The sequence below is a fragment of the Stylophora pistillata genome, chromosome 4 (genome assembly GCF_964205215.1).
Source record: "Stylophora pistillata chromosome 4, jaStyPist1.2, whole genome shotgun sequence".
In the NCBI taxonomy this organism is placed as follows: Eukaryota; Metazoa; Cnidaria; class Anthozoa; order Scleractinia; family Pocilloporidae; genus Stylophora; species Stylophora pistillata.
The window spans coordinates 15,502,549-15,573,229 of NC_142522.1; the positions used below are offsets into that span (position 1 = coordinate 15,502,549).

The window sequence follows — 70,681 nt, forward strand, 5'->3', positions numbered from 1 at the left end:
AGGAATGTTTTCAAAAAGCCTCACTGTCTATCCTTCGAAGAAACAGACCTCTCTTCCTACGTTCAAGAGAGTGAGAACGAGAAAAAGATATCCCTGGCACTTCTAAATGAAGTGGGAGTCGACCCCAGAGCCAAAAGATATAAAGATCAGTATCCACGTTTCGCTATCAAAGATGGCGACGTGAAGTCGTTTGTCGACAACGCTTTTCGCCACCGCTTGGTGAAAGAACACTATCAAGCGCTCTCTAAGGCCGCACCAAAGCCCAATATTCGGTGTATGGACTGGGCTAAACTCGACTCAACATTTCAAGCCGAACTTTCCTTTAACGACAGAAAGGCAAAGCCGGAGCTTCCACGCTTGAACGAAGAATGTTCTCCATTGAAAGACCATGTTCGCACTTTGCCGACGCAGCGGGTCCTCTTGTCGCCCTCCTTCATTTCTGGGAAGCAGGACGTAAACTAGATGCTGCTCAGGTAGTTACCGCCATAAAGCAAAGCTTGCTTTTCCTGGGTAATGCATAAGCCCAAGTCAATCACTGACGCGAAAACAGGTTTAGGAGGAGTTAAAATTATATAACAACCTCAAATCCTCCTTGGATGCGGTGCCCGAAGAGGATGATGAATTCTTTGGCAAAGCCTTTATGAAAAAGATGGTTGACGAAAATCAGAAGCAAAAAGCGGCCCACAAGCAGGTATTCGAATTAAAAAGACGGGCATCTGGTCATTATGACTCTGAGGAATTTTATGACAAGCTCTCGCATTCCTCGCGTGAACGTCGTGCAGACCTTAATAGCTCAACTGAACCTAAGCCAAAAGGACACTCGGGTGATGGTAAACCCAGAAGAGATGCCTACCAGCCTTTTCGGACAGCTTTCTCTGGACGATTTAGCAAGCCTAACTGGTCCAGAGGGCAAAACATGCAGACCAAGGGTGGGTTCACAAAGTTCCCCAACAACAACATCAACAATGGAGCTCGTCCAGGGAGCATCAACAACAACAACATCACAAAGTAAGTCCTCTTTCAATATCCCTTTTACAAAGCAATGTGCTACCTGTAGCAGGAAGGACAGCTCACTTTATTCAAACTTGGGAGACTATTACTCGGGACCAATGGGTCTTGGACACGGTCAAGGGCTACCAGATAGAATTCCTTCAGACTCCTTCCCAGACCCATTGCCCAGCCCCACCCCGTATGTCAGCTTCAGAAGAACTGACGGTGGACGAGGAGATACAGAGCCTCCTCAAAAATGCTGCAATTCAGCCAGTATTAGTAAAAACTCAAGGCTATGTAAGCAACATCTTCATTGTCCCAAAAAAGGGAGGGGGGACTCGTCCAGTAATGAACCTGAAAGGCCTAAATGCCCTCACGGCATACCATCATTTCAAGATGGAAGACCTATCCCTACTAAAAAACATGTTCAACCCAGGGGACTGGATGGGGAAACTAGATCTCAAGGATGCGTATTTCACTATACCTATTCACAAAGACCACTGGCAATACCTAAGATTCCAATGGAAGCATTCAATGTACGAATTCACTTGCCTGCCTTTCGGGCTCAGTCAGAGTCTAAGAGTGTTTACGAATGTTCTAAAACCAGTTGTGGCATACTTAAGGAGACAAGGTGTCCGTCTGTTAATTTACCTGGACGACATTCTTGTGATGGCAAAATCACCAGAACGTCTTTCTCGGTACTTACAAAAAGTCCAGAGTCTCCTTCAATCTCTGTTTTTTTTTTTATCAATACTCTCAAATCACAGGTCAACCCTGTCCAACAGATAGAATTCCTAGGGGTCATAGTAAACTCAAGGGATATGACCCTAAAGGTCCCATGGAACAAAGTAGAAAGTATCGTAGACAATGTAAGACTTCTTTTGAGGAAATCTACAATTTCAATAAGAGGACTTGCTCAGGTTATAGGGAAACTTCAAAGTTGCAAAATAGCAGTGCTACCTGCCCCCCTTCATTACAGGGCCCTACAAAGACAAAAGATCAAAGCTCTAGCAAAATTTCAAGAATTTCGACTCCCACATAATCTTAGACCAGGGGTCAAAAACAGACCTTTTGTGGTGGCAAACTCACTTCCGAGCGGTGAAACCTTGCCCCATTCGCCCTGCAGCTCCATCCATTATAATAGAATCGGATGCGGCTAGTACAATAGGATGTGGGGCCCACATGGGAAACCAATCAATCCGGGGACTATGGTCGTTAGAAGAAAAGATCCTCCACATAAATTTTCTCGAACTGAAGGCTGGTTTCCTAGCATTGCAAGCTTTTGCAAGGAACCATAGGGACTGCACAGTTCTCCAGAGAATGGACAACACAACCGCAGTTGCCTATGTAAACTGCCTCGGGGGAACCCATTCAAAGACTCTGTGCACACTAGCCCTACAATTGTGGGACTGGGCTCTAGGGAGAGACTTAACCCTGAGGGCAGAATACCTCCCAGGTCACTTGAACCATCGAACAGATGCCCTTTCAAGGGAATTATCTCAGGACCCAGGGGACTGGAAACTGGACATAACCTGCTTTCAGGCCCTCCAGACCAGGTGGGGTCCCCTGGACATAGATTTGTTCGCTAGCCAGACAAACAAACAACTCGACAACTACTTCAGTTGGCTTCCAGATCCGGAGGCCCTGGGCAGGGACGCTCTCCTTTATACATGGGTAGGGATGAAGGGTTACGCATTTCCAACATTTGCTCCTCTCCCTGCCTGCCTGAAAAAGATTTGGGAGGAGGAAGCCCTGGTGGTGCTCGTGGCTCCCGTCTGGGAAGCGCAGCTTTGGTAACCCACTCTGTTATGCATGGCAGTGGACTTTCCCATCCTACTCCCAGCATCGCTCCTGTCAGCCCAAGGGGGGGGACTTGCACCCTTTGATCCAAAACGGAACTCTGTTCCTGGTAGGTTGGCTCTTATCAAGAGAAAAAACTGCAACCTCAGGCCTTTCAGAGGAAGCTTCAAAGCTTTTCCTTGCTTCATGGAAGCCAAAAACAACCCTTCAATGCAACTCAGCCTGGAGAAAGTGGTTGGGCTGGTGTAGTAGATGGAAAGCTGATCCCCTTTCTCTGTCTATAATTATGATTGCTCATTTCTTAGCCCATTCTCACTCCGAGGGTTTAGCCTACAAGACCATTAATACTTATCGTTCCTGCCTTTCATCTTCTCTCTCACCAAATGATAATTCAGATATTGGCAAACACCCCCTCATTATGAGTGTAACGAGAGGTATTAGTTTAAGTAACCCTCCTAAACCTCGGCATAGTCATACATGGGATGTTAAAATAGTCACCAACTATATTCAGTCCCTTAACGAGAACAACCAGTTACCTCTTAAGACTCTTTCCCACAAACTGGCCGTTTTGTTACTGTTATCATCGGGTAGAAGGTCTTGCGAAATCACCTCTCTTGACCTCAAATATATTGTTAAAAAGCCAGAAGGAATTTTATTTAGCATTCCAATTCTCACCAAGACGCAGAAAGGCAACTCTCCTCCCAAGGAGGTTTTATTCCTAAGATTCCCCTTTAATCCGAAGTTATGTGTGGTTTCTTGCATCACAGATTACATGGATCGTACAAGCACATTAAGAAGTGATGATGTGCTACTCGTTTCTTACAAAAAGCCATATAGACATATTTCCTCTTCCACATTGGCCAGATGGACGAAATGCCTTCTTTCCGAAGCAAGGATTGACGCCTCACTTTTTAAAGCTCACTCTACCCGTGGGGCCTCCACGTCAGCGGCCAGAGAGGCTGGCGTCCTCTTGGATCTTATCCAGGGGACAGCAGGCTGGTCTTCGGAGTCGACGTTTTCAAATTGTTACTACAGGCCTTCTTCGTCAGCCTTCAGTCGTGCCGCTCTCGGAATTGAAGGTATGCTTTAAAGTCACCTTGTGATACCTAACTTGTATCCGAAGTATAAGTAAGGTTTTCCAAGGGCTCTTTAAATTCTGATGTAAAACCAAAGTTATACGAGGATGCAAGTTATATTATATCAAAACCCCTGCCCTCCCAGACCAGGATTCATTCCTCGAGCTGAGGATTGTTGTTTTTTCCTCTACTGAGTCAAGCTCTCTCTTCTTGTTTTCTTTCAGATGTTTCAATGGACTGAGTAAACAGAATTGAGCTGTTATTGGTTTTGTTCAATTAAATGTTCTTGAACTATTTATGGCCTCTTATTCCTAACTTTCTCACTCAACTAATCCTCACTTTCCTGTATATGTGGCAAAATTTCCGATCTGAGTCATTGAACACTCGTGGCCAAGGTCAAGGTTTAGGGCTCGTCAATGATTGGTTAGTTTCAGAGATCCACAACTCTTGGCTCATTTGTTGGCGCTTTCGCTGGGATTTTTCTATAAAATTTGCGTTTTTACCTCGTACTCGATGTTCAAAAACTTTGTGATATCTAACTTGCATCCTCGTATAACTTTGGTTTTACATCAGACTCTAAAGAGTCCTTGGGAAACCTCAATTATTTCGGCAAGATCATTATACAGACGTGCAAGACATTCTGGGGGAAACGAGAGCCGGAATATAGTAGATTTAAGAATTATACAATTTGAAACGTGTTCTACCTGAGGGCGTATGCCTTTATTTTAGGGTTATCACGTGACGTGTTTCGAAATGCCTCCATTATAGACTGTGTGTATTCCTGAATAAAATAGCCACGCCATGTGTATTTATGAGACAGTGTATTTATGAGTAGTCCAATGGTCAGTGCGCTGGACTCTGGGTCGGTTGGCCCGGGTTCAAGTCCTGGCTGGGGCATGACGTTGTGTCCTTAAGCAAGACGCTTCACTCACATTGCTTCGTGTTCTCGGATAAGACGTAAAGCCGTAGGTCCCGTCTCCTGCAGGGTTAGGGGTAGGAGACGTAAATTTCCCAAGCACGAGATTACTGTGTAGTGGATGACCTCCCCGGGGTGGGATGGGTGGGAAGGTGAGATCGCTACATGGACTGAAGCGGCTGCCAGAGGCGCCTGATAAAAGTGTTAACGTCCGATCTCAACCTTACGATACTGTTAAGCGCGACTGAATATATCCACATAGAAGTCTGCGCTATATAAATGTAAAAATGTAAATGTAATGTAGATAACACAGCTTAAGCTGAAGTGCCTAACTAACCTTTAAGTCTTCAGCAGAATAGAGCTGTTTTTTTACTTTTGTTTACTTCACTCTCGCCTGTTTATGATCCCTTTTTTCCTAGTTAAATGCCATCCCCCGCCCTACTTGTGAGGAAATGTGTCGTGAAATTTAATGACGCACTGGTGGTCTTTAACAGGTATTGACGTAATTTAGGTACCTAACGATATGGCTAATTAACGTACGACGGTCGGCTGGGATGATAGAAATGATTAACGACTAAGTTTTCTCTATTCCTTGTGCAGCTATAGGCCCACCCTATAGCGGGAAAACGTGAAAAAATAAAATATAATCAGCTTTAATGCTTGTAAGAGAGCATACTTTCTCTTCAAACAATTTTTCCATTGTAAGCTTCTGATGATTAAGAAACCCAGAAATATCAAGACATGAATACATACATGCAGACAGACCAGCATACAATTGTTATTTGTTTCATGAGTTGGCTCGTGTTATAAGCGATGCTTACAAACGAAGTTCCCTTGAGGCTTTTATATTTTGACTACGCAAACAAAGAAAGCCAAACAATTCTTTTACAGCGTTTCGCTACAGAATCAAATACTTTGTGTTCTTTGTTAACGTGCTTTTTCTTTTAGGGCCGTATCAATTAATTGGATCGATTGTGATGTAGCTACAATTTTTCCCAAAAAATAATACAACTCTTTGACTGAAACCATCGTGGCACTTTAATAATGCTAGGATCTTTTCCACAAATTATATATATCTATTGGCCACATTGTCACTTGAAAAACAAACGACGTACTCAATACTTTCGAAACTGAGATTCAAAGAAAAACTAAATTTGAAAGAAGAACGTTTTCCTCAGCAAACCTTCTCGTGATCTGAAGACTGATAGTGTAATTACAAGATATATCCGCGCTTAGGGCAGCAGCAAGTAATAAGCTTTAGACCACTGCAAGCTTTTGGGCCATGGCTCAAAATCAATCAAATTGTTGTAAGACTGTAACATTCCTTGCAATCAAAGCATCAAAAGATCTGAGACATACCGCGTACGTTAGAAAAAAAAAATGATAGTATTGATTAAACTCCCTTAAAAGCTCACATAACTCATGATCATGCCGCTATCGTCCTCAAAGATCATATCTCCATAAAGAAGGAAGTTCTAATATGATACTATCAGCCAGCTCGGCAAACTCTTTCTGTTTCCTTGTCACACAAAATTCTTTAACGAACAAAACAACTTGTCTTGAATATTTCCAGCACAACTGTTATTGTTATTTACGATATCACTGGAAGCGCCTACGAGCAAGATGAAGCGAACCTTGTGTTCTGATTGGCTACCCGAGTGGGCAAGATGGGCCCATCTTGCCCCCTCGGGATTGCCCGTTTTGATCCCGCGTAAGAAAAAAAGTGCGTAGAGCGGACTTACAAAGTCCGTAACTTTTGAACAATGTCGGAAAGGAAGTTGCCAAAAGCAGCAGAAGACAGTGAAAACAAAGAAAAAATTAAACTACCCTCTTGGGTTTATTGTGCGACAAACACAGTTTACTTTCTTTCTTGGCACTCGAAACAAACAAGTCATTCTTGATTCTTATCACAGCGAAATCTTTTGGATATTTGGATGTCGAGAAATTATCTTAATTAACTAACTTTCAGTTTCTGATGTTTCAAACAGTTCCAAAAGCATCTGAAAATTTATTGTCATTTTCTGGGGAAAATAAGCCAGATTTTATTAGAATTGTAGTCGAATCTTTAAAAAAAAAATAAAATGAATGATTTTATTGGATTACACAATTACTGGGAGAACCGGTAGTTCTCATTGTGGTCCTCTAAAATTACAAAATTAAATAGCAAAAATACGAAGACAAATGTAATTAAAAATCAAAAATCATGTAAAAATTTATGCTTATGATAAAATTATCCACTTTAGAGTTCCGATCTATATATTTCTTGAATAGTTGATTTCTAAATTTACAAAGGGAGGTGAGACCCCTTGTAGTACTGTCTTGGTTGTTCCATAATCTAGTGCCACTTGCAAGAAACGAACGCTTTCCGGTCATTGTGCTAAAAAAAAGGTGTGGATAAGTCCAAATTAGTTGACGCCCGAGTTGTGTAATTATGTCTGTTTTTAACGTAACGAATATAATGATTAAAATAATCAGGACTTCTCCCATGGATGACGTTGTGCATAATACACAATTATCTATGCTCTATTATGTCATTAATGGGATCCAACCTAATCTCTTAAAAAGGTCAACTGTTCTTTCAGTGCCTGCGTTTAAAATTACTCTGGCAGAACGTTTTTGTATTCTAAGGAGCCTTTGTAAATTGTCAGTCTTAGTGTTTCCCCCCACTGAACAACAATATTCAAAGATTGGTTTAATTAAAGCGTTGTAAAGCAAAATCCTAAGTGATAGATTCAGGTACTTTCTGGCTCTTTTAAGAAGATTTACCCTAAAATTTAATTTAGTGATCATGTAATCTATATGACTATTCCAATTAAGATGCTTGTCTATTTTCACACCAAGCTGCTTTTCATTTACGGCCTCTTCGATTACAGTGCCTCGCAAGGAGAGGTTAAGCCGAGCGATGGGTTTGTGCAGTGAGAAATTAAAAATTTTTGCCGGGTTCCAACAAGTAGCTGTTTTGTTTTGTTTACGTTTTGGACCATCTGGTTCAGCGAGAACCAGTGTTTCGCTTTGTTGAGACTTCCCTGAAGGCCATGTTGGATGTGCAAGGGATTAGAATTAGCCATCCATAGTGTAGTGTCATCGGCGTAAATATCCACATTGCAACCAGGTATTGCAAGTGGAAGGTCATTGATATACAACAAGAAAAGGATGGGACCCAAAAAAGAACCTTGTGGAATACCTCGAGCAATTGGTAGTGCGTCAGACAGTGATCCAACATCACTGCGTTTGATCGTGTAGGTAAGACTCAAACAACCGCAGAGATGTATTATCAGTGTAGTACATACTGATTTTTGATAAAAAAGTAAGCTGTGATCTACCAGATCAAAAGTTTTACTAAGGTCCAGCAGTACCGCGCCAACAAGTTCTTTCGAGTCCATAGCTTTGAGCCAGTTGTCAGTAAGACTCAACAGCGCTGTTTCACAAGAATGATACGGGCGATACGCTGACTGATTAATGTGTAAGAGCGTATTCGATGTTAAGTAATCAAGGTACGATCGCGCAACATGCCTCTCCAGAGGTTTAGATATTACGGGCAATATGGAAATGGGACAATAGTTGTTTCTATCATGGATTGAGTTGTTCTTGTGGACAGGAGTCAGTTTCGCTCTCTTAAAGTTTTCCGGGAAAGAACCACTTGCAATATTAGCATTGTAGATGTGGGTAAGAGACGGAACGACAACATTCAAAGCTTGCTTTAAGGGTTTAATTCCGATTCCATCAAGTCCTGTGGCTTTATTATCAGGAATATTCTTAAGATCTTCAACCACCTGTTTCACACTAATTGACGGGATGTGGAATACGGTTGAGTTATTGATGCGACTTTCCACGAAATTAGTGGGTCGATGATTTTGTTCGTTCGTATCCACTACTGGGATAACCTTATCTGCGTTTTGTTGGATGTTAGTAAAATGTTTATCGAAGATGTTGGCCATTTCCGTAGGTTCACAAACACTTTTGTCTTCCACCTCAATGAATGAAAAATTGAGGGTGCAGATTTAGTTGGAGCAATTCTCTTGAGAGTTTTCCAGACTTTCCTTGGTTGTTCATCTACGGCAACAATACTTTATGCTTCACTCTTTTCTTGACAATGGGGGCGTATCGATTCATCACATCATTGAAAATCCATTCCCAAGTGTCGAGCTTTTCATTAACATCATCAAACATATCGAGAAGAGACCGTGGAGCATTGTCGAGGTCAGCAACAAACTCATTGTGATTCAGATTTTTAAAAATTACGGTACGAGATCTCATCATGCGAGAGTTTTCCAGACTTAATGCCACGATAATTATGCACAAAACATACTGGGTAATGGTCACTCATGCCATGAGTGGGAACGATAATCTCCACAATACGATTGGGATGAGATCGGTTGCGATCGTACCTCGTTCCGCATGTCATGAAGCTAATGTTGAAGAGTGCCCACCACCGACTTTCGTGTGCAAGATCATCCATTTAAATCTAAAATTTCCTACCCTGCCCAAAAAGCAGTAAACAGTGATTTAAAAGAGTTTCAGTGATTTTCCTTTCTAGTGTAACAACACTTAGCAGTTGTCTGTCTCGGGATGAAAATTCCCTGAGCCTTTTTACTTTAATTTGTATCGATCGCTTTTTGTCTTGATTTACGCGTCTTGAATATCAAGTCAAAGAATAAGAATACGTCGCCTACGGTACCAAATATTAATCGAGAAAACATCGAAACTCTAGGGAAAAATCGAAATCTTACACGTTACCACATAAGGTTGTAGATATGCGTGTGCATGTCCAACTTATCGGAATGTCATCATTCACAAGTGAAAGATCAATCAAAAATAATAAAATCACGGGGAAAACATTGATGTTTGTTCTAATATCGAAAGTAAGTTGAGACCTTCCTGTTGCATCTCAACTTGCGTTTAAAAAAAAGTCATTCCACAATGAGTAGCAGTACACTGTTCGAAGTTTTTGGTCACATCGTATTCAGATTTACACGTGGTGTGGCTGAGCATTACAACCCCGAAGAACCTAAAATTACGCCGGAATCTTTTGGGTACGATCCTTTGGAAAGTAGCAGTCGAGAATGGTATTATCCATGATCCTGTAGATGAGTTTATATTTCAGGAATACAGCGATGGAACGAACACAGCTTTTTCTTATTTTCCTTCCTCAAGTTTTAATGAGAGATGTATAGACGCGCGCGCACCAGAGGAAAATGAGGAGACGTTAAACGGCAAACAAGATGAAGATCAAGCAATAGCTTGGAAGCGGTTCAGACCGTCTGCTCTTTCCACGACGTGGAAAGCTCTATGTACTGGAGCTTTGATTTCATTGTTGACTGCTGCCATTATCGGAGTACTTTATACAGTGATAACTTACATCTGCTATCAAACTATGTACAACTGCGAATTTCATGACATGGAGACAATTTCTGAAAAAGCACAATTGATCAGAACATTGTCTGTTATCACAGGCTGTGTTCAGTTTCCATGCACTTTTGGTTCTTGGGAGGTTTGCTTTTGCTTTTTCGACCATTTCAGATAATGGGATTAAAGGGGAAACTGTTCCTCGTTGCTTTTCTTCTGTTTTGTTTGGATGCACTTTATCGTGATGCTCCTCAACTCCTTGGAGTGTCTCACTCTAAGCTTTCTGTGATACGAAAGATTCCCCTGAACGTTTTTTTTTTTCTCTTCAGTGTATGTTGGCAAATTCATCTCTTAATAAACGCGTTTCACACACTATCAAAGAGGCGGTATTTATTTTTAAAAATGATAACGTCAAGCTGTTTCACTTTCATAATGGGCATCTTCGTAGTGTCATACACTTACCCGATGTATATTAAAGATGAGAAAGGAAAGCTACTGATTGCAATCTTCTCGCTTCTCATGGGGATCGTTGTTAAGGTGATCTCTCCATTATGCGTTCAGCGGCTATGGTATATAAGCCATCCAGGATATTCGTTCGTCTTGTTAACGCCGTTGTATTTTGGATCAGCGGTTTTATTTCGAGTGTTGGAAGCAGACCTTGACAACATTAAGTCCATTGTTATTCTTGGAGTAGTTCACGGTGCGGCAGAACACATAGAGAGAAGCACCATGGTTCTTATCGACCACATTTGCCATGTAATTTTACAAAGGAAATCAGTTCCTTTGGCCGGGGAGTTTTCGTACTCCTCGCCGTGAGAGATTAATGGCCGATGTCTCTATTTCAAGCATGTTGTAAGAATCAGCCGCTATTATATCCGTTAACAGCGTTTTGTATTCGTATCAGTTCACTTACTTACAAAACATTTAACTTTTAAAGCTGCTACAGGAATTTGCAATTCCTACTTCAGTTCCGTTGGTTATTGAGTGTTTTTTCTCCGGCGCATTCTTAGCTATCAAAACTCATTATCAGAATATAGCACGTTTATCAGAAACGCATAGAGTCAGATTATCACGCATTCGTGTGATTGAAGGACCCTTTGCTTGCGAACAGAACTCTCATATTTCCATTTTTTTCACGACTGTTTTTAAGATGCCTCTTTTCAAACTAACTCACGATTTTTTTAAACGCTTAAATAACATTAAAAAAAACATATAAAAAAGTAATAGCTAGATATCATTAGAAACTGAAAATTTACAAAATTCCGTTGGATTAATGGGCAAAAAAGGAAAAAAAAGAACTTCCACTCAAGGATTTGTGGGCTGTATTCAAGAATACGGTCTACTATTACCCACGTGGAATGCACAATGAATGCCGATTGCCACGTTATAGTACCTCGTGCATTTTAGTTTGACTTGTTTTTCGATTGTTATGTTAGTGTCTCGTGCACTTTCTTTTTTCTTTCCCGTCCGATTGTTAAGTCTCTATCTCGTGCAATTTTAGTTCGCTTGTTGTCCGACTATTACTTTAGTGTTATGTGCAATTTTTGTTGTCCTTGTTGCATGATTGTTACTTTAGTATCGTGGACTGTTAGATTTCGTTCTTCTCCGATTGTTACGTTTAGTATCTCGTGCATTTGAGTTTTCCTTCTTTTCCTATTGCTATTAGTGCTTTATGCATTATAATTTCCTCTGTGGTGCGATTGTCACGAAATTATCTCGCGCATTTTAGATTTCCTTGTTGCAAATTGCTACGTTACTATTCAATAAAATTTTCGTTTTCCTTTGTTGTCCGATTGTTACGTTAGTATCTCGTGCATTTGGGTTTTCCTTCTTGTCTGATTGTTACGTTGGTATCTGGTGCAATTTTAGTTTTCCCTCTTGTCTGATTGTTACGTTCGTATCTCGTGCACAAGAGGTTTCCTTGGTGTCCAACTTTGATATTAATATGGTCATTTTAGTTTTGTCGTCTCGGATTTAGTACATATATGTAAAAATTTTCCTTTTCATCAGCTTGAAAATGACCTCAGCGAGGTCGAAACGTCGTTCAAAATTATTATCACTAATATTTATCTTGATTAGTTTTGTCAACTGAGTTGATAATGTAAATTGGCCACCGTTTAGAGTTGCAAAGCTATCGTTGGCCACCGTTCGGAGTTGCAAAGCTATCGTTTCGAGCGTTATCCCTTCGTCAGAGCGAATGGAGGAATTGTTGGTGTGTGCGTGTGTTTATATACATGATAACGAGTAAAAAAAGAATAGATTAGTAGAATGAAAAGCATTCGTTGATACGCTTGGGATTAAGGGTTGCCGATTTGAAAGATAAACTTTTGTTCAGAGTTCAGAATTTTACAGCTTTCCGAACTACCTAAATGAATGGTAAGGCCGCAAACTGTTATGTGCTACGGACTGCCTCCATTCGCTCTGACTAAGGGCTAACGCTCGAAATGTTAGCTTTATAAACTCCTTACGGAGGCTCAATTGATAAAACCAAAATTACTTTGTTACTCCCACCGACGCAGCGCTACGGTTACTTTGGAAATCCACCCCTCAATGATATCAATATGCTGCTAAATTTTAGTTTTCCTTGTTTTCCGATTGTTTAGTTCGTATCATGTTTACTGTTAGGTTTCGTTGTTATCCATTTATCATGGTACTATCCTGTGAAATTTTAGCTCCCCCTCTTGCCTGATTATTACGTTGGCATTTCGTGCCCTTTTATTTCTCGTTGTTGTCTGATGTTGCGTTAATATCTTCTGCAGTTCTAATTATCCTTGTTGTCCGATATTAATTAAGTACGTCGTTCACCTTTACTTTGCTAGAGTAGCTATAGGGTACGAAAAGATGTCATAGTTCAATGCAGGAGAATCTATGTCAGAGCTCGAAGAAGATACCGGCGTTCCGATTTAAAGAAGGAAGAGCTTATTTCATTAGCGAAACACTACTTACAGCTTGAGATTAAGTGGTAAGAAAACATCAGATATAGGATATCATAGTAGAAGTAGTAGACATCTATATTTATACAGGATAGCCCCTTCAGTGTAGTAAACACATGGTATCAACGGGGGTCCTGTTACCCACCCATCCCACCCCAGGGGAGGACATCCATCACACAGTAATCTCGTGCGTGGGAAATTAACGTCTCCTGCCCCTAACCCTGCAGGAGACGGGACCTTCATTTATTCGTCCCTATCCGAGAAGACTAGAATATCTAATCATTTCTTGATGTTCTAGAAAGGTAGCATATTCTTCTCAATTATTTTAAGACCCTGAGTGTTGGTCCGGCCGGGGCTCGAACCCTCGACCTCCAGCACAATAGTCCAGCGCTCTATCCATAGAGCTAACCGGGAGGCTAGAAAAAACACTTATGTTACTCAAAGAGAATTTATTATCTGACAGTATCGAGTCTATTCATCTTTTGCAGTATTTCTCACATTTTCGTACTACGCTTTTAGAGTTAGTGAGTTAGCTAGAGTTGATCTTACTTTGATACAGAAGTCTATGAAAGAGAAGTATGATTAAACGGTTCTTCCGTTGTTGCCGGTGTCTGCATTGTAACACACTGCATTCTATCTTGCATTGAAAAGAAGTGCACTGATTATAAAATATGTAATGGTCACTCCGGATAAGTGAAAGGAGACACAGTTATGTCGCGTTGATATGTTAAATGATATGTTAAACATGTCAATGATCTTCCTTAACCGCTTTCGCGGTCAACTGTTGATATTGATGCAGATGATACTATAGGAAAATTCATTACCTGACGAGGGAATTCCGCGTTAAATTGCACGCGAAAACCGATATCGCACGAGTCGCGAAGCGATGAGTGCGATATCGGTTTTCAAGTACAATTTAACGCGGAATTCACGAGTCAGGTAATTAATTTTCCTTGAATCGCATCATTGAATAAAAATGGAAAAACAAGAAAACAGCAATAAAATTGTTTGTTTTCATCCTGAGCGCGCGCCCCAGAAAGCCATTTCGAAGTCAACTTGTCAGAACTGTCATTGCGTTAGCGAATAGGAAGCAAGGTCAGTCGTGCACTTTAGAACCTTCGACATCTTTTATTTGAACCTGGTTTTTATATTCGGTTTCAAACTTTTTAAACAAGCTTCTCACTATTTAAGGATAATGGTGGTATTTCACTGAATTTACGAGCCGTTTATTTTTAACACCTTTTTTTCAAATTTTCACTGAATTTGCTCGAGAAGGAAAATAATTTACACCTTTTATCTCTTTGGTGGCAAAACCGAAAGAAATGAAGTGTGCAAGCGAAAGCACTGAAAGTTTAACATTGCGATTAATAAAAGGTTAGTACCTTGAAGTGTAAATACGTGTATTGATATTTTATTCCTTAAAAAAACAAAGAAGTGTTTCACGAAAAGTCCAAAAACTTTGATCTTTTTATTTGTAGAAATTCACTACAGGCGACTGCCATTAGCTGAATCGTTGGGATGAGCATTCAACTGAAAGTTGATGGATATGTTCACTGGAGAGTTGTTGACCGATGGATTGGTGAACAGTCCACCTAGAACTCTTGCGGTTAGACCATCACTACCGTTATTCATTGTTGTTTTGTTATTGCTGACTACTGATGGAAGTACAAGGCTGTTGACATTAATTTCTCGCAAAGCTTCAGTGCGTGGACCGCCGCTGGCGTTGGCAGTTTTGACAGTCGTAGTAGTACGACGGAAAACCCAGCCAACTTGCTTGACATCCTTCGTTGTTTTTCTAAAAGATTATGGCTGTAGATGGATATTGAACCCGGGTTGGTGTGACCTGTTAGCTCGGAGATTATTTTTTCTGGGCCGTGTTCACAGGATTTTCTCGCTTTCGCGTTGTCGCGAGCGAAAGAGGTTTTTCATGCCTCTCCAAGAATTTATAGTTCAGTTCAAAACAAGGAAGAACCTCAGGCTCACTTTGAGAAAATAGCCTCGTTTTCAACTCGCAATTCCACGCTAAATACCGCGCTTCGTTAACCAATCAGAGTGCGAGATTGTATTCAATGATGCGATTCTACCTTGAGTACCGCTGCTGTTGTCACAGATTTATCTGCAATTTAGCAGCGGCTGCAAGATGACATAAACAAGTTAGTCGATTGGACATCCGAAAATAGGATGGTACTCAATGATTCTAAAACGAAAAGTCTGTTCGTAACTGGCAAACACCTGGAGAAGAAAGCTCCAAACATAACTCTTACAATCTCATCCAAAGGCAGCGAGATTGGACAAGTCAAGTCACAAGAATTACTTGGGGTGAAACCGGACAACCAGCTTAATTTCAACGAACACATTGATGACCTTTGCAAAAAAGTATCTCAAAGGATTGCTGTACTAAAGAAGATTAATTAAGCGTAATTTTCCCCTCGCTCAGCGTAAGCAGTACTTTAATGCGTTAGTAAGGCCGATAATATTGTATGGATCATGCATATGGAGCACCGCATCAGAAGAGAATGTTGGAAGCATATCTCGCCTTCAAAAGCGAGCAGCTCGTGTAATTCTGGATGCAGATGTCAGAGAGAGGAGCGCGATTATATTTAGCCGGCTTGATTGGCTTCCAAAAGAGTAGCTTAATATTTAGGCGCATTACAAACGAAAACGACTGTCCGAGCTGTATAACACGGCTATTAATAAGAAACTCAGACCGTCACAGCAGAACTACTCGTTATGGAAACTATAACCTGATTTGCCCTCGTTACAACAGGGAAACAGAAGGGGATTGTTCTTTTACAAGTACATGATAGTAAGCATTGGAACAGCCTTCCTTTGGATATGCGGAAAAAGGACACTATTGGCTCCTTTAAAGCTGCGCTAAGAAAATATTTTTTACCAAGAAATTTTGGTTTATCAGATTGTATCATGATTTATACCGTTTCTTATGTTAACCTTTTAGCTTAAAAAATTTCTTTTTTGTACTGGCATCTTTTTACTCTCTATATTTTATCTTTCGTATCCATAGTTTTTAATTTTTGTAAACTTTTGCTATTATTAGGATAGAGGGCCAGAAATATCTGTCATATGATGTCACCCTCTTTAAGTAAAGTTGACTACTACAGCTACTACCACTACTACTACGGCCTTGTGTAGAGAGAAGTAATAATATTGTTAAACAACCTGCAAATGTTACTGTGGTTGTTTGTGAGCTGTTCCGAACTGAAAATTTATGTTTCGTGTTACTTGGTTTTCAATTTTTGTAAGGCGTTGCGTATTGAGTGAGTGGACACTGGGTCCAAGTAAGTGGAGACTGTGTGCGAGTTTATGACGTATTGCAAAAACGTAAGCTCGACGTTCGGGTCGAGATGGTCGGAAAGAAATGTAATATCAAAGTTTTTCGTTGTATTTAGTGAATAAATCGTTTAATTTCATGAGCCCAGAGAAGAAATAATTAGCGAGCTTAGAAGTAGTCATTTTAGTCCCATCGACACGACAAGACTCAAATTCTGCTGTACTTCGGAACTTGGACTATAAGCTATCACACCTATCACAGAGTCAACACCAGGACCAGGAGAAGCTACTGCAATTGATATTGAGCCGAAGGCCCTCCGATTAGTAGTAGTGCTTAGTACTTAAATATAATAAAATTATATTTCCCAACAATAATGAATGGAGACCTTATTTGTAGGAAACCATTTTTTTTAACTTTTCCAACTCTGAGTTAACACATTCCATAAGGTATGTAGGATAAAGATGTGAATAACAGATATCGTTGCCATCGGAAATATATAAATATCTGCGTTACGAAGTTTAGCAGATATTTGTTTTCTGCACGTTCTGTATGGAATGTGGTCCTCGCTAAGTACGCATTCCGGTATGTCTCTTGTGTGTAGTTATTTGCATAGTGGTATATAAGTCTGAGGTTAACTGGTATTCATCCTTCGGGTTGTGAACGCCATCGCATACAGAACTTTAATTTGCGTTGTTTATCTTATAGTGCGGGGAGTTTGGCCATTTGAGCGCCTTCTGGTCTAAGCCGTCTGTTGCGCCAAAGAGTGACTCGCGCCATTCTTGACTAGACGTGGATTCAAGCTCAGAGAACGTTCTTCAGCATTCAGTTGAGTTCGATTTTTCTTCCTTTTTTTTGGGTAGTTACGACGATTCTAATGTTAAAAGCACTAGGAGCGGTGTCAAGGGTCGTTTGAGCGCCTCCATTGAATTTTGGAAGAGTACCTTGAATGCTCCTGAATTTGTGCTTGACACCATCAGGCGTGGGTACAGGCTCCCTTTCGCGAAATATCCGCCCTCGTGTTTTTTGGCTAATAATAGATCGGCCTTTCAGTATTCTGAATTTGTGACACAAGCCATCTCGGAGCTTTTAGCCTACGGTTGCATTATTGAGCACAGTGTTCCGCCATTTTGCGTTAACCCCTTGTCAGTTGCTAAAGGGAAGAAGCTGCGCTTAGTCATCGATCTCAGGCACGTTAACAGCTTCCTTGTGAGGTTTAAATTTAAGTACGAGGATCTTCGCTCCCTATCTGAAGTCCTCGTGGAGGGGCACTGGTTCTTTACATGGGACCTTAAGTCCGGATATCATCATGTTGATATCTGCTTGGAGCATCAGCGGTGTCTCGGTTTTTCTTGGCAGTTCAACAGCGTGCCAAGATATTTTACCTTCGTGGTTTTGCCCTTCGGCCTTAGCAGCGCCTGTTTTTGCTTCACCAAATTATTGCGTCCGTTAGTCTGTCGCTGGCGCTCTATGGGTCACAATAGCTTTATTTATCTCGACGATGGGCTCGGAAGTCTACCCGATAAGTGTTCCTCCGCAGCAGCTGCCATTATCCAAAAGAAAGAGCTCGACTCCTCAGGTCTCCTTGTGAATGAAGACAAATCTCATTGGCATCCCATGCAAGTAGGCGAATGGCTGGGTTTCGTGATTAACACTATTACTATGTCTTTTCATATTCCTGAAAGGAAGGTGGAAAAGCTGAAGAGTCTTTTAGGCTCTGTAATTGGAGATACGTCGTCCTCGTATCGAGAATTGGCCAGAATCGCCGGTTCTATAATTTCTGTAGCCTTGGCAGTGGGGCCCATTTCACGTCTTCTAACCAGGCAAATGTACCTGGCAATTGAATCACGATCAGCGTGGGACCACACCCTTCGTTTTTATCCGGCTCTTTTGGAGGAGTTGAGATTTTGGTACAGCAATATCGACTCGTTTAACGGCTATTCTCTTCGTCCACCCCCTGATTCGTCGACGGTTATTTTCTCTGATGCTAGTGATGTCGCCTTCAGCGGGTTTTCTGCCTCCTTGGACGGCGTAATGGCTAGCGGCATGTTCACGTCTGAAGATCTTGGTCAGAGCTCCACGTACCGCGAGTTGAAAGCTATTTATTATGTTCTATTGTCCTATGCGGAGAAGATGCAGCAGAAGAGAGTAAAGGTTTTCATCGACAATCAAGGCGCCGCGAGAATAGTTTCTGTTGGCAGTTTCAAAGCTCACCTCCAGTCCGTTGCTTTGAGCATTTTTGATTTTTGTTTTTCAAACGGGATCACCCTTGAAGCACAGTGGATTCCCAGGTCGCAGAATGAGAGGGCTGATCTCCTTAGCCGATTCGTTGACAAGGACGATTGGCGCGTCAATCCTTCAGTTTTCCGCCTCCTTGATGCTAAATGGGTTCCTCATACATTCGACCGCTTCGCGACCTATTACAATGCTCAGCTCCCTCGGTTTAACTCGGAGTTTGCCTCTCCCGGATGCAGTGGAGTCGACGCATTGGCACAAGACTGGAGCGCCGAAAACAACTGGATATGTCCCCCAGTTAGTCTGATCGTCGATTCTGTTCGTCATCTCATGTCTTGCTTTGGCCGCGGAACATTGATCATCCCCGAATGGCCCTCCGCTCATTTTTGGCCTTTCTTGCGTGAAGGGTCTTCTCGGTTTAGCTCGTATGTCGCGGAAGTGTTTGTTCTGCCTGCAGTCGAGGATCTACTATTGGAGGGTCCTGGTCAGAAGCAGATCTATAAGTCTCGACCTTCTATTTTTCGTCGTTGTCCGAAGTTCAGAATGTTGGCTTTGCGTTTAGATTTTAGGTGAGTTGTCTAGCCTTCGTGGCATACTTTTTGAGCCCGGCGGTGCACTTTTTCCGGTATCTTTTTTGGCTACGCATATTTGGATTTTTTGGCGCATTTTAGAGCCTGATTTGGCGTATGTTTTTAGCCTTATGTGGCGTGTCTTGAGGCCTAAATTGGCTAATGTTCGGCCCGATGGGGCGTTTGTTTGGTCTGTAATGGCACCTGGCCTGTAATGGCACCTGGCTTGTAGTGGCACCTGGATTCACTTTGCAATTTAGTGGGTATGGGTAAGTTTATGCCGCGCAGCCGACCATCGCGTTTGGAATATCCTCTTATACCGATATTGCCATTCTGTATGAGCTTGCTTTTTTCAGTTTTCCGTTGTCGTTTCGTTCACCTTGTGTTTTTGTTTTTCAGATGTTCTAATTTTCGGGATTTGGAGCGACGCTGCAGCCTTGGAGGACCCATTACTACACAGCTTGGTTCCAGATCTTCTTGATTTGCAGTTGGGATCCAGGGCCCCGTCTACCTTAACCAAGTACAAGTCAGGCTGGTTGAGATGGCGCGGATGGGCATCCTCGAAGATTGGTGTCCCTGTCATTCCGGCGAAGCCCTTGCACATTGCACTTTTTATTACAGAACTTACGAACGTTTGCCTTGCGAACAATACGGGTGTCTCCCCCATAGAAGCTGTTGTTTATGGCATTAAGTGGGCCCACTCTATGGCTGGGCTAGAAATATGTCCTGTCAACCATCTGTAGTGTATAGGATGCCAACGAGCATGAAGTATGCGCGATGTAATGCGAGGCGTGATGGTGTGATGTAATACCCTCGAGACCTGCATATATACAGCATGTGTTTAATTATTTAGTTAGTTCTCTTAGGTACGTGAATAAAACCGATTTCATTTTAACCGCTGTGTACTACATTGGCGACGAAGATTTCGAGAATTGTGAAGATTTAGAGGACTTCAAGGATTTCGAGGTTTTGTCCAAGGTTTCAGGAGTTTCGTCCGAGAATTCGTAAGTGATTTCGCCAGGGATTTATTTCAGAGATGCCGGGATACGGTGGATCAGACGAAACGACAAGCGGTGCTGTTGGCAGTTCTGTTAATGGTTCTGGAATGGCTACAGTTGCTTTAGATGTCAGTGGATTGGAACCATTTAATCCGAAGGGAGAGGCACACAATTTAAGTCAGCGGTGGAAGAGATGGAAGCGAGCGTTCGATTTGTACGTGACGGGAAAAGGTGTTTCGAACGACGCTCAAAAGCGAGCTCTTCTGTTGCACGTTGCTGGTATGGACGTTCAAGAAATTTATTTCACATTAGCCGGTGATGGCGAGGATGTGAGTTTTCAGGCAACACTTCAGGTACTTGACAATTATTTTGTTCCCAAGTCAAACGTTCCTTTTGAGAGACATTTGTTTAGACAAATTTCGCAGGAGAGTGGAGAAACTGTGGACCAGTTTGTGTGCAGATTGCGTCAGCGAGCAGCGACTTGTGAGTTTGGCGTCAACGAGGACGACTACATTCGGGATCAACTCATAGACAAGTGTTACTCAAGCCACTTGCGCCGGAAGTTCCTGGAAAAGGAAGGGAATGTTACTTTGGGTGATTTGTTGCGGGTTGCGAGATCCCAAGAAGCAGTTGATAGACAACTGAAACAATTCAACACGGACCAGGTAGACCGGGTCAATGCAGTGAGAGGAAAAGTGAATGGAAACAAGAATCCCAGAAAATTGAAGACGTGCTTTAGTTGCGGACGGGAAGGGCACTTTAGTCAGGATTGGAGGTGCCCGGCACGAGGTCAGACTTGCGGGAAGTGCGGTACGATAGGCCATTTCAAAGTCAAATGCCCCCAATTCCATCAGCGAGGCGGCGCCCAGTCGGGATCCAAAGGAACGAGGAATAGCAGAGGTGGATTTGGTCGGGGTGGACGTGGACGCGGAAGACTGGGGCAAGAGGCAAATCTAGTGACTCGCGGACCTGCCTCCCGAGAAGAGGACAAAAAAGATTTTGCAACACCAGCTCGTCAGTCAAGACCCGATTATGCCTTTTCAGTGGAACAGTTGGATGACCACAGGGAAGAAAGAAGTGCGTTGGTAACGCTGATCATCGGTGGTGTATACGTACCAGATGTTCTTATTGATTCGGGAGCTTCATGTAATGTTATGGGACAGCGGACCTGGGAATTACTAAAGCAGAAGGGGATCAAGTGTGAATCTCGGAAGTCTGCGAAAGAAATTTTTGCTTATGGTGGCGTAGAACCTTTATCGACCCTAGGAACTTTTACAGCAGATGTCACGCACGTTGGGTGTGAGTTTAAAGACGGAAGTAAGGCTGAATTTATAGTGGTTGAAGGCGATGGTCGTACGCTGTTGGGGCGCGAAACTGCCGAGGTGCTAAACCTGCTACGTGTTGGTCCTTTTCAGGCAAACAGTGTTGACGGAGGACGACCAGACGACAGCATTAGAGGAAAATACAAGGAGTTATTTAGTGGTGTTGGTCTTTTGAAGGGTTACGAATTAAAACTGCATGTTGATGAGTCAGTGAAGCCTGTAGCGCAGCATGTACGTAGGATTCCTTTTGGGTTGCGAGAGAAGGTTGATGCAAAGCTTGATGAACTTTTGGGGCTGGATATCATAGAGGAAGTGCCGGAAGGGCCGTCAGGATGGATATCGCCATTGGTGGTTGTTCCCAAAGGTGACGGTGACGTGAGGGTCTGTGTTGACATGCGCCGAGCGAATGAAGCAATCGTCAGGGAGCGGCATCCAATTCCAACCGTCGAGGAGCTGTTACATGACTTGAATGGAAGTACTATGTTTAGCAAGATTGATCTCAAGTGGGGTTTTCACCAGATCCTGCTCAGCGAGGAAAGTCGTCACATTACTACTTTCGTCACGCACCGAGGACTGTATCGGTACAAGCGGTTGATGTTTGGGGTGACATCGGCACCAGAAAAGTATCAGCAAATCATCAGAGACGTGTTAAGGGGTTGTGCTGGGGTTGCCAACATTGCGGACGATCTTATTGTTCATGGAGGTGACGTGGAGGAACACGACAAGCGTCTTTTTGCTGTGTTGGATAGGCTGAGTGAAGTGGGGTTGACGGTGAACGGAGACAAGTGCCAGTTTAGGTTGTCGAAGCTTACGTTCTTTGGCCATGAGTTGACTAGTGACGGTATAAATCCATGCGAAGAGAAAATAGCCGCTATTAGAGATGCAAGACCTCCCAAAGACGCAAGCGAAGTACGATCGTTTATGGGTATTGTCCAGTATTCTTCGAAGTTCATGCCAGACGTAGCGTCCGTAGCGAAACCTATTCAAGAGTTGACCAGGAAGGGCGTAGTGTTTCACTGGGGAAATGAGCAACAAGCAGCTTTTGAGGAACTAAAGCGTCTAATCACCCAGGCGGAGACACTGGCTTATTTTAAGGTTGGCTGCAGAACGCGAATCATTGCTGATGCATCCCCAGTTGGCTTAGGGGCAGTTCTCACCCAGCAGCAGAGAGGCATGTGGAGAGTTGTCTCGTACGCATCAAGGAGCTTAACTGACGTCGAACGGCGCTACAGCCAAACGGAGAAGGAAGCGCTGGCCTTGGTTTGGGCATGTGAACGGTTTAACATGTATGTTTCTGGACAGGACTTCGAGTTGGAGACCGACCACAAGCCTCTGGAGCGTATCTACTCCAGTACTTCGAGACCTTGCGCCAGGATAGAGAGATGGGTCTTAAGGCTACAAGGGTACGATTTTAAAGTAGTGTACCGCCCAGGAAAGACTAATATAGCAGACGCGTTGTCCCGCTTGAATTCGGATCACGTGGACCATGGAGAGGAGTATGACTATGTTAGAGCAATTGTTGAGGACTGTGTACCCGTTGCTCTATCACCTAGAGAGATTGAGGAAGCTTCCTATGATGACGAGGAATTGACCCAGGTGAAGAAATGTGTTAAGACAGGGAACTGGGACCAGTGTATACTTCCCTCGTATGCACAGGTCAAGGACGAATTATGTCTGTATGGTGAACTCTTGCTTCGAGGCACAAGGATTGTGGTTCCCAGGCTCTTGCGTGACAGGATGGTGCGGTTAGCACACGAAGGGCACCAGGGTATAGTAAAAACGAAGTATCGTCTCCGCAGTAAAGTTTGGTGGCCAAGAATGGACAAAGACGTCGAGAAGTTTTGTAGAATTTGTCATGGCTGCCAGGTCACTTCTGGATTTGACCCCCCAGAGGCGATGTCTCGCGTTTTTCCTCCAAGTGCCCCTTGGCAGGACTGTGGAGCAGATCTACTGGGACCCCTACCCACAGGAGAGAGTATTTTGGTGGTGGTCGATTACTATAGTCGATTCCTAGAGGTTGCTATAATGAAGTCTACGACAAGTTCCAAGGTCATCGAAGCACTTGCACCCATGTTTGCAAGATTCGGTTTTCCATTCTCGCTAAGGACAGATAATGGCCCCCAATTCGTGTCTGAAGAGTTTGAAGCCTTTTTACGTACGAATGGTATCGAACACCGGAAAACGACTCCATTGTGGCCACAAGCCAATGGAGAGGTGGAACGCCAGAATCGCTCGTTACTGAAATGCATATAGATCGCACATTTGGAAGGAAGGAACTGGAGAACTGAGTTGCTGGTATGGTTGACGGCGTACAGATCCACTCCGCAAACGACGACAGGGACTACACCGTGTTATATGATGTTTGGTCGCGAAATGAGATCCAAGCTGCCAGAGCTAAAGAGAGAGACAGTTGGTGTGCCAGGCGAGGAAGTGCAAGAGCGAGATTGGTCATGTAAATTAAAGGGAAAAGCTTACGCTGACCTTAAGAGGGGTGCCACGCCCAAAAGCATAAGTGTTGGCGACACGGTTCTTGTGAAAGCAGAGAAAACCAACAAGCTGTCTACCAACTTTAACCCTGATCCCTTTAAGGTTGTTCATAAGACGGGGTCAGAGGTAACGCTCAGGAACGAGACTGGCATTGAACTGAAAAGAAACACTGTGTTTGTAAAGAAGTATAACGAGCACGGAGATGTATCCAATGGCAACGAAGACCAAGTGGTACAGGCAGGTTCTGCAGTACGAGTGGATGACCCAGGGGTAAGCAAAATTTCAGAGACGACAGTCGTACCGGTGCCAAAAGAGATTCCTAGAACGTCTGAAGATTCTCAAGAACAACCTAGGCATTTCCCAGACAATGAAAATACCGGAGTGGGAAGGCCTGTTCGGAGGTCGACCCGGACTGTAAGACCGCCCGATCGTTATAAAGCCATATGAACTGAATATGATATGAACTGAATATCTTCAACTTCTTGTCCTTTTATCGAGCGACTGGTTTAATTTAAAGACTTTGATTTGTATGTTGAACATTTAGGAAAGGAGGGAATGTAGTGTATAGGATGCCAACGAGCATGAAGTATGCGCGATGTAATGCGAGGCGTGATGGTGTGATGTAATACCCTCGAGACCTGCATATATACAGCATGTGTTTAATTATTTAGTTAGTTCTCTTAGGTACGTGAATAAAACCGATTTCATTTTAACCGCTGTGTACTACACCATCCCCTTGTGAAATCTTCTCTTGAGGGCGCGAAAAGAAAATTGGCGCGTCCTGTTAACCCGAAGGAGCCTTTATCCGTAGACACGCTGCAGGCAATTGCCGAATGTTATGTTGCGAGTAATTCTCTCGCCACTCTTCGTTTTTTGTTCATATTGTTAGTTGGTTTCTATGGGTTTTTTCGTATTGATGAAATTAACAGTTTTTGCCTTAAGGGTGTGACCATTAATGCTGACCATATGTCTATTTATGTCTCCAAGCGAAAAAATGACCGGTATCGGGAGGGTCACACCTCTTATCTTGCCAGGTCTGGGAAATCTACGTGCCCAGTTTCCATTACTGAGCGAGTTATTCAGGTTTTGTCGCAGTCTAATTCATCGCTTCCGCTTGTTCGTCGTATTGTGAAGTCCAATACGACGAACAAGCGGAAAAATATTAGGCCTGTACGGGATTCGAACCCCTGACCTCTGCGATACTAGTGGTTACAGGACCTGACAGGGACCTATAATTATCACAGGTTTTAAGTTACTAGATCCATGATTCATAACTTAGGTTAGTATCTTCCATAGTCTAATTGCTTGTTTTTGAACTTTTTGATATATATATGTATATAGGAAAAATATTGTAGTACACGATCCTCGCAGTAGATAGCGCTATTCAAGCAATAGCGAAAATCAGACCTGAAAAATATTAGGCCTGTACGGGATTCGAACCACTGACCTCTGCGATACTAGTGCAGCGCTCTACCAACTGAGCTAACAAGCCAACTGGGAGCAGGCCGTTAAGTTGATTCATAATAAACCCGTGAAAGTGATAAATGAGATACAATGAAATATATGAAGTTCATATATTTTGTACTGCGGTATTAGATACATATGATGCACGATCCTCGCAGTAGATAGCGCTATTTAAGCAATAGCGAAAATCTTTTGTTGTTAGCCATAGCCTAAGGATGTAAATATATATGTTTAAGTATGTATATTTCTTAACACAAGATTATCCTAACTGAAACGTTTTTATTAGATTTGTATATTTTTATTGTTAAGATTTTCAAACTATTTTAACTATGAATTTTGTTTCTTGTATATTATACACGTAATTCAGTCTTCGGACTGCGAGGTGTTTCTTTTTAATAAACGATTTATCTATCTATCAAAATTAAAGTAAACATGAATGGACTCCACAATGAGCAACCGAGTCGGCTTTGATCTTTGCAGTAAATGGTTTGAACCCGGGGGTAACATGTGAAGGTGTAGTCTGATCGTCCGGGTGAGTGTAGTCCTGAGAAGGACTGTTGTCGGTGGTAGTGACTGACGTTTCGACAACCTGTGCGGAAGTCATCATCAGAGTCAAGTGGTAGTGACTTCCGCACAGGCTGTCGAAACGTCAGTCACTACCACCGACAACAGTCCTTCTCAGGACTACACTCACCCGGACGATCAGACTACACCTTCATAAGGTGACTATGACAGCGGGCTATGACAGCGGACGTCACATGGTACTTGTACTTCTATGTAAACAAAATATCTCAGTTGATTGTGACAAAACAAAACACAAAAAGGTGGTGAAACTATTTCCATGTTCAGAAACTAATACTTTGCTTACAAAATTACCTTTGAGATTGATTCGAACAAATTTCCTTTAAGATTGATTTATCTGAGAAAAATAAAACTTTTTGTTAGTCCCGAAATAAGTGTTAAGAGTTGCATCATTCAGCCCTTTATGGTTTTCACAATTCAGTGAACAATATGGAAAGCAAGACTATACTGTACCGAAGCAGATGATGATATTTTGGTCAGCCTTAAAACTGTACTTGTCAAACCTACATCCATACTGCAAGCATTCCTCCAACATTTAAGATATAGAATGATAACCAATGACATCATCCAGTACGAGAACAAGCTGCTTGATTTTAACAATTTGAGTGCACTGATAAAAGACATAAAAGCTATTTCTGTTGTAGACCTCTCTCAGGTGTACACCAACGACCCAGTTAGGGCGCAAACAATGAACTTGCTTTTCCTTCACATCTTTCCATTCAGTTTTCATTGTAATTGGTACAGGATACAGGGTACAGGGGTAATGGAAAATCATATTTAAACAAGTTAAGGTTACAGGACCTGACAGGGATCTATAATTATCACAGGTTTTAAGTTACTAGATCCATGATTCATAACTTAGGTTAGTATCTTCCATAGTCTAATTGCTTGTTTTTGAACTTTTTGATATATATATATATATATATATATATATATATAGGAAAAATATTGTAGTACACGAGGACGGACAACTTCGAGCTAAGAAAGACATATACTCAAATAAAAAGTCTAAGAAAGTTTAATAAAACGTTTGGGTCCGAGACCTTCATATATATATATATATATATATATATATATATATATATATAAAGTTCTTATGAATGTAACATCTTTTTATTTTACTTCTCGAAATAATAGTACAAACCTAAAACAAATGTGTTATTTATTATTGAAGATTTGATAACGATTTGTGAACGAACGATGCGGGAAATACTTCGCAATCATTCTTCGAAAAAATCATCGCTTCTCGACCAAAAGCACAAACAGCAAATTGAAAGTAATGCTGAAAGGTGATTCACCCTGAAGGCTAAAAAAACGATCCAGACGAAAAAGATGTCATCTGGGTAAATAAAAACACTCAAATTGACGACGCACTAGGATACCTTTACATTTAGAAAAATTAAAATGAGGCTGCAGACTAACGTGTTGCGTATATTTAGAATTACTTGATTTCCAACTCTTATTTTAGTATTTCGTGCCCTTTAGCTTTACTGGTTGTCCAACTCTTGCTTTAGTATTTCGTTCGTTTTAATTGTCAATGTTCCTTAATTCTTACTTTAGTACTGCATGCATTCTAGTTTTCTATGTTGTCCAATTCTTCTTTTTGTTTTTCGTGCGTGTTTCATTTCCATTTTGTCTAGTCAGTCATTCTTTGGTATTAAGTGCATTTCATTTCATGTTTTCCAATTCTTACTTTTGTTCTTTGTACTTTGTAGTCTTTTTGTGCCGAAAAATCTTACTTGAGTATTTCCTACATTTTGATTTTTCCGAGTTGTCCATATCTTACTTTTGAACTTCGTACTTTCTACTTTTACAAACTTAGATTAGTATTTCGTGCATTTTAGTTTTTAATGTTGTTCAATTCATATTTTGGTACTCCGTACATTCTAGTTTCTCTTGTTCTCCAGTTCTTACTTTAGTAATTCGTGCATTTTAAACTCCTTGTTGTCAAATCTTCTTTAGCATTTCGAGCACTTTAGTCCACCTTCTTGTCCGATTCTTACTTTAGTTGTTGATACATTTTAGTTGTCCTTGTTGTCAAATCTTACCTTAATATTTCGTGCATCTTAGTTTTATATGTTGTCTAAATCTTGCTTTATTATTTCCAAATCTTACTTTATTATTTCGCGTATTTTAGTTTTCTATGTTGTCCAAATCTTACTTTAGTACTTCGTGCATTTTATTTTTCCATGTTGTCCAAAATCTTACTTTAGTTTTTCGTGTATTTTAGTTTTCCTTGTTGTTAAATCTTACTTTAGTATTTCATGCTCTTAAGTTTACCTTCTTGTCCGATCCTTACTTTAGTATTTGAATCATTTTAGTTTTCTCGTGGTCCGAATCTTACTCTAGTGTTTTATACCTTTTAGTTTTCCTTCAACAATTGTGAATATACGAAAATCATATATGTGACCTGCAGTTGAAGAAATGAATATGAGAGCGATCTTCGCAGTGATGAACACTACTTAAGCAATGATGAAAATAAGGCTTGAAAAAAAGAACAAAATAAAATTCAGGCCAGAACGGGATTCGAACCCATGACCTTTACGATGCCAGTGTAGTGCTCCACCAACTGAACTAACAAGCCAACTGGGAGCTTACCATTATGTTGGTACGTACTAAACCCGCGAAGTGATGAGTCAACAACTGTGAATATATGAAAATAATCATATATGCGAACAGCGATTAAAGAAGTGAAAATCATATGGGTTCGATTCCCGAACAGGCCTGAATTTTTTTCAGGCCTTATTTTCACTACTGCTTAAGTAGTTTTCATTACTGCGATGATTTCGAAAACGTAACAAAAGTAGTCGATTATAAGTGGCCCAGCGCCTCCACCTTTGAGCATCGACAGAGCACTAATTCTTGTTGTGTGATGGTAGATTAGTCGGCATTGTAGGAGCCATTACTATATCAGCCATTAGGTCGTCAATTATGTTTACCGGTAAGAGGAAGCACTGGCCGAACCGGAATTGATACTGTGCTTGTTGGCGTTTGCCGTCAGATATTGACGCATGCCGTTAAACATTCGCGGTTGCCATTATCTGAAATCACATTGTTTTCTACGCTAAATACTCCTTGATTTTGCAAGCTTTACAGCTGCATGGTATCGTTCTCGTTTCGTTGCGGATGTTTGACTCAAACGATGACAGGAATTCATTACTACTTAGTGTGAAGCCATATGCTTCTAAGATCCAAGGCCGTATTCACTGCGAAGAAAAACGGAAGAAAGATATTTTACAGTTTATTGACTGGTGCCGTACGTTTGGTGTGCGACCCGTACCTCCTTTTCCTGTTCCTTTCGTAGATTTTTTTCTTTTATTTTTAGGGTATCCGAGAGTTCTAAGTTTTACGCTATCCTAGTTACAACACAAGCTGCTCTTAAGTAGTTTTATTCTTTTGATCCTAGCAACCACCCAATCCACCAGATAGCTTACTCCGCTATAATTTGTTAGATGCGGCTAAACGGTGCAAGTCAGTCAAAACTAAAAAGACGTCTTTATCTGTTGACACTGTAAAAAGTACCATTGTTAAGTATCCCGCGAAGAAGAAGAGACTGACCGTACATTGTTTGCCTAGACTTGTCGGGAAATTTTTTATTCGCTGAAGATTCGCTTTAGGAGAGGTGTCACGAGAACACTATCCGGCCTCGTGGAGGTGCAGGTTTATTCCGAGGGTGACACAAGCATTGGTAAGCAGTTTTTGACTGTCCCGGCAATTCACTTTCACTGCTAAGAATCGTTTCGTTCTAAATGGAGCAAGATGTTACCCGTTTTGTCACGAGTATGCGATAAACAAACACTCGGTGTCCCCCACACGAGGTCGAACTCGATTTCTACTGTGTAAAAGGAAATAAAGAAGAGGCAATACGATTAAAAGTCGAAAGCAAACAATTTCGAGTAAAACAACATCCTTCTGACTATTATCTCTTCTCTTCCTGTACGATGGTGGGAAATTAACTCATTAAAACAGACAAATAATAACCAAGATTGCTTTTAAATACATTGGGGGAGCACGCCTTGTTGCATCGATATAACCTTCTTCCGACTTAAAGAGGCATACGCGCGGGGACGCTCTTTTCCACATAAAGTGCCAGTTGTGCAACAGTGAAAAGTTTGGTCCCTTGGTTTTCAACTAGATAATAACCCAAGCCTGCCCGTGGTATTGCTACCTAATTTTGGCACGAAGATACTACCTGAAACTAAAGAGAAATAGGAGTTTGAGCCGATTAAATTTGACACAGACAAGGAAGATGAGGAGTTCCTTTAGGGTAACGTATCAGTAAAGAAGTCCATCATAATGGAAATAATCTAATAATACCTAAGAGGAGATTCGGTAGAAACAAAAGGCCCACGATCTCGGTTTGTCTCGGTTCGTCTACTCAAACACTAGTGGGGAGTAACAAGACTAAGTGTGGATTTTTTGCAAAGACCTATGGAAAAACATAATGTCCAGAAGCCCTAAGTAATTAAGACCCAATGAAATATATGAAGTTCATATATTTTGTACTGCGGTATCAGATACGTATAATGCACGATCCTCGCAGTAGATAGCGCTAGTTAAACAATAACCAAGAGTACTGCTGGGTACCATGCTTGAAAGCTTTTATACAGAAATTCTGCCCTTTAACGGCACGGAATTGCTAACTGGTGGGGAACTTGAATCTGTGGCACCACCGGCTACAGTTAGCGGCGAGTAACCTTCCAGTCCTGAGGGTCAAGTTGCCTGTGCTACCCTTACAACCAAAAAAACTCTCTCTAAATACTCATCCTACAAAATACTTCTATCGATAAGATATCAACGGCAATGTTAGTGTTAATTAAGTGAAACTCGGTGAGTTAACTACTCATAAGATCAGCTTTAAATTCATTTTGGAGCAGTCGATGAGCAAAACAAACCCGGAGTGCGGCTTTCGGGTATCACCTAAGTTATTTCAGACTAAAGAATAAAACTGCAAAGTATAATGATTCTAACTATTTCAGAGAAGTTAAAAAAACCCTGAAAATTTTCGAAGTAAGAAAGTAATGATTTATCTATACGCGAATACCACCTGATGCGTTGGTTATCCTACGTTTCTATCAGCTTTTTTCGGCTAATTCGTAAGTTTTCTTTAATTCCAAGGTATTACGTTTTTTAGTATACCGACGTCTAATTCAGATAAGCAAAACCTTTTGATGTGAAAGCAACAATCTTTCTTCTGACTAATCACTCATGACTAGGGGGGTTTGTCTCGGTATCTGAGGTATCACTTTCATAGTCTTTATTCAGATCAAGGTAAGGAGTTTCCGGCCCTCGTCATCATTTCTTCTATTCTTGTTATCAGCTGTACAAATGTTGCTCTCTCCTCTGCGTCTGCTTTCCAACATCGTATCTGATAACATGTAAAGGATACTGATTTAAATGGGGACATTAACGTTTTATGGAAGTTATCATCTTATTCACTGCTGGTCTAGAGACTGATAAAGGTCGCCTCGACTCATACAACAAAGAACAACGTTTCACCAAATACGCTTTAATAAGTTTATCTGGACCCATCAAGAGGAAATAATGGCACTAATTATTTCCTTGAAATTGCCGTTTTCTTCAAGCACACTTGTTTCCATGTAAAATTCCATAAAAATGCCTTCATTTCAGATTTTCTCAGAATTACTGTCACAATTGTCAGTCATCTTATGAAATAAATAAATTAAAGCAAGTGAATAAAATTATTTAGATTACTACTATCATTGGCACTCAACTTCAATTTTTTGTAAAACCTCACTCATAGCTTCAAAAGGGATTTTCTTGGTCGACTAGGCAAAAAAAACATATTAGTTTAAAAAAATTGATAGCTATGAAATTATCATTAATTGTATAGAACACTTGGATGTTGTTGTTGAGCTTACAGCTCTTCAGAACATATGTCTGGTTTGTCCATTCGATATCCTGACTTAAAGAGTTTGTACAACTCTCTGTTACTTATTCCAGGGTAGGGAATGCCACCCTGGATCCAGATTAGATGAGAAGACAAAAAATAGTTATCACGAGGATTATTTCATAGCAGCTTTAATAAGTCTTGGGACCTTCGTGTCTTAAAGGTGTGGATTAATGGAGGATGTCAAATAACACGTGACATGCATCTCAGCGGTTAGGTCGCTCCAATTCATTTCCTTGGACTCTATTCTTTTCCTTCCCCTCATCTATTTGTAAGACACTCCATCATAATGACGAAATTTAAATTAAGCTGCTGAATCGAACTCATAACTGTAACGTAAGCACTACAGCTAAGGATTTTTTTAGAATTTGAGGAAATCTCCAATCCTAAGCTCTACCACTATCTACGAAAACCCTTTCATATGAAAACTCAGGGTTATTTTGCTTTTCTTTTGGGTTGGTTTTATCTGTGCGTAGCGTGCTATTTTTGAAACAGTCAAGACCAGAGAAACCTCATTTCAGTTGGTACAACTAAATTTAAGTATCTTGTATTGCAGTGCAGGATTCATATTTATTCATTTTATTTATGGCCACAAAAGAGGATGGATACCGTTGCAGGTAAGGGATGGAGCTGGTAAATCACTCACCCATTGTGCACGATTCCCACATAAGTACACCAAAAGACCACCTATTGAAGAATGAGACGAAAATGATCCGATTAAGTTACTTTGTAGGCCTGTTAACAGTTACAGTCAGTTCAGTTGTATGGCGGTTTGTACAAAATATGTGGATCATTACGTTTCTGAACTGCACGCCAGTTGTTTGACTGAGGTTGAGCGTTAGGGTGGGAAAGGTATTCTGGTAAGTTACATGTATTTAAAGGTGTGGGCTAATATTTAATGCTTTTATCGATAAACACGCTGCGAATAGTACTCACACATCACTTTTAGAAGTGCATATGCCACTCTCTAGTGACTCAGGTGCCCTCCAATTGATTGGCAGTTTCTTCGTGGCCTTTACTTCATATATATCCCCGTACATGTGACGTAATAGGCCATAAAGAAAAAAATGTCCGACATGACGATAGAGTCTAGTTTCCCGGTAACTTCCGTGAAATCATGTGCACTTGTAAGGTTCTTTCCAGTGTCAAGGTTATGTTCGTCCTCTGACTTATTAGCTAAGGCGGCTTCATTTGAACTCAAAATACCTTCTGATAAATCGTCCGTGGTTTCAATAATACCACCATTGCTGTTTTCGTATTTTACCTGAAATCGCTTAAAGATGACGTTGGTATAATTCCACTTATCGATTTGGTGAACAAAACAGACGATAAATACGTCAAACCAATTAAAAATTTTCAAAGTTAGACCCAACACTTTCGATAACAGGTACCGAATTTAAACATAATGTCAAGAAAAAATTTGAAATGTATCATCAGCATCCGATGGAAACCCGATTGGTATTTGTACTGAGCAAATCAAGTGAACTTGCGTTTTTGGACTCCTTCTTTTCTTAGCGATGGATCAGATGGTTTTCAAGTATATCTCGGTTTTATAGGTGCACAAAATTTTTACCTGTGGTCTTTTGTTCCTCAGCCACTGAAGAAGATATCCATGTGAAATATATTCCAAGATTAGCATGATTGGTTCTGACCTATTCCAGTAGCCAATCATGTTTAGCACATTCCTGTGGGTTCCAACTCGCTGCATGAACGAAATTTCCCTGAAAAACTGTTTTTTCCCTTCCTCACCTGCTCTTTCTGAAAGGGATATGATAAAATAGAGGGTAAATAGGTTCTCAGTTAAAATAACTGACGCTTATATTTGCCCAATGATTATGGAGTAATGATCACAATTTTTCTCAGTAAGTTGAACTGATTGGCGGGAGAGTTACCATGTTAAATTATTTCATAGTGACTGATTGCTCATAAGCTCAACTCAATTTTCGCTGAAGCTCATATAATGATTTCGACAAGCCGGATAGCCACAAGTCGACAGTGGTTTAGCGTGGTCTGTTCTCTTTTCCACAGCGATATTCGTCATTGTGAGTCCACAAACTTTTGACTACGCATACTGTGACGACGAATATCATTGTATATAAGAGTACAGACCACGCTACCCACTGTCGATTTGCTTTTTATTACAATATCGACGTTGTTATATAATTCCTCTTCGAATAACCTCAGTACTGGAGTACTTAGAATTGTGTCTTCGACAGACGGATTTCTTTACAATTTGGCAAAGACGATTACAAGCGTCGAAAGCGATTCATCCCACACTTTTCTTACACACTTTTCTTTTTCCTTTGAAAAAAATACACGTTCACAAACTATTGAAAACTGAGACAAGAAAGATACACGAGAAGAAAACGCGATTGTGCGATATGCTCGAAAGAAAAGCGCTCGTTAATTACCGGCTTTCTTTGCATTAGTAGAGGAACTACTAAGATAGACCGTATTTCTGCCGAATTCTGCATTCACTAATCTTTCTACTGTAGTATCTTATAAGTAAATAACCGAACATATCTGTGATTACTCACCATGTAGGAGTTTTAGAGCAACCATTATTCGTTCTTTGATATCCACTCTTTCCTCCTTAGGCTTGAAAAAAACTTCAACCTTTGGCATTTCTTTTAAAATTCCTCTGTGTACTTTGCCAAATGCTCCTCTGCCTAGTTCGATTTGATCTCCTTCGAGGTCAAAACGACGGTTAGACTGGATGTCATGTTTAACAGCAATCAGCAATCTATCTGTCGTTACGAGAGTTGTTATATCCAGTTAGTAATTCAGATTATAGTATTGTATCGTTGAGGCAGGTCTCGCAAATCGGTACAAGTGGCGGTAAACCAACTGTTGTAAAATAGTTAATTTGCATATTTTGCGCGAAGGATTACCATCAAGCGGGACGAAAGCTTTGACACTTCCTGCATTTGAATAAAGGCCACTCAAACCGGCACTGGTTTGAATGCTTAGCTTTCTTGGAGGTCCTGGGTTAGGAAAAATGTCGCCACTGAGGGATAAGCAGTTAAGTTGGAATGTAGTGGTGGAACTTGTATACGAACTGATCCTAAGACCAAAATAATTTTTTACTTTTCATTCGGAGGAAATCAGTTTTGCATGGCAGTGAGCTGTAGTAAGTTGAAATGTGTCTCTGGAATCCATATGTAAGCAAGTTGGAAGTCCTAGGAGTGTTATAAACGCGAATATGTTTCTGCCAGTCGAGAATCCACAGGCTGAACAACAAGAAAATGAGAATTGCCTCGGACTGCATGACGCCATGACCGCCCGCCATATTGGTTTTCGGTATAATTGCCTTTTGTGACCACGTACCACCCAGCAATAAAAAATTTCAAACAAATATTGATAGAACATTGGAGTCTGATACACTATCAGCCTTTGCTGAAAAAAATTTCAATAAAAACTCTGATCGTTTCTTACTAAAAGGGAAAATCCCTTAACGGCACGTTTGTGAAGGCAAAAATATAATTTGAAGGCGATTGTAGACACGAAAATTTCCGTTTCTATTTATTGTCTAGCAACTTCGAAATTATTTTATATTGTTTTTCTTTCTACAGTACTACTAGTTCTGTTTCTGTTCAATTAAGTTAACGTTTCTGCGTGAATTTATGTAAGAATTACGTAACTCCGGTAGCTGTCTACTTTAGCCAGTGTGCGCGTTGTTTTGGTTAGATAATATTCATTGCAAGTTGATTTCAACTAAGTCAGTCCTTTCTTTTAGTTTTTGCTAGTGCCGTGTTCCTTTTATTTTAGAGGTTTACTGCCGGACCTAGTTCCGCCACAATTTTTAAGTCCGTTTCTATGTCATTTAGTTTTTTTCATTGTTTTTGTTGTTGTTATATTTTGTACTTAAATGATGAACTTGATGATGAACTTTATAAATGTGTCAATTATAAAATAGCAGTAATAAAACCACTAAGGACACAACAAGATAATTTAAATAAAATAATAAATAACTAAGTATTAATATACGATTAAATAGCATAAAATCAAAAATTAAACGAGACTTACCTTAAGTCGATGTTTGATTGGGATTCTGCCGAGTCATCAGTAGCACAAGAAGTCACGTGAGAAAGCACCAGCCGCTCAAGTGGTCAGTCTTTAAAGCCTTGAGTGTGCTAATCAGGTGAATAGTAGCACAAGAAGTATGGGCGGGTATAAATATCTCTACAGGGTATGGGCGTGACTTCTTGTGCTACTGATGACTCGGCAGAATCCCAATCAAACATCGACTTAAGGTAAGTCTCGTTTAATTTTGATTCTGCCTCGTCATCATACGCACTACGAAGTCACGTGAGACTTTAAAGCAACTGATAGCACACGCTATAATCAGAAGAAGCTCTTTAATACCAATTTAACTTAGGCTGAGTACCCTGTTAGTAAACGAAGAACCTTGTTTAATTTCCCTATCATAAAACCGAGCCAAAGTGGCTGCTGAACTCCACCCAGCAGTTTGCATTATCTCAGCAAAGGAGGCATTGTTGACCTTAGCCTTGGAGGCTGCAGCTGAGCGGGTACTATGAGGCTTGTAAACATTAATACTTATGCCAGCCTTCAACATCATTTGCTGGATCCAGCGTCTTATTGTGTCTCTGCTGGCTCTCTTATGTGGTTTCTGATGAGTTATGAGCAAATGAGATTCACTGCCACGTAGTGACTTAGTCTTATCAAGGTATACTGAACAAGCATTGACTACACAAAGGTTGGGGTCATGTGGGTACGCATATAACTTAACAACTAATTCAGAGGTTGATCTGCCAGGTTTGCTTTGTTTTAAATTACTATCGAGCAGAAACGTATAAACAGTCTCCTCTCGTACCATGTTCAGAGTGTCTAAAAGGTGCAATGACTGCCCTCTCTGGGCTGTGGTTAAAGCAACTAACATCACGAGTTTCAATGTCAAGTCCTTAAGAGAGAGTTCTTGGGAGTTTCCCATAGTGCCAATGTACTGGAGTACCAAGTTGACATCCCAAGTTTTGCTATAACGAGGAAGAGGGGGCCTACTTTGGAAGACGCCCTTCATGAACCTCCTGACATCAGGGTGCCCACCAAAGGTATGGTGAACTGAGTCAGGGCTGTCTAAAATAGCAGACAGGGCACATCTTGCAGAGTTTATACTGCTGTAGCTCAATCCTTCATCATAAAGGGTTGTCAAAATTTCCACAGCCAAACCTATAGTAGGGCAAATAGGATCTGCTTGCCTTTTAGCGCAGAAGAAAAGCCATTTCCTGACGTGGGCATCATACTGTTTATGGGATGACTGGCGCCAGGATTGCAAGACAATGTTGGTTGCTCTTTCAGAAAAGCCTCTGTTTTTGTAGAGTCTCCGCATAAATGACATGCTAACAGATTCAACTTTTTCCTCAGTGGGTGAAGCTTCTGGCACCCTGGTAGTGTTATGAGTGTTACCTTGGGTGTGATGATCAGTGGAGGAGCCACAAGTAGTCGCATCAGTTTGGGATACCAGCTTTGGCATGTCCAGAAGGGCACCACAAGTATTCCCTCTGCTTTGTTTGCTTGAATTTTTTTCCAGACATTTCCCAATCAGACTAAATGGAGGGAAAGCATAAAAGAAGAAAGTATTCCAGTTAGCAGAGAATGCATCAACAAACAGTGCATCTGGATCAGGCCTCCAGGAGGCATAGACTGTACGTTGTTTATTTAAGCCAGATGCAAACAAATCAATGCTTGGCTGACCAAGTCGCTTGGTTATTGACTCGTATATTTTTGACTCTAACTTCCATTCAGTATGGTCATTAAAGTGCCTAGATTCTCTCTCTGCTTCAGTGTTTTCACATCCTGGCAGATGTGAAAACACTATTGATGATATAACAAACTATTGTTGATATAACAAACTGCGGTGGTATTATCACATTGAACCCGAGTGTGCAAATTAGCACATTCTCCACATAAAGCCTTTAACGTTAAAAGTACAGCCAATAATTCTAGATAGTTAATGTGATGGGGTGCTTCCTGTTGGTTCCACCTCCCCCCAGTTCTCTGGTCTCCCCTCACACCTCCCCAGCCATGGGTAGAGGCATCAGTTTGAATGAGGAGTTCTGGTTCACCATGAGAAATAAGTTTGTTTGAGGTGTCCACATTAGTTATCCACCAATTGAGTTCTGCCCTAGAACTGGGGGAGAGGGTCATTGAAGACCCAAAGTTGCCTTTGTTTTCTCTCAAGGCATTAGATTTATCTCCTTCAAGACTGCGATAGTGTAAAGGGCCAAGTTCTACCCTTGGCAAACTTGACACTAGCAGCCCAATGACCTCTGCCACTTGTTGGACTGTGCAGTTCTCTTTGTTAACTAGGTTGAGACAGGCATTTTTCAGTTTCTCCTTTCGGCTGTCAGTAAGCTGCACAGTCATTGTGATTGAGTTAAGTACAAATCCCAGGCATGTCAAGACCTGAGATGGTACAAGCACTGACTTTTCTTCGTGAATAGGAAACCCAAGTTTCCTGAGCAACATAACAGTTTCTAGTACATTTTCATAACATTCCCCGTATGAGGCTCCTTGAAGGTAGCAATCATCTATGTACGAGGAAGACAAATAACCTTTTTGTCTGAGTACATTAAACACTGGTTTTAACAGTTTAGTAAAGAGTCTAGGGGCGGATGCCAACCCATTTGGCAGGCAGGTATATTGATACAATTTGTCCCGCCACATGAATTTCAAGTATTTTTGATGCTCTATGGCAATTGGCACTGTATAGTATGCATCTCTTCTATCAACAGATGCCATAAAACATCCTTGGGTCATTAGATCTGTCACTGTCTTGAGTGAGTCCATTTTGAAGTGCCGGTAAACAATGAACTGGTTTAACTCCTTTAAATTTAGGATCATCCTGTAGTCCACTCCATTCTTTTTGAGTCTAAGGAAAATGGATGATACAAATTCTCCCTGAGAGTGAGGAGACTCCACAATTACACCTTTATTAAGGAGTTTAACAATCTCAGAATCTATAATAGCAGATTCGGTATCATTGAATTTAATGACCTTATAACCCAGTTCCTGTACTCGGGATACATCATCTACGAACTCTAAATGACAGTGCTCAACCCAATCTAAGACTTCTGGGTCGTCAGTTATATCTCTCCATGCTGGGACAAATTGTTGCAATCTACCAGCTCGAAAATAACTTGTGCTATAGCTCACCTCATTTAAGGGGTTTTCTGGCCCTATTTGTTTGGCCTTCTCCCCTCGTCCTTTTTGTTGTAAGGGGGGCCGGGCCTTTTCCAGTTTAAATGTTTATTGCTCTGAGTGCCTGGACCCCGCGAGGGGTACTTGTAGCCAAATCCTTTGGACTTTGCGTGTTTGTAACCTCTGTATCCATTGCTTTTGTGGCCTTCCACTTTGGGGTTAAGCTTTTTGCTGACCTTGGTCGCTTCCGCGAGATCTTTCAGTTGTTTAGACAAATCGGCATCATTGCCAAACAAGAAGTCTGTGAAGGGGACCGAGCTGGAGCACAAATGCTTGTAGTCTTCGTTTAGCTCGGGCTTGATGTTCTCCCGGCGCCGCATGTTTAACTCGAAATTAGCGGCACCTATCAGAGCAATGGCATCAGTGGCCGCTCTTATTAAATAAGGGGCATCGAAGGCATCTTTGGAAATTTTATCCCGTGCCTGCACAAGTTTCTCAGCCATAGAAACTACAGGAATGAGCCCTTTGACAAGGTTGGATTGCACTCGTTGCAACTTGATATCAGCAGACCTCGTGTCTGGTTTAAGTTTATCCCAAATGAGATGGTTTACCTTCGTGCTGGTGAGACATTCACAGTTTTCTGGCGTATTATAGCGATTCTGTGTCGCCGTCAAAACTTCGTCCGTAAGCTTTTCTCTCATTAAGCCATGGAAAATTTTGGCGATCTGCTCATTTATAGCAGGAGCCTTCTTTTGATCAAGTTTGAGATCGTTCGCAATGCCTGACAGTAGGTAAATTTCCCCATCAGGAACATCACGCTGAGATTCAGAGCTCTGATTTATCAGAGTGTTAATGCTCTGCTCAGTTGTTTGAGAACTTGTAGGCTTTTTAGCCCCACTATTTGACACTGCGGACCCAGATTGCTGGTTTTTGTCCGACTGCTGTGTGGATCGTTGGTCCATGTAGGCGGCTATTTCTAGCTGTTCTTCAGTTTCAGCATTTTCCTCTAAAGAACCTTCCTCGATTGCGAGGTGGTCAATGGTGTCCTTCATCTGACCGAAGGATTCAGTCATGGTAAACTTCAGTGAAGTGATGGAAGAAACTAGCAGCTCGCTCATGGAACTGATGGCCGCGACGATGGCCTACTCGCTGTTGCTTGGCGCAGCGCCATCTTCAGCAAGTTGAGATTCTGTCATTTTCAGCTCTATTGACGATTTTTTGCTTCCAGTTTGGTACGTAGGCACCTTCTAATGTACCTCACGGCTAAATTGAGAAAATTTCTCGAATTAACTGTTCTTACACAGCGCCTGGTTTTAGCTGATCGACTTGAGCAAAGGCGGGAATTGCACTGTCCACTTGAGCGGCTGGTGCTTTCTCACGTGACTTCGTAGTGCGTATGATGACGAGGCAGAATATACGAATAAATAGCATAAAATATGTGGTCAGTAGAATTAGGCAAGGGGACCTTAAGACGTGGGGGGGGGGGGGAGGAATAGTCTGAGCCTAGCTAAGATATAACTAAGAATCATGTACTGCAAACCAAGCAGCCCACACAGCCACCATCGACCATTAACATTTCCAAATCCATTCCTCTAACTGCCCTCTTAAATGTTTGTATTAATTATTTATTTTCAGTCGAATCACACACATCCTCAAATCTTTGCTTCTAAATACACGTCCATCTGGAAAATAAATTAAATGTGTACCGCTTTGTGACGTTAAACATGTAATTATTTCTCTATTCTGCGTTTTCACGTGACGTCGTAAGCCTAATTGAAACAGTGTCCGCCATATTGGTGGACGGGAAGCTCATTTGCATATGCGATAATGGGACGCAACCACAAAAGCCACATGGGGAGTCCGTGCAGGTCTGTTTTTACCTTGATTCTCGTGTGAAACGATTTTAAACGTTTCCCCTTCGACGGTCACCCAAGTGCCGAGAGGAGCCAGGTGGTGTGCGGCCTACGACCGCAGAGTATTATTTTCACACATTTCCAACATGGCGGTCCTACCATGTGGTTGCGGTGTTTCGAAGAGGAAAGTTCAAGTCCTTTTTCCCTAATGCCACACTATGCGGACTAGGAAAAACTGAGAGTTGATAGATAAATTTTTCCTCAATATCTTCAGGCTATTGCTTTACGATTTATCTTTTCGTATTTTATAGTAAGAATTAGAGGACCTTTTTCCGAGGGTGCAAATCCCTATTCCATGGGTGCACCGGACCCAAAAGGCAGACCTTATTATTTCCCTTGGACAGGACTAATCATTGAGTTAATCGCACCTCAGTGCACCTCTCGCTATTTCTCCGAAAACCGTGCTGTTGAATTTGACGGTTTTTCGCTTCGCGAACTTACGTGCTGTAATATTGTTTCCTCAGGCGAAGACCGACTCCGGTAACATAGCCTCACAGTATCGGAGAAACTGTGACAGATAAGCAGCAATGAGCAAAAGAAGGCATTTTGGCAGTAATGGGAATACCCGAGGTAAGATAGCCCCGAAAAAAAGCTCAAACGAACAACGAAAAGCAACGTCGAAAAAAAGACCAGCTCGAAGGAGTTTGATTTCCAGCGCAAGCACCTCTTCTACTAGTATCATGCGACTCGAAGAATTGACCAGAGATGAAACGTCAGCATTGGTCGAATATGGGGCACTGTACTGGGAAGGATCACAACAATGGCTAGCAAATATTTTGAAACCAAAGTTTCTGGGAGGCTTACCATAAGGTGATTGTGGATGCCACTTCGACAGCCTATTTTTTTAATTTCCACACCTGTCCTCTTTTCCCTTCTCTTTCCAATGCTATGCTTTTTATCAAGTGGCTTTTGACGACTGATTAAAGTTTAGGAGAATTCCGAGATTTAATGTTCCATTTTTGCGTTTCGATTCTCCGCATTGTTCATTTACTCACCTTAGCTGCTCCCAAAATTGAAACACTTCGACTGTTCTCAGGCAAAGGGCCTCCAGTTATGAAATTTTGGACCAAAATCTAGACCAAAACTATGAGCCTTCGATATTCTAGTCTCTTAGTCCAATCTTTTACGTCCTCTTGTTCAGCAATCTTTGCAGGTAGGACCAGAAATCCATCAAAGACAACAAAAGGTTTCACGTAACTGCAAATAAGTAGTTCCAAATGTCCGGTTCAAATGCCTAGAGAACTGTTGTATTAAAATCGATTTAAAAAAAAAATTAAACTCTTACAGTTAGAAAATAAAAAATGCAAGCAGACGGGGTTTAGAAACGCCCGAAGGGGGTTTAATTGGTGAAACAAATCTGCACCCAGTCGCTAGATTGTACCTTTCGGATCGACCAGCTACAATTCGCCGAATACTTATCGTCAAAGCCTTGTGTAGCCAGCAAGTAACGTCTAAAGCAGCCGTTTTTCCTTTGAGGCAGCCAGTGAAAGTTTCTCTCTTCACCTTTTTTAAATACAATGACAAAGTAGTGATTGCTCAATTGATCTAGTCAGTCATATAACAAGGTGACTTTATTCTCGCGAACGCGGAAGTAAACGACAAAAATACGTAGTCAATAGAAGATAGTCAATTGTAGAAACCACATGAGGGTATAAAAAGCCGGTTCTCGATCAAGATTGCAAAGATTTACACACACGGTGAGCCTTCCTTTTCTGTAATGCAGAAAATACTGAGCAATGCATCCTAGTTGAGCGTGGCCCTTTAACTAAAGGGCGGATTGCTGAAAAATTAGTTTTTGAGACAAGTTGCTATTGTTTTGTTGTTGTTGATATTACCTTTTTCTGAGAATATGAACATTTTTAATTTTTTTTTTTTAAAGTGAGGTTGTCAATACCTTCTCCAAACAAAGTATAGGTGGCAAAAATTCAATTCCTCCTGATTTCAAGGTTCTTGTTTTTTTTCACTGTCACGCGCAGGGATATATCACAACTGGCAATCTAAATAGAGTTGCTTGTGAATTTGACACTTGATAAGAAGTTAGTGTTTGTAAGAAAGTGGAAAGTATAGTCTTTAAAAACCCCTTTATTATATAGAGTACAATAAGAAAGGTAACCAAAGGTAACCAAAAGTGGTCAACATAAAATTGACCCACCTTGAGGTATTTTTGTTCCATACACTTCTACTCTAAGAGCGTTGTGAATATGATAGTCAATTGGCTGGAACCGAATGAACTGTGTTCTTGCCACGTCTACCAAAACGTGTTGTACCATTTCATCGCCGTGTGAATTACCAATAAAAATCTGTAACATGATTGTTTGGCAATTAATTTAATCTTTTCCTTCTCTAACTAAGGACTGAAGGTTGATTGACGTATCCCAAACTTTACTTCATATCAAGGTCACTTTTAAATAATCTAACGTAAATGCAATTCAATTATTGTTTCCTGAAGACACTGCTTAAGCAATCGATCCTGTTGAAACTCAGTAAGTTGTATTCACCTTCTGTATGGGGGACTATAAAATAAACCTTTTTTGCACACATAAAATAAAATAAGATAAAATAAAATATAAATGAAAATTAACATTCACATAGGTGATAATCAAACAAGATGGCACTAAAAAAGTTCTTCATTACTACCGCGTCAGTGGGACCTGGAGGATGTTTCACTTAGGAAACAACAAAATGCTTCTATTTCGGGTTTACTTTTCTCATGTCTTTTCCGTTTTGTTTTCTTTATAGATGATCCAATTCTTGAGAAACAAATGCACCTTGTAGCTCTTGGTCCACTCCCAGCTATATGGATTTCCTTGAGTAGCTACAGAGCAAATCAAGACCACGTCACCCACGTTAATTTCCAGGTAATCATCAGCATTGTCGTCGCTGCTGGGTGACCATGCACCAATGTTACTCCGAAGTCGTGCTTGATGAGGTTCATTTCCCTTACGGAATGATGAGACTGAGAAACTTTTGTTTGGGAAGATGTTAGGGTCCGCCACCCTAACTGTCTGCGTCTGACACACTGCAAGATAAACAAAAAAAAAACTAAAATAAGAATAAAAGATCAAATTAACCCCCTCAATTCCAAGAGTAACTAAAACGAAATTTCTGTTAAAAATATCAATGTAAAGAAGCAACGGGAATATAGAACCACATCAAATCTCAAGAGCTAAAACGATGAGAAATGCAAAGAAGGTGCAGAGAATTGATATGTTGATCCTGGTAGTAAAAGGGTTAAAGGACATATCCGGTAAAGTCCAAATAGAGTAACCTTTAGAAAGATTTTAATCTTAAAAGTAACATGATAAAAAAAACTATCTTCGGGCGAACCCCTAATAACGGCACTTCCTCAAGACAGGCACCTTTCTTCAACGGCTACTTGCCATTCTCTTTAAAGTAGCTGTTGCAGAGAGGTTCCATCACAGCAAAGAAGTAGGATCTTAAGTCATCAGATAAAATGCTTTCTCTGGAAAAATCTTCCACAGCGCGTTTGATTGTTCCGTGTTCTATTACTTTAATCACCTTGAAAAAGTATTGTCGCGTATTTTTTAAACAGAACGGAATAACTTGACTTTCAAGAGAGAGAATGATTTTTTTTATGGCTTGCGGACCGACTAATCTCTTGTTATATTATAAGCTGAATCACACACCACTGATAACTTTTTTTTGTCTTTGAAACTATAAAAAACGGCAACATGGAATCCATTTGAACACTTACCCAAGTACTTTAACGAAAATCTCACGAATGAACGATAGAGGAACGATAGAGTATACTTAATGCTAATGCCATACTTTAAGCGTGAAAACCAAAATAGGAACTTTAGTGGAGATGCTATAAAAGGTCAGTAGACAAAATAACCCTGAACACCAAGGGAGGCTATTGTTCGATTGCCAATTGATTCAAGCGTCAAACCTGTTAAACCTAAAGACCTAAAGGCTTAAAAAAAAACACACACAAGCAAAACAGTCAAATTAGAAAACTCTTTGAGAGGACTGAACTCCGAACGAACTTGGACTTTGAACATGGGGGAAACCCTGGAAAACCCCTAGCCCAGAGCTAACATGAACTCTTCGCAAATATTCCATTTTCTTTCAATGACAGCAGCCTTATCATCTTTGCTGTGCGGTATTGCCAAAAAAAGGAAATGTCAGTGTTAAGAAAAATTACTTGGTAGCATTGCACGCACCATCGTCATTTTTTAATAACACCACATGAGATAATGATAAAAACATAATAACTCATAAATGTTCCGCACCCATGCCGTCTCTACTTAGTAATGGGGAAGAGTAAATTTTGATGATGTACTCCAAATTTGAACTCGATGATTGGCAATTCTATGGTCTGAGAAATGATAAAATAATGTGTGACGTGAAATTACAACTGCCTTACTTGATCTACACGTGGAGAAAACTTCGACTTCGCACAGGATCAATATTTCTGATGTCCCCAGTATGCTAATGAATAAATGCCTGCCATGTGGCCTCATTTTACAGCGGAAAAACTTCCCCTTTCCTCGATGGACGCGAAGACCACTCCCGCAAAGGTTATTAGTTGCTCCTCTTTGTGTAATGTCATTTCCTTTGCCATTTCCTAATTGACCACAACATCTTAATGACTGAGTTACGAAAACTAGAGGTTGATCCAGCGCTCATTAGTTGGATCGAGGCGTTCCTGACCGACAGACAGCAAGCTGTAAGAATAGGTACAACACTATCAGAATGGAAATTCCTCAAGGGAGGTGTGCCGCAGGGAACTAAATTAGGAGTGATACTTTTCACAATAATGACAAACAATCTTTTAGCTGATCGGCACCTGAGAGTCAAGTTTGTGAATGACACGTCTGCCATAGAAATACTACCCAGGAACTCTATCAGTTTGCTCAGTACGATCGTTTCTAACATTCACGACTTCTCCATGGACCATAACACGAGACTAAACCCTACTAAATGTAAAGAGATGTCAATTAACTTTATGTCGTATCCTAATTTTACTCTCAGACCATACACCTTTGCCATAATGGCGGAAAATCGGATGGAGGTCTGAGACTGGTTATGAATAATTTCACCAAAGCGAGGCCACCCGGGCAACACTTATGGCGTCTAACGCGAATACAAAATCTTATAATTCCTCGAGCTTTCTAACCGAAAATGACATCCCTGGAGCTTCTTTAGGAGATAGGAATCCCTCACAATTGAAGAATGAGGACTTGAAATTCTGGTTGAAGTGCAGAGGTGACACAGCGAAAGGTTTAAAGACAAAAGCAGAGCTTGTGAAAAGGTTAGTTTCGAGCACAAGATGCGTACTTCGAGGTGTTTTGATTGCTTGAGAAAATTGTCAGTTGTGATTGCTTACACTTAAATTGACCTAATTTCTTATACTTTAGGGTCCTTGAATACATCAAGAGCGGAAAGGATAAAAACATCATTGATCCTGATCCCAACAATCTTTATTCTAAACGAAAACAACTACGCTCGGCAAAAAACACAAGTTCACACTCCATCGCTAAACGACATGTTCCCGTCAAGTTCCCTGAATCTATGTGGGGCTACTCACTTCAGAAGATGCCACTGTTTACCAGAGCGGAATTAAACAATCATATAACACGTTCTGGTAAAAAAACTGCAAACAAAAGTACAACTAGCGTGCCCACAAGTCTACGAAAAGCAAAGACTTACCTGGAGGATGAATATCTATACAGAATATAGAATATATCTGTATAGAAACAAAAAAATATCTGTATAGAAACAAATGATGATCAACGCTTCTTTTATGTAAGAGCGACATGTTGCCACAGCTATCGTAAAAATGATACTCCCCACGAGCTAAAAGTAGCTTTATGCATTATCACTGCAGATGTAATGAAGGCAACGTGTTCCTGTGTTGCTGGAGGTGTAGGATATTGCAACCATATTCTTGCATTATTGTTAAAACTTTGCAAATTTACTATATTTGAGTGTCAAACATCTAGAGATTTGTTTCATGAAGATGATCAGAATCCAACTGCTGCCTGTACTTCAAAACTACAGAAGTGGCATAAAAAAGGAGGTGGGTCAAACATCATGCCAGAACCCATTATGAATGTTGTTGTTAGCAAAACTAAACTTGAGGATATTGAAAATCCAAAGCGTGATGGGATAACATCGCGCCTTTATGAATCACGAGTTAATGTGATCTGCGACCTAGAAAGAGAAGCACAGATGAAACAAAATTTGAATGGTTTACCCCCAGGCATGGGATTTTCCCAAATGTCCTTTGACACCACAATCTGTACCACTAAACTTGTAGAATCAAAATATGGGCATTGCCCTGTTGGGTCTCCATTGTCATACCAACTATCCTTTACAGAATCAAACTTCAAATCAAATTTGGATGTCAGCTCAATGCCAAGAGAAACAACTGAAGGAAATATTCATTATGTGTATCCACGCTTCCCTTTAGTATATCAAGTAACCAAAATGAGCACACCACATAATTTAAATGAGGATGAAGAGTCTCTGATAGACTTTCTTGATGTAGATGAGAATGTAATTTCTCATATTGAGAAGCTTACCATGAAGCAATCCAGTTGTGTTGAGTGGCAGAACCACCGAAAATACAGATTTACAGCCTCAACATTTGATATGATAAGGAAAAGAAAAAGAAACCACAATACATTTGCCATCAACATCATGCATCCACCAGTTCTTAACAACAAGTATATAAAACATGGTAAGAAATTTGAGCCAGTAGCATTGATGGAGTACCAGTCCCTAATGAGAGCTAAGAGAATGCCCATCACTGTCATCCCATCAGGGCTAGTAATCTCTGAGTCATACCCTATACTTGGTGCTTCACCTGATGGAAGGTAATCGATCCAGGATGTTTTGACCACTTCGGTTTGGTGGAGGTGAAGTGTCCTTGGACAAAGGCTAATGTGACACCCACTGAAGCATGCTCTGATCCTAAATTCTTTATGGAGAAAACAGGTGATACAACATGCAGATTGAAAACAGGCCATGCTTACTATGCTCAGATACAAGGTCAAATGAGTGTGACTGGATCACAATGGTGTGATTTTGTTGTCTATACAAGGAGGGGGCTCTATGTACAGCGAATTCCTTTCAATGCAGATTTTTGGGAGAAACTTAGAGATGATCTTACTTTGTACTATTTTCAACATTTCATTAAACATGCAGCTGAAGAGTTTTTAAAATCAGAATACAAAAGTTAAGCTGTTATTGTCATAGCTAATAAATAACGATTGTCATTGCAAATCTGGGTCTGATTCAAAGCCTGATTATCAAATATTCCTTGGTTAACACTTAAAAACTGTGAGAGTGAAATCAGGATTCAACTAATCAGGATTCAACTAATCAGGAGCTTTGGAGAACCAGCCCTTGGTAGTATGATTATAATATATTGTAGATGCTTTCCTTGAAACTTTTTTAATTTTAGTTATGTTGTAAGTTTTTATTCTTGGGCCTTGCTGTGAGCAGAGAAGCAAATTCAATCTTTGAAACAAATACTCTAGCATCAATATTACAACTTATAAGTAATAATTTTCATACACAGGAAATATGGTTTAGTAGTATTCTAGTATTTTTCTTTCACAGATTGTAGTGCCTATTTTAGTGGAATGAGAAAAGCTTTCAAAACGTTTTGTTTTAATTAAAGATCAAATCTTGTTAATTGAAAGAATGATTAATAGCCCAAACCTTTTAGCTTTTTTTACAATGAAAGCAGAGAAGTGACACAAAAAAATGTCATTGGAATTTTTCACATAATAGTATTTACAAAGACGTTTCATTTGTTGTTGCCTTGGTATCAAACTATCTTACTGTAGCCTCATAGTGTCACTACAGAGATAACACTGGGATTAGCATTACATAGCAAAGCACATACTGTCCACATCTGATTCACTAGGCCCAGCTGATTTAAAGGTACTACCCCATCCTAAATGTGGAAGTTTTTAATCTTATTTATGACCCTTTCAACATGAATTCTGAGGCTGGCTATTTCCTGGGTCTGAATAACTCCTTCTGCAGGCATATCTTTAGAACTTCCAAGGAACGGAGGGATGTGGAGCTTCACTCTCAAGGGTAGCAAATCCTCGACTGTAAAACCTTTATCGGCCATTACCGAGTCACCTTCATCAAAGGGTAAGTCAAGAAATCCACTGCGATAGACAATTTCTCTGTCAGAGATTGACCCGGTGTAAAGTTGACTAACAAAAGTTACAGCACCACTTGGAGAAATCTCCATCAGTCCTTTGAGTGTGGTGTGATTCTTGTAACTGCTGAAGAGTTCCCCATTCAGTTGTAGGCTGCTGGGCAATTGACACCTGACCTCAGTACAATCAATTATAACTCTAGTTGATTTATACTTGGCCTTAAAATCTTCAGGCATAGATTTATCAATTCTCTTGATGGTCAAATGTTGATTACACCAAGTCTCAAGGACATAAAATTTATCCAGGTTATTATTATACGACTAACTGTTGATGTTAACCTTGCCTCAGCCTGCACAGTAAAAGGAAGTATTCATCAATTGGCCTTAGATGTCTTGGCCTTCCTTTTTTGGTCTCCTTTGTCTCTGTCTCTTGATTGTAGATGTCTGGTTGGACTTCAGACTTGGAGTAAACATAATATCGGATATTTTCTCCTTTCTCGCCGGGGTCTAGATAATTGTAGATTTCCATTAAAACAGCGTTGTTAGGAAACGAAGTGTAGAAGGACACAGCAGAGTTGTCGGCGCGAAATCTTTCAATAGAAAAAAGTCTGCTTTTTAAACATTCATTCTTCTTTGAAATGCTTTCTATTTCTCTTTGGAGCCCTTCTATTGTCATTTCATACTGTTTCACAAGCGCGGCAACACTCTGATCAGTCTGAATGCATGCATCCTTCGATTCGACCAAATCAGTCTGAGTTTTGGCATCTTTTCTCTTTGCCTCGTGTTCGACGTTGTTTTCATTAGATTCTACATTTGTATTGTAATCTGACTGTCTAGCTGTTCAATCGATTTATCATTTACGCTGCTTTCTGTGCACACCATGAATAAAGCCCTGGATGATTGATGAGTAGTTGCTTGACTAGAGAATCTTTGAGGTGGAGGCTTCTTTTTGCGAGGCGAAGTACGCCACTGAAATACCGAAGGTACAGCACTAGTTTGAAGGCATGTTTTGCCCGCAATAGTTTTCTTCAAGTCTTCCTTTTTTAAATGGTGCGAGCAGACCATGGTTGAGTCCAAGACTTTGAAGTTTTTTCCTTCCTCTCGACGGATTGCATGAAGCCATTGCTTTCTCGCGAGTTTTTCTCTGGGAAAATTGAAGTAAGATATTTTTGAGCCGTTTTCGTCGCGATATCCCCTAGTAGTACATAAAAAACACAGCAGTGGCATGGCATTGTATATAACTTGAGCCTTAGCTATATTAGTAGACGATTCTTTGAGAAATAAAGCTTTTTTGGTCGATAAATTTTGCCAGAAACTTTTTGACAAGCGCTCACAAGTGCACAAAATCCATGCCCGGGTGGCCTCGTCCCCATGCACTAGTTTTAGTTTTCACTCGGCCGCCGCCATTATGGCAAAGGTGTATTAGTTATTCGTAATAACACTATAGAACGCGTATCGACTTACAAGATTCTAGGAGTATTCATCGATAGCGACCTTAGGTGGAATAGTCATGTTAACTACACATAGAAAAAAGCTTGCAAGAAGCTCTACTCTCTACGTATTCTACGTCGAGCCGGCGTTGACCAAGGTAGCATGTTAAAGGTCTATACAAGAGCTGTTAGATCTGTTATGGAGTACGCCGTACCAGTATGGAAATCCATTCCAGGTTATCTGTCTGACAAAATTGAATCCATACAGAAAAGGGCGCTTAAGATAATTTTCCCATGTGCCGATAGTTACTCCGCAGAAGCCCTCGAGTTAGCACGGGTGGAGACCCTTGCGTATAGAAGAGATAAGATATGTAAAGAGTATATGTGCAAAATGAAGGACTTAAACCACCCTCTCCATCCTCTTCTACCAACACGCTTAGACGATACCTGTCCCAATAACCTCAGGCACAAATCAGACCAGTTGTATCTTTACACAAACGTTACTACCTGTAGAACGAGGCGCACCGAAGACTTTTTAACTTTTAAGTATTTTTAACAAATGTGATGTATGTTCCGTGTAGTGTATATAACTTGTACTTAATGTATACAGAAATGTACATAGTCGTTCTTATTAAGTTTTCATTGTATCATAACTCGTTAATTCAGTAAGTTACTGCAAGAGAGTTTAATAAACTACTTTTATTATTATATTAATATAAAAAACAACAGATGATATCGAAAATAAAGTGATTAGTGAAGTTTTGAAAATAATGGGTGTTACCTGGGAAAGCTCTGCACGACTCTACGAGGGTTTCAATGGGGGGTCACGTTGACGGTTGACGGTTAAAAATAAGCCATTTTGACGGTTAAATTTAAGTCATTTGACGGTTAAAGTTTGGAATGTCGTTGATAAAACGAACTAAATGCACGAATTTGGATGTAATTTGACGCGTTTGTAAAGAACTATTAATTTATAACACCTTTTACCAATAAATGACTAACGTTTTACGACATCAGAAGTGTTTCCTCACCAGAAGTCAATTCTGTCACTAACCAGTTTTACTCGCGACTAAGACTTACATTAATGTATTTTTATGATATATTAAAACTTTTATTTATAAACAACAGAAATTAACCCCAATTAAGGCAATCGTTTAGTTCTTAATTAAGGATATCTGAGACATTTGACGGCTAACTTGGCTTGATTATTTGACGGTTGACAGTAAAAATATTGCGTTTTTGACGGTTAACCCCATTGAGACCCTCCTTTAGTATCCATGTAAAACGTGAATTCTTAGATAAACGGACAATTTTAACAAAATGTACTTGTAGTCTACTTTTCCATGCACATTCAAGTTTGAACAAGAACCGGTCATGCATTGTACAACTGTGAAGAACCTGATCAAACTTGTTTCTCTTTTCGCTCTTTCTCCTTTTCTTTTCTTCTTTCTTTCTTTCTTTTTATCTTTAACAATAACGGTTTTTTTAAAACATTTGACGATAAAGATAATAAAAAGTTTTTACAACGACGTTTTGGCCGTTCTACGGTCGTTATTAAGTTTAAAATGTTGTAATAAAAGTAACGTCTAGGTATATAGACAAAAGTAAAAACGTGTAAAAACGCATTAAAAACCTGATGTATAAAATATTTTTTATGTATAAAAAGAGGTGTTGAAAAGTCACGAACAATAAAGAAAAAATTTTGATCACACAAAGACTTTGGCGCGAATCGAGTAAGATTGTACTTTGATAACTGGTCTAAGTTCGTCTTAAATTTTGAGATTGTCAAATTTGTTCTTGCATTTTATTTACTGAGACATTTTAATTTTAACAAATTTTTGGAAAGATTATTTAGAGCCGAGCCATGCTTTTCTCGGAGATGTTTTCCAGTCAAAGAGGTGTTCTTGTGTTCCCCGACACGTTGATATAAGTGCCAAGGTGTGAAACCAATATAACCTGTTTCAGATTTGTTTCAACGTGCGTAAACATGATAGACTTTCTTTTTTTCCAAAAAAAATAAGGGTACACCGACAAAAAGAAGTGCCCTTTAATTTTCAATCTCCATGGTAAACTTGACGGACGAGTGACAGTGGTTAAGGATCTGAAGAAAAGTGTTTGCCACCGCTCTATCCGACATAATGGTCATATCTCCTGTTCTAGGGTTTCTTTGATGCTACTCATAAAAACACTAGCCAGAAAGGGACCAAGTGGCGAGCTCATGGCGACGCAGTTTGTATAGTTGGCCATTAAAAGGGAAGAGTTTATCTTTCTCGTCTTTAATTATTTATTCATTCAATTAATGAAAACTGTAGCTATCGAGAAATATTTACGCTTTATATTTTATTGTATTAGCAACATCTACAACAGACCCAAGCGTAATGGACGTTTTTGAATATCACTAAAAATAGTAACAAGCAAAAAATTAAAGAATATGATAAAAAAATTTTCTGAGTTCTCCCATACCTCGATCAAGAGAAGGAGTAAGGAGTTGCAATTTGCTCAATTGTGCATGCACTCACCAACTCTTATCTCAGCACCGTTTAATGTGCCACCACAGCAGTCTCCTCCAGTGGGTAAGAAAACTTCTGAAACAGGCAGCACTTCCTCGAGATCGACTCTCCACCATGGGTTGGTGTTTTTCTGTGTTTGTGCATATGTTGAATTAGAATGTTTTAATCCCTCGACTGTAGTTGTACTTGCATATGGGGTATCTGCCAAACTTGACTGACTGGTGGGTTATTCTTGAGCCAAGTTTTCTAAAAACACGTGCAACATCACGATAATATATCTCAAAGTATCGAAAAGAGCATTGTTTCATCATTTAAAAAGAATTTGAAACAAAATGATACAACTTTTTCAACTAACGTTTTCTCAACTACGTCAGCGGTTGTCCTACACCCTTTGATCACTGTTTGGGAAAGGGTTATATTCTCAGATTTTCCAGAAATTTCAAACCCTAGTTGTAATGTGATTATCATTTTTTTCCTTAAATTTATTTTAGTGGTCCTCCTTATACGCCATTTTAATAATGTAAAAGAAAGGAATTTATTTCAGATTCTACGAAGGGGGTAATGGCTTTTAGGGCTAACGATTAAAATTTGGCCATTTTACGACTGACGGGTAGTTTCTTTCAGTTACATATTTGAAAAGTCAAAGCTTAATCTCATCGTTCTAAAACACATTTACGCGCTCGCTTTTACTAATAGAGAGGCAACAAGAATAATTCCAGATCAAGCTGATGTTAATTTGATGTAGTTTTCCCAATGATTTTCACAAGGCAGTAGAGTTTTAGGTCTGATTACCCGAGCCCGAACTTCTTGACTTGGTTATTAAAGTGCACCTACACCCAAAAAATTTTTTTCGCTTAACGAAGTAAGCTTATTTTTTTGAGTATTTCTGCGCAAAATTTTTTTTATTTGCTCAAATCTTCAATTTTCTATGCCCAGTCAAAATACGGAAAATCGGCCGCCATCTTGCCCCACGACCGAGTTTAAAGAAGAATGGCTCTAGCGGGTAATGTGACGTCAAATCGAGAACACGAAGGTCTGCATCTCTCACATTTTCACTTGTTTAGGAAGATTGTCGTCGATATTGTCCGAAATATGCCGACTAGGTGTGTTGTATGAAGAATGTATAAAGCGTGATACCCTCTTGCAAATTTCGCACGTTGCTACATCCTTCTACAACACACTTAGTCGGCATATTTTCGGACAATAATCGACTACAACCTTCCCAAACAAGCGAAAATGTGTGAAATGCAGACTTTCGTGTTCTCGATTTGACGTCACATTACCCACTAGAGCCATTCCTCTTTAAACTCGGTCGTGGGGCAAGATGGCGGCCGATTTTCCGTATTTTGACTGGGCATAGAAAATTGAAGATTTGAGCAAATAAAAAAATTTTTGCGCAGAAATACTCAAAAAAATAAGCTTACTTCGTTAAGCGAAAAAAATTTTTTGGGTGTAGGTGCACTTTAAGACTACGAAAAACGATAAGATTTCTTCGGAATGCTGAAAAAGAGCGGTGTTATTCTCCGATTTTGATTTTTGCCTACTATCTTTCAATTAGGTTCTCTTTCCCAGCTTGTTATAAGGCGTAAATGTACTTTTCAGGACACCCATCACTCGAATAAAGAATGAAGGAAACGGTTACCAGTCATTTCGTACCTACGGTGGTTTCGTACCCAGTCTTTTTGGATAGGATGTCTAACCATCGAAACCGTATTCGCCACAATACAAGACACAAAACAATCTCACATTTTGATGCTTTCAAAACGAGATATCTTAGGAGAAATTGTTTACGATTTACATTTTTTGTCAATTTTTAAGGCACAATGATTGCGACCCCTTAATAAATAGAACAACCTGACAATCTGTTTAGAAACTCTAAGGAGATGAGCGCCACAAAATGAAAAAGGTATCAATCAAATGACAGCTGCAACGCAGATTGTAAACCAAGCTATTTCAAAAAAAAAAAAAAAAAGAGTGGAATTTACCTTGTGTCAGCAGCATTCCAAATATCTCAATTCTCGTACAAACAGTTGCTGTGGTGTTCCTGTGCAATGATACGCAAGCCTCCAGCCACAGTCCCATGGGACAAGATCTCTTCAACAGTTGTATTTCGGTCATAATTTCCAGAGAAAACCTGAGGATGGAAGAAATATCACAGAAGCAAAAATAAAAAAAATTAGTAGATGCCACACTGGTGAATAGCACACGCTGATTGGAATTTCTATTCACCTCCTAGCAGCCGAAGGGACGAAATCGCGTGTAAACTACTTCATTTCCCACTATTTTTGGTATATTGACAGAATTAAACTAATTTTGTTTCTGTGCATCAATTCACATCAGTGTCGGTCAAAGTGGTGGATATCTAACGAGCCACTTGGCAGCTCTGTAAATATACACTGCTATTCACAATAACTGTAAAATGTCAATGTGTTATTGACCAAACGTGAGGTCAACATTAGCTGAGCTCTTTTGTTGGGTTGTTCATGGCCGAGACAAAGTTGAAGTTCATAAAAATATGATGAACGATCAAGGCAAATATCCAGCCATCATGACCGAACAAGCTTGGTCAGTAAAAAGATTTATTATAAAGGAAAGGACAAGAATGACTTGTATGAAAGCGATCCTCGCAGTAATGAATACTACTGCTGTTGTAGTGAAAATAAGGCCTGAAAAAAAAATTCAGGCCCGTACGGCATTTGAACCCATGACCTCTGCGATACCGGTGCAGTGTTGTAACAACTGAGCTAACATGCTAACTGGGACTTGGTCATTAGGTTGGTTCGTATTAAACCCGTGAATTAAAGAATGATTTGCTTACTTTCGAACGTTGGGAAAGAAAGCGACTTATGATGGCTCGTGCTTTTCATTCATTTAACAAATTGAGAAATAAAGGTGCTTTAAGGGTGTACAACGATTACAAGTCGACGTCAACAATCTTAACGTTTTCAAAAACAATTTGCATAAAAGCAAATTTACTTCTTTCTCGTGAATGATGTTGACTTCTCTTGTCTCGTTTTCCGTGAGACAAAACCGCTTCCCTGTTTTCATATCACTTTCTTTTTAGATTTTTGTGTTTTTCGGTTTTTGTAGCACGATAAACCAACGAGGATGTTTTATGTTTTCTTTGCTTTGATTGTCTGCTGTCGCTTTCTTTGACTTCATCGCTAAATTTTCCCAAAAGTTACAAACTTTTTAATTACGCTACACGCAATTTTTCTCTTGCACCAGATTACAGCGGGCGCAACCCGAGCGGGCAAGATAGGCCCATCTTGCCCGCTCGGGTTGCTAATCAGAACAAACGATTTGCTTCATATTGCCCACGGGCGCTGTCAGGTATGTAATGAGGTTCCCTCATTGTAAGTTTCCTTTAGCGGATGGATAGGAATTTTTTCTAATCCTCTCCTTTTCAATGATTTTAGTATGAAGGAGACAGCATGAAAAGATACAATATGAAAAGATACAATATCCAAAAAATCCACTATGCAATATAATATGATTTCCAGCTCATTATGAATATTAATTAATAACTTTTTTTGAATAGCAATGGTAATTTTTGAAAATGTGTGTTGCTTCGCATACAAAATTTCAAGTCTTCCTAAAATCAATGACCTGGTTTACTTCAATTATTTTAATCACCGCTGTTTCTGCTACAATCTTAACCGAGCTAGGATACCCTAAGAACAAGAGTTTGCCAGACACGGTATGTGTGCCGAGTTATTTGAGCAAAGAAATCCTGGGCTAGGGTAACCTGTACGATAACGTGTACCTTTGTGATTTTCGGCTTCATGTGTTATTGCCAATTAATAAAGAACTGGTGCTACGCTGTGCGCTGCATCCAGGACAACCTAAACGACTTTTCTATCTCGATGAAGGTTACAAACCTTCAATATCTCCGCTTCTTGATAGTCTTTCCAAGTTGTCCCATCCTTGGATGACTGCATGGTGTATTTCTTCACCCTCTGATCTCCTTTTGAATTCCCTTGAATTGATAAAGCACAGATAATATAAAGCTTCTCAAAATCAACCTGGAGATATGGCTGACTGTCATCTGTTGATGCACACCATGATGATTCTGCAGTGTAGTCCAATCGACCATCCTTAGCAGGTGTGTTAGTATTCAGGACAGAGGACGAACTGATATCTCAATCCAGGATGTATCCATTGCTCAGTCCTAAGTCGATGTTTTGACATCCCGGAACTATGAATTAAAGAAACAGTAGTCTACTTTTATCTGAAGCCTGATACCGTCAAATCCCTTTGATGTACGTATAAGGCATCCTCTCTTTGCAAGAGTTGGCGTATAATTTGGTTTACAACTTGCCAATAGTGACACTATCGTTTTAATTTCACGAGATTCACCTCTAAACTTTGATTTCAATGACGTGAACTGTTGATCAAGTCAGGAGACTGCCCATTTCCAGAGAGCCCATACCAAAGGCCAGTCGACACTTTTATGTGAATCTCCTGTAAACAGGCCTAGTTAGGTTCGATTGCATAAATTTTATTCTCTCAGTTGTTTGGAGTATCATTAAGATACCTATAGGTGAGAAGAAGTTTGACTTCGAATTTTTGATGAGACATTAGCAGGTTTCGTAAAGTCTCGCCTCTTTCCCCAGAATTTGACAGATTTTAAATGGTCAAACTCCGTGACCGGTATCTCTGCGTGAAATTCCGCCGAGATGTTCACAATTGCGTTTGGGGAGCTATTTACTCTTGGGACGTTAAACCATCTATGAGTTAAATGTTAATCGATGCAGATGAGTAGAGCTCAAATAAAATAGGGCCTGGTTCCCATGTGATGGCTTGCGTCGTGCTAGTAGCCCTGTTTTTGAGACGATTAGGGCAATCCGGGCGACTATATAGAAACTAGGCTAATGGTCGGGAACTCAGTTACATTTGGGTGATGTTGGTCGCCCCAGTCTTGTTAGTTGTAAGTGATCGTGTGGTCTGGTGTCCATACAATATATACCGATCGCCAGAGTGTTATTCGGGACGATCAGGGGTAATCCAGACGATTTCACAGAAACCAGGCATACTCGGCATACTCGGAAATCGACTGACTGAAAAAAGGGTGAACGAACTGAGCAATGTAATGGGTACAACCACTCGTGAAGCCACCTGTACAAGTCTATGTAGTCATTACGCAGACTAATCTTATCATTTTCATTAATTAATTCCCGATTGAAAATGCGCAACAAGAATTAACTGAAAAGTATCAACGAGAGTGAGAGTAAAGATAGTTAAAGTTCAACTTCGGTACGCTACAATGTTAAATTACCTGGTATTTACATTTTTTTTCGTAAATTTCGACCCCGAGGCAGTTCCATTGCCTTCGCCGGGTTGGATAAAATCGAAAGTATCTTGCATACACCGGCAGTGGCAACTTATGGTGGTCAATTCTCAAATTATCACCTTTCTTCTGAAACTCCTTCAAAAGAAAATGTTAAGAATGGGACTTGTTTCCAAAAACAAGAAAAAGGAAAAAAAACAAAAAGCAAAAAATAGTTTGGTTGAATAGATGTATCCCCTTCACCATATCTAATGATAAAGAACTGCCCATTATTCCCATATTATCATTAAAAATCGTACCATTTCCTCGCCACTTTCATCCTAGTAGGCTTCCCAGTTTGTTCCATCCAAGAAATAGTAGTTTGAAAGCTTCAACCCATTCGCGCCAATTGTCAAATCCTCTGTCTCCTTGGGTGGCAAGACCGCACGCCTGAATCACTCTTCCGATGTCAACCTGAAGCCAATCGCTGTTACTTTCTGGATGATATGAACACCAACCATTGCCTCTGTTCCCATTGAGCCGACCGTAAGCAGCCCCGCAATAAGGAGAAAATTGAGAAGATGCTGTCATCTGCTCATCGGGGATAATATTGGGACTGGCAACACCTACGGGATTGCTGAAGCAATCTGTAAAAATTAATTTGGTAACAAATCAACGACCAATCGCCTTTACTGGTCAGTGGTTTACTGGTCACTCAGTTACTGGTCACACAGCTAATTCTTGCTGGCTCTGATTCTATTACGTCATACAGGAGGATAATAATTGTTATACATGAAGAAGCGACCTTATGCACGCAGTCAGTTGACGTCACCTAATACACTATCCAGGAGTTTTGTCTTAGCAGTGTCGACATCAAGGTTTCCAGCATTATCGGTGGTCGTGTTTGGGTTCTCTTTTGACCTTCGTTAGGACCAATAACAGAGTTCTTGTTTGGATTTTGTTGTTCGATAATTGTCCTATTATTCAGAACATTTCAAGAATCTCATTATATGATCCTTAGAATAACCTTAAAAGTATTTTGGCTATTGATTCGGTCAAGAGTTTGATTATCCAAGGTCTCGCAGCTCGTGGCCCAGACATGTGCTTACCGATAGAATACTTAAGGTATGCACTAGAGAAACGTTTGAGCAGAAGAAATGAAATTATAGCAGTTATATTTGGCTACGGAAAGCGCGGATAGAGTCAAAAAAAGATAAAAAAACAATGGAAGTAATAGAGCAGATGAACCTTACACAAAAGATAAGCTTGCAAACGTGCTAGAGCTGTCTCATGCAAAGCGGATGTCAGGTCGTATTCAAAGAGTAAATTGAACAGCATCAGAGTTGGTTTAAATCTACAATTCAAAAGTACTCGTGGTTCTCGGATATCGTCAACGGTTTAGAGTTTTACCACCCGAAACAAAGTGCTTGGCACAGAGTGATAAGGGTTGGTTAGGTTGAACACAACCACCGATATGCGAAGAAGACCCAAAAAAAATTGCACAAAAGTGGTGTCTCTGGTCTGAATGACAAAGAAAAGCTTCCAAAAGAAGTTCTTTTTTAAAGCCATGGTGTACCCATCTAAAGGCGACTGATTTTCCTATCAATATCAAATACTTATAGCGCGCAACACATAATCTTGTCTACTCGATATATAATGATTATTAAAGATTAAGCTGCGGCCAAGGGTCGTTATTCTCTACCGTAGGTCTTGTTTCGAAATGTCAGGAGAATATTTGCGTTAAATAGTAAAAACGGTTTATTGATATCTTCATTTTTTTGGTAAATTTAACAAAAAACGACATTTTTGCCTTACCCAGCGATTCGCCAAAAGCATCAGGATAAATATAACTCGACGATAATTCAAAGAAATTAGACATTATCAGACATGACTTGATAAAAATCAACTTGGGAAAGCTGTAAAGCATAATATAAGAACATATCTAGGGAGATCCAAAGTATTACTACGGCTTCGTAACAAGTTTGAACAAGAAGTTTTCAGTTAAATAAAAGGTAAAGATGAATACATTCAATTTTTATGAATTATTTTATGAAAAAGTCAAATTGCTGGACTGGTTTCCACATTAAGTGACTTCTTGTTTGGCTGACTACCCATAACTTCACAGTGTATTCCATATCTTTTTATTTTTTGTGTATACATACAAAATGGCAATACTCACTAGGAACACCAGGGCCATGAAAAGACGGAGGCGTGATGCCATGATCTCCCACATGAAGAAAGATCTGATCAGAAGGAATGTTAACACTTATGTTAATTTTAACAGGGCTAATAACAGCACTGAAACGGAAAATTTTAACGTGGTGGAAAGTAATGAACAGTGGCAAATTTGATACATAAAAATTTGACATTTTTGCCACGCCTCGATCTCGCTTTCTTCACCTCAGGCTCAAAACGGAAAGTTTACTGACATGGGGTACAGGGCATGTGCACTGGAGTTATAAGAAATGTATGAAAGCGATCCTCGTAGTTATGAACACTACTTAAGCAATACTGAAAATAAGGCCCGAAAAAAATCAAGCCTGTACGGGAAACCCATGACCTCTGCGAGACTTTCTGACACCACTTTTTATCAAAAGGTTGACAAAGATCTCACTGCCATTAACCAAAACACTGTCAAAAATACGATTAACGATGTCATAGCGAAACAAGAATTGCTCGCCACTGCAAAAGCTCATTATTAACACTCCTGGAACTTCTCGTATTTACTTTTTACCTAAAATTCACAAACCTAACAACCCAGGTCGACCCATCGTCTCGGCTTGCAGTTGTCCTACCGAGCTTTATGTCCAGCTATATAGACAAAATTATGGCTTCCATAATTATGGCTTCCATCGATAAAACTTCGTCATTATATATCAAAGATAGCCAACACTCTCTTGAAATTTTTGGCGACTTTAATTTCCTTGGCGAAGACAAACTTCTTTTAAATATAAATATTACATCTCTTTATACTGTCTTTCCCGATGGCAAAGGTCTTCTGGCCCTCAAATATTATTTTGATCAATGCACTGTCAAGGAAACTAGTTTTGAAACACTACTTAACCTAGCCGAACTAGTGCTTATACAATTTTTTTTTCATTCGGGGTCAACTATTTCAGACGAACTAAGGGTGTAGCCATGGGTACCAAAATAGGACCCAGCTATGCCAATCTTTTTTTGGGTCTTGTCGAACATCAATTTTTCAGTCAATACAACGGCCCCATACCTAAACTCTACAGTCGCTACATTGACGACTGTATTGGCGCTACCTCCTCTACCAGAAAGGAGCTAGCTCAATTCATAACAGTAATCAATTCCTTTCACCCGGCTCTAAAATGTACCAGGGAAATTTCCCACGGTTATTATCCTTTTTATACATCAAAGTTTCGATGAACGCAACAGCTCATGCAGTACTGTGTATTACAAACCCACAGACTCGCATAGTTACTTGTTGCATTCATCTTCGCATCCATCTCATGTCAAGAATTCCATTCCCTTGGCTTGTAAACTCAGTTGGTAGAGCACGGCACCGGTACCGCAGAGGTCATGGATTCAAATCCCGTTGGAGCCTGAGTTTTTCTCAGGCCCTATTTCTACTACTATATAAGTAGGGTTCATTATTGCGAGGATCGCTTTCATGCATTTCATGAAACCACAGTACATATATATGATTTTCACATACTCAAATTCATTGGATTCCATTCCCTTTTCTCAGTTCTTAGACTTCGTCGTTTATGTAGTGATGACTCTGATCTTTCCGACATATCAGAGTCAATTTACTATTTTTTCGAAAAACGCGGCTATTCTGTTTCTGTCGTTCAAGCGAGCCACCACTGCGCCCAACTAATTGATCGACAGTCAGCACTACAAACGTCACAGAAGGAAAATTTCGACCGCATTCCATTCACTCTTACGTTTCACCCTCAACCACCCAGTCAAATATATAATTCTTAAAAACTTTAAATTACTTCAAAACGATCCAGAAAATGGCACTGTTTTTTCGCAACCTCCACTTACTTCGTTCAGACGTGACAAAAACGTAGGCAACTTTTTGGTCAGAAGTTCACTTTAAACTAATTAATGACCAGCGCGGAACTTTTAAATGCGCTCGAACACGATGCAAAACTTGTCCTTTCATTCACAGCGTTGAGAAAATATCGGGACCAAACGATCCATTAAGGTTACTGATACACATACATCTCCGCCAATGTCATCTATTGCAAAACTTGCGCCTAGTGCAAAAAGATATACATTGGAGAAAAAGGAAGACGACTAGGTGACGGATTCCGAAAAGACCTTCGCGACGTAGAGAGGAATGTCAAGGACGCATCAAAACCAGTCGCTAGACACTTTAATCTACCTAATAATTCTAAGCAGCATACGGCAGTCTGCAGCCTTTCCTTACACTCAGGTAGCTCGGAAAGCCGCAAAACTCTTGAACAAACGTCTATCTTTTAAATCGGTACTCTTAAGCGTTCATGTTTTAAACGAGCTATACTCTTATACCCTTAAGCGTTCATGTTTTAAACGAGCTATTAGCTCTTAGGTGATACGTGGGTAAATAAAGTATTATTATTATTATTATTATTAATCTCATAGGTATCAACGAACGCTTTTCATTCGCTCTGACAAAGGGCTAACGCTCGAAAGTCAACTTTGAAACTCTTTACGGTGGCCGATTTACATTATCAACTAAGTTAATAAAACCAAATTACCTTGTTACCCCCTACCGACGTAGCACCACAGTTTCTTTAGAAAGTTACCCCCTTTATTCATTTGTCTACGAAACAAAGACCTCGTAACTTATTGCTCAATCTAATTTTTCTGATACCAAACTTAACGTGCGCATATTTCAAGCGTTGGATTTTTATTGGCCATTTGCGTTCGATTTTTATCTAAGGCCATCACTTGTTCATCTCTCGCTACAACTCAATCAACACACTTTTCGCTTCATATTAAGTCCAGTAAAGTTAAACAGCAGGTGTTTTCTATTATTTCCCGCTTTGGATTCGTTTGTTTCATCGAAAATTATTCAGTTTCAACTGAAGGACAAAATCAAGTGTCTGAATCGCTCTAACGCAGTTCTTTCGAATCGAAAAAGGAAAAAAACGATCGAAGTAGAGCATATGAAGAAATGCACCACATTGGGATTACAGTTTCTTTCGAGCTTTTAATGATAGTGCTATCCCTGGACTGGCACCGATGATCGGTACACTTTTCTTGATGCTTAAACACTTGGTGCTAGGTGATCGGGGATTCGGTGAGCTCTAAAAAGAGTTCCCGATCACCAGCAATTTGTATGGCTATCGGGGACTCAGAGTTTGAGAGCTGATAAAGGTATTGCGTTACACGTTGACGCGTGCAGGGTTATTTGTACTCCTATCGATAACTGCAAATTGGAAATGATCGTGCTGATGATACCGATAATAATGAGAAAAATGTCATACATAAAGAGGATTTCAATAATGATGATTCATAGAGGGATAAATTCTATTCCGTAACCGCACAGAGGGCCCACTTGAGATAGCATTGCGCCTGCGCGAACTCAATATGTTGCCGCCTTCGAAAGTGAACTAAAGTCAGCACAAGATTCGATTTAAAGATTGTTGCTGTTGTCTGTAGAGCGATAATTTACAAAGAATGCCTGCAAGTTCAACTAATGTTTAGCCTAAGGGCAAGAAAGACAACTTAAAAGGAGAAATAGTGCTTCTCAAAACGAGCATATCGAAGCGAATGTCGAAACTGTTGATGGCGCCGCTGGCGCCAAAACTGAACTACAAGAGTTGACCGTTTCGTTGAAACAGGGATTTTCCCAGATGTCTCAGGATTTATCTAAGACTATTGCAGAGTCTTTCAAACTTCTCCAGTCAAAATTTGAGCACGAAGACATGGACGGCGAAGAACAGGAGGAAACTCCTCAGACCGAGAATAACCACGAGGTCAACGGGGAGCCCGCTGCGAAGAAGAAGAAAGATACCAAAACTATAGGCTTCGAGGAAGCTGTGACAAAGCTGACTGATTCAGCTGGGGCTCAGCAAACGCCTTCTAATAGTGCAAGGTACAGAGGGCCCATTGTATGGAATTTGCTGCCTAAAGCCATCAAGGATGCTTCCTCTCTACAGCTTTTTAAACAAAAACTTAGACAGGCCTCAAGGACATTAGATCGCATTCAATTCGAAAAGGAGGCCTGTGTGATAACATCAAAGCAAACGGATTTTTTATACTTTTAAGTCCTTGAAATTTCTTTACTTTTTCCTTAGAATTGTCCATATATTTAAGTAGTTCCTTTTTAGTTCCTGGCAGGTCCACACCAGCCTTTGGGTTGCCACAAACCGACCTGCCTTAACAAAAATTATATGTATGTATGTATGTATGTATGTAGCTTAAAGCGAGAGCTAAAGAAAGAGGAAACGGGTCCAAGTGTTAAAGTGCACCTAAACCCAAAATTTTTTTTTCGCTTAACGAAATAAGCTTATTTTTTGGAGTATTTCTGTGCAAAAATTTTTTAATTTGCTCAAATCTTTAATTTTCTATGCCCAGTCAAAATACAGAAAATCGGCCGCCATCTTGCCCCACGACCGAGTTTAAAGAAGAATGGCTCTAGCGGGTAATGTGACGTCAAATCGAGAACACGAAAGTCTGCATCTCACACATTTTCACTTGTTTGGGAAGATTGTCGTCGATATTGTCCGAAATATGCCGACTAGGTGTGTTGTATGAAGCGCGATATCCTCTTGCAAATTTCGCACGTTGCTACATCCTTCTACAACACACTTAGTCGGCATATTTTCGGACAATTATCGACTACAACCTTCCCAAACAAGTGAAAATGTGTGAAAAGCAGACTTTCGTGTTCTCGATTTGACGTCACATTACCCACTAGAGCCATTCCTCTTTAAACTCGGTCGTGGGGCAAGATGGCGGCCGATTTTCCGTATTTTGACTGGGCATAGAAAATTGAAGATTTGAGCAAATAAAATAATTTTTGCGCAGAAATACTCAAAAAAATAAGCTTACTTCGTTAAGCGAAAATAATTTTTGGGTGTAGGTGCACTTTAATGCAGAGCTGCCAATGTGGTTTATGCCATGGTCAAAGAGGGCCTGCCTGAAGATAAACTTCAGGAAAAATTGAATAAGTATCACAGACCAGAAAACTGTGAATCACTGACAAAAGTCCGAGTAACTCAACCAATATGGGATCATATAACTCCAGCAGTTCGATCCTAAGATGTTAGACTGCAAAAGGTGCAGACATCGCTCTTTAAAGGAATGTGTACGTTGACTACTATGATCAACACAATTCTAGATCATATACTATTGCTTCCAAAGGGAAACGACCTTTTACAACAGTCAACAGATGCGTTGGCCTTCTTTGCTAATGTAAATAGTGAACTAAACCAAAGACGAAGAGAATTGATCAAACCTGATCTACATGACGAATATAAACACCTTTGCTCTTCCTCGCTGGCAATCACCGACCAATTCTTTGGTGATGATCTCCCTAAATAGGTGAAAGAGTTGACCGAGGTCAACCGCGTGGGTAAGAAAGTGTCTTCGCACAGTGGCAGATCAACGGCCAAGCCTGATTATCACAGGCACAACTTTTATGCTCGTAGCCGTGGACACCCAGGGCACCAGTATTACAAGAAGCATTTCTTAGGTTCGTGGAAAAACGAACACAAACATCCTCAGACCTTCAAGAAGACGAAGGGGATATGAAAGTGACTCAGATTCCTAATAACGTTGATATTGAGGCAAAAAATATGTCAGAGCAATCTGTTGACATTATAGGTGGCCGCCTGAAACAATTTGCCTCTCAGTGGCAATGCATAACCTCAGATCTTTTCATACTTAATAGTGTGAAACATTGTAAAATTGAGTTTGAGACCAACAGAAGCAAAATCAGTATACACAGCACACGGAATTAAATATGAAAGCACAGCAATACATGAGTATTTGAAATACATGAATAGTATCAAGAAGCCAATAGAAGTGTACAAATGTGGCTTTGTTGTTTATAAGAAGGAATCCATATTGGGGTGCTCTCCTGATGGTAAAGTCATTGATTCTGGAGCGTCTGAACCTTTTGGAATCATCGAAGTGAAGTGCCCGCAAACAAAGTTCCTTGTTACACCCACAGATGCTTCTTATGATGAAAAATTCTGTTGTACTCTAAGAAATGGACAATGTAAATTAAAGGAAAGTCACCCATACTATGCTCAAGTACAGGGCCAAATGGCCTTAACGGGATGTAAATGGTGTGATTTTGTGGTATACACAAAGAAAGGGTTGTCAATCGAGAGAATTCCTTTTAACTCTGATTATTGGAAAGACCTTGAGAATAAGCTTGTAACCTATTATTATACTAATTTTATCAACTTTGCTGTAGAGGATTTCTTAAGGAATTAAAAATCAGTGCCCAAAGTTAAAATCTAACTTTGTCCTCGCTCGCTTGTTCATAACTGGATCTGTCCGAGGAGAGGGCGCAGGTCTTTTTCGTGGTGATGTACGCCAGCTCAACTTTGTAGGGAATACTTCGTTGCCTTTTTTAATGACATTTTCCCGCCGTATCCTCGCTTGATCTCACTGTGATGAAAGTGAAGAGAGCAACCTTTGTATTCTCGTTTAAATTGAAATTTTTTCCCGGATCTTGTCTTATCTTTGCTAGCCAAACCTTCTTTAACGACGCTTCTTTGGGAAAGCAAAAGAAGCCAACTTTTTCTCCGTTTGGACTAGTAGTTCCCTTCTGAGTGCAAAGAGGAACACAGCAATATATATTCGATCGAGAGGCCATGTTTATTTTGACAGCAAGCATCCTAAAATGCCTCGCTTTGGTGCTCGATCCATTCTCCCTTCGAGCGGCAGACATTTTAATGAGATCGGTGTATGTCGTGAGAGCACGAGTTCGGCATTCACAGCGTATGAATGATCCTTTAGTGAACATTTGGGTCATTTCCGAAAACGATGGGACTATTTTGTCAGCCCATTGCTTGGGATGCAAAGTTGGATTGGCTGAGTCATGTTCGCATATCGCGAGTGCTTTATTTTATTTAGAGGCAACTACTCGAATTCATGGCAAGCTCGCTTGCACTCAGGTAAAATGCTCATGCATTTTGCCGACATATGCCAATGAAGTGCCGTATGCGAGGGCTCAAGACATCGATTTTTCATGGGCTAAGAAGCTCAAAGAAAAGCTCCACCAGAAAATCGAGGATCTACAACAGCCGCAAGCCTCGAACCATACAGCAACTTCTAGCTCTGGGACTGCATGGGACTGCATCGGCCGGCGCATCAGCACCTCAGTGCGTGCAGCACGCATCGGCGTCTTCGAAAGAGGAAATGGATCAACTCTATGCCAAACTCAACGAGTGCAAAGTTAAAGCAGTAGCTTTAAGTTTAATCGATCCTTTTGCTGAGCAATTTATCGACCAAAGCCGCTCTGTTCCGGTAGTTTCAGAGCTGTTTCTTACGGAAAATTTGACCCGTGGGTATTCGGAACTGTTGTCGAAATGCATTCAAGTACAGCTAGACATTTCGGCTGAGCAAATCAAGGTGGTCGAAGAAACCACCAGGGCTCAGTCAAAAGGTACGGGCTTTTTTATGCATCGTGCTGGAAGAATTGGCGCTTCCATTAGCGGTGCTGTTTTTCATACAAACCTATCACTTCCTTCGCAGAGCCTTATTAAAACGATTTACTATCCCAGTCTGTACAAAACATGCAAACATGAGGATGCTGCCATTCAGGCCTATGAAACAGTCATGAAAAAGAGTCATACAAACTTTCTGGTGAAGAAGTGTGGGTTGTTTATCAATCAGGAATACCCATTTGTACATGCCACTCCAGATTTCCTCACTTGTTGTGATTTCTGTGGATTAGGGTGTGGGGAAGTGAAATGCCCTCTCTGTATCCAAGGTGCCAATTTTGAGGATTATGCTGCTCTAAGGAACTCCTGTCTAGTTACTACAGATGATGGTTTCAAACTTAAGAGGTCACATAATTATTATTTTCAAGTTCAACAGCAGCTATTCACTCTGAAAGAAAGGAAGCATAATGACTTTATTGTTTATGCTATAGACAACAAGGGCAATGCCCACTTGGTAATGGAAAGAATTTTACCTGATGTCCAGCATTGGGACAGAGTACTTCAAAAACTCAAGGCCTTCTGGAGAATTTGTGTACTTCATGAGGTTTTAGGTCGCTGGTACACAAGAAGGTGCATGGTAGAAATGAAGAGGCCTGATGATGGTAGCATATGTTTTTGTAGAACAGTGCCTGATGGGGAACAATTTCATGCAGTAATAAGGATTGCCCATATGGCAAGTTTCACCTGTCATGCCTGTCTCTTACCAATGTGACAATCCCTAAAAAGTGGTACTGCCTTCACTGCTCAAGATTACAGCAATTCAAGAGATATTCAAGGAAGCAAACTGCAGGCAAGGCGAAAGGCAAAGTGTCAATCTCAGCTGTGTCTTCTCAAGCTGCCTTGTGTGATACTATTTGTATCTGCAAAGTGAAAGCCACTACTGCAGACAGACTTGTAGAATGTCATGGCTCGAACTGTACTAATGGCAAGTTCTTTCACTTGTAATGCCTAGGGCTAAAGAGGATGCCAGCCAATCACATGACAACCTGGAGGTGCTACATATGCCGCACAACAATAAAGACCAATATAGCCCCACCTACCACTTGTTCTTCTTCTTCTGATGATGATGATGTTCCTGTTGTTACAACTGGTCAGGGAAATCAGAACAAGACAGGAGCTCTTGAAACTCTAACACGAGATCATTTTGATCTGATATGCAACCCACATGGATGGCTAGTTTGTGACATCATACAACAAACTCATATCCTGTTGCATAATGAAAATCTGAACATTGAAGGGTTCCAGCGACCAACTCTTGGACCTGTCCGTAACTTTGACATTGTGTCTGGGGAATTTGTACAAATTCTTCATACTGGTAATAGCCACTGGGTATGTGTGAGCTCTATCGGCTGCCATCCGGGACATGTGAAACTTTATGACAGCTTTCACAGTGATTCTATTAGTCAGGAAATTGAGCAACAAAGTAATGATTTACTGGGAGGTAGATTATTGTCCCTAGTCCGTGCTTCAGTTCAGCAGCAAAGTAACGGTAGTGATTGTGGTGTTTTTGCTATCGCCTTTGCTGCTTGTCTAGTCTTTGGAATTGACCCAAGTCATATAAGTTTTGATGTTCCATTCATGAGAACACACCTGGCAGCTTGTCTCAGGAATAAAAAAATCAGTTTGTTTCCTTAACTTAGAACAATTTCAAACGACTGCCTTTTGGTATAATTTGAAATTAATAAAAATGGCAGTAACTCAGACACATTTTTTGAGAATGTGTTTGATGACATTTTTTGTTATCCTAAATGTAATGGTTGACAAATATCATTGGAACTCGAAACTGTTAGTGCTAAATAGTTTCTTGCAATAAAAGGCTAACCACATTGCCTGTGTTTTTGCAATAGTATTATAATTAACACATTCAAGCCACAAGTAGAAAATTATAGAAATAAATGAGCCTCTAAGATCTACATACAGTATGTTCCTATTATTATAAAAAAAAATACGGTATTATATAATATTCATGTTATAGAAAGCAAAACTTGTGACTCCTATCATTTAGAACCTCCTTATGTTCCTTAGGTCAAAATTTACTAGCTTGGGCCTATCAGAAACCAGCCAATTAGGGACTGGTCATTAATTACAGGGTCAACTGTGTTGGAGAAAAACCTCATGAGTTTTAAAATTTTTTTTTGAGAAATCTTTTGGACTTTAGGATTTTTGAAAGCTCAACTGTACAGGGGTACAAAAATTTGAGAGCATTTCCTAAAATGTTGATTTACTCTTGCATTTTTATGCCTCAAACCTCTCAAACATATTAAAAAGAATAACATCCGGGGTATGAAAAAATTGAGCCAAAATTTAAAGAAAAATTAGCAAATGGGACATGAAAAAAAATTTTGAAAAGAGAGATTACCTTTTCCAGCCCAGCACTCCCCATATATAATGACCGGTCCCTTATCTCTACAAGTCTCAAATGTATTGAGAACTTAATGGTCTCCTTAATCAAAGGGTACAATAGGTGGACAGAAATTAACTAGTGTTGCTGTTGAGATTATGTTAATTTTAAGCCGTATTGATTTGTTTGTTTATGCTTAATCGTAAGATTAGTCAGGCATCCATAGCTAGCATAGCCGCGGAGGCTGGGAACAAAAGAAAAAACATTATGGGATAAGGGAAAAAAGCACATGGAGAGAGAGAGAGTTGGAAAACTTAGAGAAGTCGGAATAAAATTGTTCAGTTTATTCAACTGA

At 40.3% G+C, this 70,681-nt stretch overlaps 5 protein-coding genes and 4 pseudogenes across 6 annotated transcripts; 5 read left to right on the forward strand and 4 right to left on the reverse strand.

The window, feature by feature from the left end:
* Positions 1-9,702: 9,702 nt before the first annotated feature.
* LOC148732591 (uncharacterized) lies at positions 9,703-10,944 on the forward strand (annotated as a pseudogene).
* A 5,479-nt stretch (positions 10,945-16,423) lies between these two features.
* On the forward strand, positions 16,424-20,046 carry LOC148732592 (uncharacterized). Its single transcript, XM_088757871.1, has 2 exons — positions 16,424-16,439; positions 17,138-20,046. The coding sequence occupies exons 1-2, from the start codon at positions 16,424-16,426 to the stop codon at positions 19,153-19,155; spliced, it is 2,034 nt and encodes a 677-aa protein (XP_088613997.1). The 3' UTR covers positions 19,156-20,046.
* Positions 20,047-31,882: 11,836 nt separating this feature from the next.
* On the reverse strand, positions 31,883-35,204 carry LOC111321094 (fibroblast growth factor receptor 2-like). The gene is made up of 6 exons (XM_088757872.1): positions 35,003-35,204; positions 34,453-34,662; positions 33,489-33,673; positions 32,954-33,179; positions 32,562-32,602; positions 31,883-31,984 (listed from the first exon to the last, which is right to left on the reverse strand). The coding sequence occupies exons 1-6, from the start codon at positions 35,202-35,204 to the stop codon at positions 31,883-31,885; spliced, it is 966 nt and encodes a 321-aa protein (XP_088613998.1).
* A 1,080-nt stretch (positions 35,205-36,284) lies between these two features.
* LOC148732593 (uncharacterized) lies at positions 36,285-38,722 on the reverse strand. Its single transcript, XM_088757873.1, has 2 exons — positions 37,948-38,722; positions 36,285-37,729 (listed from the first exon to the last, which is right to left on the reverse strand). Exons 1-2 carry the CDS (start codon positions 38,720-38,722, stop codon positions 36,285-36,287), a joined length of 2,220 nt encoding a protein of 739 aa, XP_088613999.1.
* A 389-nt stretch (positions 38,723-39,111) lies between these two features.
* Positions 39,112-40,376, reverse strand: LOC148732594 (uncharacterized; annotated as a pseudogene).
* Positions 40,377-42,059: 1,683 nt separating this feature from the next.
* On the reverse strand, positions 42,060-60,220 carry LOC148732595 (uncharacterized; annotated as a pseudogene).
* LOC148732596 (uncharacterized) lies at positions 46,069-48,652 on the forward strand. Of its 2 annotated transcripts, none has more exons than XM_088759134.1 (2): positions 46,069-46,261; positions 46,368-48,652. In XM_088759134.1, exon 2 carries the CDS (start codon positions 46,843-46,845, stop codon positions 47,830-47,832), a length of 990 nt encoding a protein of 329 aa, XP_088615260.1. In that variant the 5' UTR covers positions 46,069-46,261; positions 46,368-46,842; the 3' UTR covers positions 47,833-48,652. Both variants share the same exon structure in this region, with proteins under 2 accessions (XP_088615260.1, XP_088615261.1).
* A 3,761-nt stretch (positions 60,221-63,981) lies between the features above and the next one.
* On the forward strand, positions 63,982-66,060 carry LOC148732597 (uncharacterized; annotated as a pseudogene).
* Positions 66,057-67,152, forward strand: LOC148732598 (uncharacterized). Its single transcript, XM_088757874.1, has 2 exons — positions 66,057-66,106; positions 66,222-67,152. Exons 1-2 carry the CDS (start codon positions 66,057-66,059, stop codon positions 66,748-66,750), a joined length of 579 nt encoding a protein of 192 aa, XP_088614000.1. The 3' UTR covers positions 66,751-67,152.
* The last annotated feature ends 3,529 nt before the right edge of the window (positions 67,153-70,681 follow it).

Coding starts and splice junctions, on each gene's coding strand:
- LOC111321094 (XM_088757872.1), bottom strand. CDS start 35,204: ATGGCGGGCGGTCATGGCGTCATGCAGTCCGAGGCAATTCTCATTTTC. Junction 34,663..35,002: donor TGATTTCCTCCGAATGAAAA/GTAAAAAATTAT, acceptor TCGTAACGACAG/ATAGATTGCTGATTGCTGTT. Junction 33,674..34,452: donor TGCTCTAAAACTCCTACATG/GTGAGTAATCAC, acceptor TATCCCTTTCAG/AAAGAGCAGGTGAGGAAGGG.
- LOC148732593 (XM_088757873.1), bottom strand. CDS start 38,722: ATGGACTCACTCAAGACAGTGACAGATCTAATGACCCAAGGATGTTTT. Junction 37,730..37,947: donor CTCTACCCATGGCTGGGGAG/GTGTGAGGGGAG, acceptor CACATCTGCCAG/GATGTGAAAACACTGAAGCA.
- LOC148732596 (XM_088759134.1), top strand. CDS start 46,843: ATGAAGGCAACGTGTTCCTGTGTTGCTGGAGGTGTAGGATATTGCAAC.
- LOC148732598 (XM_088757874.1), top strand. CDS start 66,057: ATGAAAGTGACTCAGATTCCTAATAACGTTGATATTGAGGCAAAAAAT. Junction 66,107..66,221: donor GATATTGAGGCAAAAAATAT/GTCAGAGCAATC, acceptor TGTAAAATTGAG/TTTGAGACCAACAGAAGCAA.